Source organism: Glycine max, chromosome 6 (assembly GCF_000004515.6).
Source record: "Glycine max cultivar Williams 82 chromosome 6, Glycine_max_v4.0, whole genome shotgun sequence".
Taxonomy (NCBI): Eukaryota; Viridiplantae; Streptophyta; class Magnoliopsida; order Fabales; family Fabaceae; genus Glycine; species Glycine max.
The window spans coordinates 40,179,154-40,251,242 of record NC_038242.2 but is presented as its reverse complement, the minus strand read 5'-3'; the positions used below and the strand labels follow the sequence as shown (position 1 = coordinate 40,251,242).

The following is a 72,089-nucleotide window of genomic DNA, read 5'->3' as shown; positions in this document are numbered from 1 at the left end:
TCAATACACATTCTTTTGTCACTTCACCCTTCCCATAAACTACCACTCAACCACCCGCTCTAGCATCTTCCGCACATCTACCCTCACCTTTTGTGACTTCCGCCTTCTCTGTCACGTATATCAATGTTGACAACATCAACCGTGTCTGCCTTTGCCACCTCTGCCATGACTACTACAACTTCGACGACACCTACTTCTACACCATGAAGGTGGTGGACAAGGAGGGCGTGATGCTGAAGAAGAAGACATGGAAGGCGAAGATGCATAGAAAGATTTTGTAGATGGTTGATCACCCATTCCTCACCCATTTCTCATATCATGTGTTTTCCTCTTCACTTTTTATTTTGAAGATTCTGAAGATGATTGAACACCCATTCCTCCAAAAAAAAAATTATAGGAGAAAATTTATACTAATTTTATAAGAACAAAAAATATATTTTAGGCTTATTCATTTTTTTTTTAAAAATATTGTTTACAAAAGAATCAGTACCTAGATATATTAATTAGTTTCAAATACTAATAATTTAAAGATAATAGGTGTTTATACATAAAATTATTCCATAATATAAAATATTCCATTTTCAAAGCTTAAATTATTCAAATCATAATTCATATAACTAAGATTTAAACAAAAATGAAAACATGACATAAAATTTCATAGAAGTGCCACTAAGTCAGAATAAAAATCTATAGAAATACTACATATAATACAAATCCATAAAATAAAATTCTCAAAAACAAATTAGAACATGTTATATTCACATTGATAATTCAATTCAATTACATGATCCATAATATTCACTTCACAAAATAAGTCAGTGTTGTCCTCTTATTAGTGATACCAAGACATGCCTTGACAGCAACAAGTTAATTAGTGTTGTCCTCTTATTAGTGATAACAGCATTACGAAGGCTTTGTTGCTCTGCCATTTGAAGAATTGTGCATCCCAAACTCCATATATCAACAGGAAGACTATAAACATTCGTATTCTACAAAATAATAAAGAAAACATTAGGATACATTACATCTTATCGTGGAAGAGAAAATGAAAGGGAATGACATGCTTGTTCAAAAGAAATTACAATATCTAAAGAGGAAAAGGAAAGTACATTACTTCATATTCACATCATCTAGTTTGGACTCCCTTTAAAGAAAGCATCGAGCCCGACGAACTTATCTGGTTCAGATTTCGAAACAATCATAATTCAGAGATGATCTCCATCAATAATTATATATACAATCATGTTAATTTACTGTTAACCACTAACAAAATAAAATTAATCATATATAGATGTGATTAACCACCTTTATATACTAGATGGACATTAAATGCAGAAATACAACAGTACGTTAATCCAAAATCTGAAAAGATTTCAAGTCACATTGTCGAAAAATAAAATCCCTTTGTAGCTAATAAAAAACAAAAAGACTCGCCTAGCAGCTCATTCACCAAAATAGTATAAGAAAGCGAAGTACCTAAGATCATAATCAAATAAAGTGATTGTTCATTGAATCATGATTTATTAACAAAAGCCTCTACGAAAAACCCTATCTTCCCTATCACATTTCTTGCTGACAATGTATCCTACAAACTACGGCATAAAATTTTTATAACAAATCCAAGATATGTTAAGGTTTAGGAACATTGATTAAATTACTTGAATCTTGGTCAATTGTCTAGTCCTATTCATATAATAATTAAAATTCATTGTGTGACAATATCCAATTCAAATACAGAAGAAGATGATGAACAACTAAACAATATAATTTTGCTACTTGCAATCAACGGCTAGCGGCCAGATGGCAAACACTCTCAAAGACCACACATACTAACTAACCTGAACTATGTGTTTATTGCATTTTAATGATCAACTCGTAACACACAATTTACATTTTTTGAACCATAGTTTCGGAGATGTTTGGATTGCTCTAATTCAATTTTCTTACAGTTCCAACAAATTATTTAGTCTATATAAACAAATACTTTCTTGTTTTACTAACATATAGTTTACAAAGCATAAAGCTCATTGCTATTGATATCACAGTTGTTAGAGATGGCTAAGCTTTCTTTCGCCCTGATTTCTGCACGCCTTTATCTTTATTATTTTAGGTTTGCTAATTTCTTCATACTTTACAATTTCTTAACATCCATGAATGTATAGTGCAAAACTTTTCATTGTTCAATAATTGAGTTAACTATGTTTTAGTTCCTCAAATTCAAAAAATATTATTTTTAGTCCATTCTAAATTATTTTTTTTCACTTTTTAGCCTCTCAAATTCCAACGGAAGGACTAAAAGAATATTTTTTTAATTTGAAAGGCTAAAAAATATATTTTTTTTATGAAAACTAAATACTCTCTAATTGAAGGGACTAAAAACATAATTGACCATCCCCAATTCACACTAACCTTTCTTCTTTTTGAATTTTTTACCGTTATTTCTGGGTCAAGTGAAGCAGTTGTATTCAAAAGATGTCATCAAGTATTACACGAGACAAGGTGCAATCTCGTAAATTGTAGGAGGGAATGCTTCTTCAAATTTAGAAGCTACTGAGGTTTCGGACAGTGCCTTGGCAAAAGTCCATACAAATGTGTTTGCTTCTATGATTGCTTAGCTAACAACTCTGGAGCTATAGTAACCCCAAGTCCAATGTAAAAATCATGGTTTCATAATTATATCTACTTTTTAGAGGGTGGTCTATTGAATAAATATAAATTTTAAAACTGGTTATCTTGTCCAGGTAAGTATTTTAATTTGATACTTGCCATTTGGGATTTTTAAACAAGAAAAAGAAAAGGCATCAATTAATTATAAGATTCCAACTTGGATCCCAAGATGTGATCATCAGTAGAACAAATGATTTCTCAAAACTCACCTTTTGACTTGATGTGTTGTCCTATAAATCAATTAGGCCATTCATAGTCTTCAACAATAAATTTAGATAAACATAATATTTTCATCAACAAAGAACAAATTATATAAGTTGTCATTGCTGACTAAATAGATGATAGTATTAATGCAATGCTATAAGTATCTTGCACAAATCAAAGTTATTGATACTTGACTAAAAAAACATATATCTAATTACTATATGAACTATTTATGAGAGTATAATTGAAAAAAAAGTATAATTATATATTAAAATTTTAAAACAACAAAAGTTTTTAAATAAATCATCATAAAATATTTATGAAGAAACCAGTAAAGATTAGAAATGAAGGGAGTATATTTTTTTAATTTAATTTCTTTAGAATGAGAAGTTCAACCCATGGTATATATAGGAGGTAAATGAGAAAAATATTAAAAATTAAAGAAAAAACAATTGTTTCAAAATGTTATAAACAAATATGTTTTTAATCCTTATAAAATGAGAAAATTTTAATTTTGACCTCTATAAAAATATTATTTATTTTTATTCCTCCAAAACTTGAAATCATCAGTTTGGAAAGTTTCTGATCCAACTCTGGTGAATGTTTCCCACAGAGGGTGCCAATGTTCGATAGGAACGATCGAAATGAGTTTCTAACGCATTGGTTTGAGATCTGGTTCGGTTATGACAAATAGAAAGGATCCAGATTTGGTTAGAAATTAGGAATAAAAACGGATTTGAAAGTTAGTTGAGTCCTTCGATGTGGGGCTTTTATAGAGACACTTTGGCGGGAGATGAGTTGGTTGGAGACACGTGGCCTTATGTACCATTCAAGCGCCAAGGAGCAATGCTGTCCCAACTATCTCGGTGGAGTAGGTTTTATTCAGTCAGGTCCCAAAGCTGCTTGTGGAGGATTCATATCAAATCATCTGGGTTTGTTTGTTATTGGATTCTCTAGATCCCTTCAAGCTTCTTCCAGCTTTCAGAGTGAGCTTTGGCTATTTATCTTTATCATGGATTGAGGATAGCTCTTGCTAGAGGTTAATTTTTTTCAGAGTAATTGTTGAATCGGATTCTTATGAGGCTATATCAGCTATTTCTCAAGGAGCTGTTGTACCCTAGGAGGATGGTCGATACTGTCCTCAGAGAGCATAATTCTGCCGCTGATGCGTTTGCTAGATTTGGTTTTTCTCTAGATTTAGATTGTATTCTTTTTTATTCTCCTCTACCTTTTGTGGAAGGCATGTTGATTTGCAATGACTCTAATTGGAGCATATAATTTCAATGGCTTCGAATCAGATGTAGTCTGTTTGCAAGGGTGTGATGATTTTTTATATTAGGGTTTGATGATTTTTAGAGTGAAAGGAGGGCGAGTTTTCGAAAGTTAAGTGTGTATGGCTGCCTTGTATGGACTTTTGACTAAATATTAATTTGAAATTAAATATCATGTTGAGGTACTTTTAAAACTATTCTGTTTTTTTGTTGGATTTTTCATCTAGAAAAAAAAAGAAGAAACATTTATTTCTATAAACAAATTATATATCATATACACCAATTGCGTCCGTTATAGTCTTTTACAATGATTTATGCAAGTTTTAAAACTTGCATAAATCATTGTGAAAGACTATAACACTACTACAAATATGACATTCTAAGTCGGTTAAATTTGGTCTTGATATTGTATGCACCCAAAGAAAAATAATAATTATAGATTCCCAATGTATAAATATTTTAAAAAATATATATAATATTATATTAATACATATAAATTATTTTTTTCTACTCATTGAATACGCACATACAAATTTTATTTGAAGATGGATTTAATCGTGTTTTTTTTTAGAAATTGAAATGTTGTTACTTTTAATGCTTGGATTAATTGATTTTTTTTACTGACAATTTCTTCTCCGAGTTTTAACAAAGTCAGTGATGACTAGAAAATGATGGGCATCTCCACATCTAGGGTTGAGCATCAGTCATTTTCGGGCTTCAAAAGCTCAACCCGAAGAAAGCCGATAACATAAAATATTATCGATCTGTATCCAACCATTTGGGCATCTCCACCTAGGTGTTGCATGTGGATTTTATCGGTTAATGTTGGTTAAGAAAAAAGATTGAAAAGGGAATGAAGATAACGAAAGTGTATGTTGAGGAAGAGGCCCCATAGTGATTGTTCTGAACAAGGATAGAAATAGAATGCAGAGACATAGAGGTAAGAAGCTTAAGACAAAGAGAGAAAGGAATTTGCTTATATTCTTCATATCTCCTTCTGATAATACACCACATTATATAGTTATATGCGCTTGCTACAAGACAAAAGCTAATAACAATAAGGCATTAAATAACAGAATTATAAAAGCATAAGGCACTAATGCTCTAACAGAATTGAGCACTAATGCTCATAACAAAACGAAGCACTACAAAATAACGAAATTGGTATCAAAATCCCTTAAACATAATCCTTCAAGTGTTGAGGTGGTTCGGTTTTCTTGTTGTTGAGTCCTTATCTTCCTCTTCCTATCAGTGGTTGTCGATGGCCTAATGCTTCGTGGTGATTCTCCATGTCAGAAACTGAACGGAAACTTAGAAGGATGTTAGAGGGTCCTTCATAGTGAGATTTTGCAAATCATCTGAAGAACAAATAAGGCAAGGAGAACATGCAACAAAATTAGTGACCAGAGAGAGAGAGAAAAGGAAAGTAAAGACTAACCAAACAAAGAGAAAGTAAAATGTTGAAGGAGTGAGCAAAAGATTTTTGTTTAACATTAATTTGGACTTGGGCATTCAGCTTCCCCTCTTTCTTATTTTATTTTTATTTTTGAAATTGTAAATTATTTCAATCAATTTGTAACGTGAATCCATTTTAATTATTGCATTGGTATTCCAATTTTGAAATATTAAATATGGAGTGAGACACTAAAGTGACTGAACAACTCTAAAGCAGGACACCTTGGTCGCAAACTAGCTCTCTTAGCTCTTGTATATATATTAGTTTAGGTCGGACACTGTCAGATTTAATTGAATGAAACTGAATCCAACCATTTTAACAGGGGAGTTGTTAGGTGCACCCAACAACATTGCTGGTGCACCTAGCACTCTTTGAAAATGTCAATCTTGCTGATGCAATCTTACCCCGCAAGGGCATTGGATGGAAGACTCCAAGTAGATTGGACCAGAGATCCAAGGGAAGGCCCTAGGGTTCTCATGAGCCTTAGGGTAGATTTCGAGCCCATGGAGTAAGTATGAGCCCACTTATCTTTGTAAATATTAAAATAAGTTTTTCCTTCGTTTGGGCCTTGTATTTTGACTATTCTAGTAGTATAGGGTTTTAGCCTTGTATTTTGAGGCATTTTGAGTAGTCTTTGTAGTAGGGACTTGTCATACCCTAATTTCGTCTGGAGACCATACGTTGTTGGGATGCGACCCTCGTTTGACCACTTCGAGGTACTTGGCACCCATCGTTAGGCAATTCGTGAAGTTCCGTGACATGCCGGAAGTCAAAAGAAAGCATTGTAGCACAATCCGTGAAGTTCCATGACATGCCGGAAATTAAAAGGAAATGTAAGTGCGCAATCCGTAAAGTTCCGTAACATCCCGGAAACCAAAAAGGGGTTGATTACGTAGTCTGTAAGGTTTTGTAACATTACGGAAAGAAAACAAGCATCGTTATGAAGTTCGTAAAGTTTCGTAACGTTACGAAAAAAGAATCACAAAAAAAAAGGCAAGGGTGTATTTAGTAAAAATAGGGGTGCAAATAGCAACCAGGCCCACTTGGGCCTTCCAGATTCTTCCTCCAGAAGGCGGATGCTTCTGGAGGAAGCAACCTAGCTCGCCTGGGCGAGCTGGGTGGCAAGCTTCTCCCCTATTTTCCTATAAATAGGGGGAGAAGTGAAAGGAAAAAATGTTCAGCCCTCCTGGTAATTCGAGATCACTTGAAATTAGTGAAAAAAAATTGTTTCCGTGAAGAAAATCCAAGCTGAGGCGCTTCCGTAACGTTTCCGTGGGTGATTTCGCAAAGATTTTCAACCGTTCTTCGACGTTCTTCGTTCATTCTTCGTCGTTCTTTGGTCTTCAACCGGTAAGTTCCCAAAATCAAACTTTTCAATTCATTCTATGTACCCTTAGTGGTCCTCATTTGCTTTCACGTGCTTTTATTTTCATTTCATTTACTTTCCGTACCCCCTTTGACGTGTTTTAGTCATTTGCTTTAGTCATTTTCTTGCCTAATAAAAAATAAAATAAATTTCCACCGATCATTTGAATTGTAACATCCGTTAATTTTTGTTAAAATGAAATCCGACCGTTCGGTCATGCCGTAACCACGTTGGAAACCAAAAAGAGGTAAAATAATAATATAATAATAAAAAATATCTTTTAGTAAAATTAATCAAAAAAATCAATCAGACGTTTTTCTTTCGGATTTCTCTTTCTTAAATCGAATGGACTAATAACCAAAGTGAAACTAAGGCTAAAATCAATTCATAAACCAAACTTTTGTCATCGCCTAAAAAAGCCATTTTCAAAGGTCCAACGCCTTGAAATGGTCTTTTCCGCTTTTATTGGTTAAGTGTAGATTTCTAAAAAGCCTAAAATCAATATGTAACTTTGTTACCTCTTTCAAAAATAAAGAAATCATTAATGGTCCAATGCCTTAATGTTTTATTACTTTTCAAAAGAATCGAAAGATTTTCTAATGGTCCAACGCCTTAAATGACCTTTCATTCAATAAAAACTAAAAAATAACTTAACCAAAACGCTTTGTTCACAAAAGAACTACGTAGGTATGATTTTCTCATCACAATTGAGGAATACGTAGGAGCAAAGGGAAACGCCCTTGTCAACCACAAAAAGATAAAAACATAAAATGGCATAAAAAAGACATAAGAACGTAAAAAGGGAAAAGAATATAAATTGAAGTCATATTTGCACATTTGATTAAAGGTTACCGTCTCTTGTGACGGACGCGTGGGGTGCTAATACCTTCCCCGTGTGTAAATACAACTCCCGAACCTTTCACTTAAAGTTCGTAGACTACGTCTTTTCCAGTTTTTCTGACGTTTTCCTCAAATAAACGTTGGTGGCGACTCCGCGCATATTCCTTTCTTGGAACATGCACCCGCGAGTCACGCGTCGCCCTCCCGCCGAAGGGTAGGTTGTGACAGCTGGCGACTCCACTGGGGACCATTTTTTGAGAGTTAGGCCATTTAATCTTGTGCAAAGTTTTATCATGACATCCTCATTTGTTGGTTTCCCTTTATTTTCCTTATGTTCTTATGTATATAACTCTTTGATGCTTTTAGTGTGTTTTAAAATGTATTCATTTTCATTTGATGCACACAAACACCAACACTATTTGCACACACGGTGATTTGAAGAAAGGGCCCTATACCCGGGTTCGTGGGAACATAAGGAGTGGAGGTGAATCTGTGATTATGCTAGGTCTCCGACTTGCTTGATTACAGTGAACCCTCATCTAGAGTTTTTCTCTTTGATAACATATTGTTTCTAGTAGTCCCTACTGCTGCAATATGTTCTTCGAAGAGGATGATACCTCTAGAGACCATCAAGAGAGATATGACCACCTTGGGGATTATCACTAAAAACCTTTTTAGCTCTCTCCCATATAGGTCCCTTAAATAGGGGCACGAAGCGGACATGCTGCGTGCCATTTTTTCACACTGCCATGCATAAGTGTCATGCACCCTTTTGCTTATATTTTGTGAATATTGTCATACTGTACACTCCCGTGTTGCGTCTTTCGTATATGCATCACGCACGGATTCTGTTTTGGTCCCCTCTCTTTGTCAAACCAACAGAGGGTCCGTACCACCTTCTTAAATACATACGTCGGGCACTTTGCTACCCCAAGAAGTTGTATCTAAGAAGGAGACAATTTCTCGGGCTCCTGTATTCATAAATCGCATCTGTGTCATATGCATTTTTTCATGCATTCATCCATTCCACCCATGATAGATGTCGGAGTTTTGATTCGCACCAATTTTTGTTCAACCGTAAAACATGGGATCAAGTCAAATGCCTTCACTTAAAAAGAGGTTCTATCAAGTCAAGGTCAAGAGCCTAGGGACCACTAGTCTAAAAGAGTTAGGGCAGTTAATGGGGCAGCTCCAGCGGCAAGCTTTTCGCAAAGCTTACGGTAAAATCTAGGACCTAGCCATGGTAGAAGTCTCCACAGAGGCCATTGCTTCCCTCGCCCAGTATTATGATCAGCCGTTGAGGTGCTTCACCTTTGGGGACTTCCAGCTATCATCCATGGTGGAAGAATTTGAAGAGATCCTAGGATGTCCTCTAGGGGGAGGGAGACCATACCTCTTCTCAGGGTTTTATCCATCATTAGCTAGAATTTCTAAGATAGTCCAAATCTCGGCGCAGGAATTAGACCACAGAAAGAAAGCTGAAAATGGGGTGGTTGGAATACCGAGAAAATATTTAGAGGCAAAAGCAAGAATCTTGGCAAGTAAAGGCGAGGGGGCCCCGTTCATAGACATGTATGGCAAGTAAAAGCAAGAATCTTGGCAAGTAAAGGTGAGCGACCTATATGACACCTTTGACTAAAGATGTGAGAAGAGCAATACGAGGATTGTTTGTTGTACTCCACTCTTTATGTATGGTTGGTTTCACACCTTTTTCACCAAGAGGTGAGGCATGCTTGCCCGCTAGAAGGTCACCGTTCATGCACAGAGAAATGAGGCACAAATTGGGACCAACTCTTAGCAAACAAAGAAGGAGCGTCTATCAACTGGTTCCCTCGATGGAAAGAAGGAAGAACCGGAGTTCTTATTTTGTGTGGAGGATTTCCGAATGTTCCCTTGATGGGGACGAGGGGTTGCATCAGTTACAATCCCGTTCTTGCTATAAGACAACTTGGCTACCCTATGAGAGGGGCACCACTAGAGGAAGAGATCGCGCCCGTCATTTCACGAGGTTTCAATAAGACCATTATGGAGACGCTTTAGAAGGTCCGCAAGGCATGGGAGGTGGTGCGAAAGAAGGACAAAGAACTCAGGGGCAGTAACAATGGGGGCTCAGAGCTTCAACTTTCAATTTCGAGCGTCTAGATATGTTACGGGACTCAATCAGACATCCGAGAACCGCTAAAAGAGAGGAAGTTGAGGCATCAGAGGAAGACGAAGAGGTGCAGGCCCTTAGGGCGGAACTCAAGCAAGCCCAAACAGTTAAAGAAAGGTTCAAATCAGCGGCTCTGAAAAATCCGAAAGGAGAATGCCAAACTGAGGGATGTAAATATAGCTACCACCAAGGCCTTGGAACAAGAGACCAAGAGGGCTCGTAGGGAAGAGCACGGCCGGAACAAGTTCCAAGGGGCTCTGTGGGGTAGTAACAGCGAGCTTAAGCTCCGAAGGGAGGAAAGGGACCAATCGCGGGTAGACAGTTTGATCTCGAAGGATGAGTTGAAGGCTTGCTCGAGGTCCAAGAGAAGTTTGTCTCAGCGTTTATGCGAGACATAGACCAACATGTTAGCCATCATCAGCAAGTACCAAGAGGAACCAAGTCTAGCCACGGCCCACGAGCATAGGGTGGCGGACGAGTATGCCCAAGTGTACGCGGAAAAAGAGGCTAGAGGAAGGGTGATCGACTCGTTACACCAAGAGGCAACCATGTGGATGGATCAATTTGCTCTTACCTTGAACGGTAGTCAAGAACTTCCCCGATTGCTAGCCAAGGCCAAAGCAGTGGCGGACACCTACTCCGCCCCCGAGGAGATCCACGGACTTCTCGGCTATTGTCAGCATATGATAGATTTAATGGCCCATATAATTAGAAACCGCTAGGAAGCTTGTATGGTCGCTCAGATCTTGACTAGATATAAATTTCTGAATAAAATGAGTTGATCCTATATTTCTTCTCCAAAGTTAGTGCGAATCAAATCACTCCCGCATTTTATCTCTAGCACGCATGCATATCATGCATCGCATAAGCATCTCTTCATGGCATCATAATGAACATATCGCTCCTGCATTTGTCCGTTATCATATTCCAACATCACATTTTGCATGACTCATTGCATCATCATGCATATGCATTCAACATACTTTTTGTTCTACAAACTGCATACCTTTTGTTTTCATGTTCGCTCATGCGTGATCCTTGAATTTTCCTCTACAAAACAAAAACAAAAAGGGAAGCATGAAAATTCATGGTACATTCTTGGTTGCATATATTCGGTACCATGAGCCAACCATGTTGGGATCATAAACCCGTTTCACTTAAAAACAAAATGAGTGAACATGGTATCTAATGCATGGTTAACTAGGAAATGATGTTTCTTCAGGCATCTCAATTTCATTTTCCATGCATAGCATGCGTATTCCCGAGTCTTTCATCCCTATGAAATGTTGTTGAAGTATTGGCGATCAAAATTGCCATTCCCTGGGTTATGGGGTTGAACCAAGCTCGTGCTTTTACGAAAAGGTTCATCGAGTCAAGTTGAAGTATGGAAGTAACCATCTTGCAAAAAATTGGGGCAAAAGATGGATCAAGTCACATTGCCGCTTCGTCTACTGCCAAAGACATTTAGGATTGTTGATGTCCTTGTTACTTCTAGTTTCACCTTGACAAAGATGTCATGGACCATGTTGAAAATCTAAATTGATTCAACCCCTTGTCCTGCGTAAAAATTCGCAATACTTCAACTGTGCATCATTCGCATACATCCATGCTTTTCATTGGTTGCATTGTTCATTGCATTCTTTCCTTGAAAAAAAAATGAACTTAATCATTGTTATCAAAAAGAAAAGAACATGTTTTATGGTGCCCTTACCGAACCTGTGCTAGAGCTAGAGCAATGGGTGAAGTAGAGGAGGCGCAAGAGCAGATGAAGGCCGACATGGAGGCCATGAAAATGCAAATGGCCACAATGATGGAGGCCATGGTGAGCATGAAGCCAATGCGGTTGCAGTTGCCGCTACCAAGGATGTTGCTAAGGTGAACCTGATGCCCCCATCTGGCCTTAACCAAATGAATCATCCAACCTCAGATATGGTAGGCAAAGATTTGGGAAGTACGGGCGGCCCCCCATTATGCACAAATTCAAAACAAGCATGCCTTCCCACCATATGGCTTGCCTCCCAACTATACACCACCCAATGTGACATACATTCCCAATGAGGATGTAAATAACTCCGTTCCCATACTCATTGAAAGCCGACAATCTCATCATGCACATGTCTCTTAAACCGTGGGGGAGACACATGAAATTCCCCACCACAATCCAGCCAACTCCGAGCCTTGCCTCAGATATGCCACTGAAGGGCAAGCAGTTGGTGATATACCCCTGCAAAACACTTTGGAGGGCCCTCAGTATCACCCACAACCACACCCCTTTCATTCCACAGCGATTAAAAATCCTCATGCTATGGCGGAAATGGGAAAGGTGGATCATCTAGAGCAAAGGCTCAGGGCCATTGAATGAGGTGAAGATTATGCCTTTGCTAACCTAGAAGAGTTGTTCCTAATACCCAAACATGGTCATTCCCAAGTTCAAGGTGCCAGACTTTGACGAGTACAAGGGGACTACTTGCCCCAAGAACCATCTGAAGATGTATTGTCGGAAGGTGGGGGCATGCGCAAAAGATGAGAAAGTGTTGATACATTTTTCCCAAGAAAGTCTTACTGGGACAACTGTTACCTGGTATACTAACTTAGGAACCTTCCCGAGTCCATTCTTGGAAGGACCTAATGGTTTCCTTCGTTAGGCAGTGTCAATATAATTCTGATATGGCTCCGGATAGGATACAACTACAGAACTTGTGCAAAAAGGGGCATAAATCTTTCAAAGAATACGCCCAAAGATGGAGAGACCTGGCAGCTCAAGTGGCACCTCCAATGACGGAGAAAGAGATGATCACAATAATAGCAGACACATTACCAGTGTTTTACTATGAAAAAAAATAGTGGGGTACGCACCTTCAAAGCCTTGCGGATTTGGTCTTCGCCTGGAAAAGGATCGAAGCGGGTCTGAAAAGAGCGAATTTAATCATTCTACTTGGACGAATGAGAAAACTGGCGCAAATAAAGAGGGTAAGGATGAGGGAGAAACCAATGTTGTGACTGTCATTCCTACATGGAAACTTCCCACCAACCCAACAATGTCATTACTTAGCCAATAACAAACCTTCTCCTTACCCACCACCAAGTTATCCACAAAGGCCATCCCTAAATCAACCACAAAACCCACCTACCACACAACCAATGCTAAACACCACCTTTAGCACAAACCAAAACACCAACCAAGAAATGAATTTTGCAGCGAAAAGCCTGTAGGATTCACCCCAAATTCCGGTGTCATATGCCAACTTGCTCCCATATCTACTTGATAATGCAATGGTAGCCATAACCCCTGCTAGGTTTCCTCAACCTCCATTCTTCTGAGGATACGACTCGAACGCAACGTGTGCTTATCATGGAGGAGCCCTAGGGCATTCCACTGAGCATTGTAGGGCCCTGAAGCGTAAGGTGCAAAGTCTAATTGATGCGGGCTGGCTGAAATTTAAGGAGAATCGCTTGTGAATCCTGACATTGACAAGCGACACCACACATGGGGCAATTTTGAAAGCTGTTTGTTAGATGTCTCTAATAACTCATCAGGATCTTCAAGTTTAGGCCATTATTGTAAACCATAGTTACAATGCTAAATAAAATGGATAAATCTGACATCTTTGTCCCTCATCCTCTCGTAATTACATCTTTGCTTCCACTGGAATATGGGTGCAAGCCATTGGTTTGTTTGCTCGAGCGATGTGTGCTCCTGAGTGCTGACTTTCAAGACCGCTCAATCAGAAATTACTCGTCTTGCACGTTGGTGGGGGGGGGGGGGGGCGTAAAACAACGAGTAAAGTTCAAAACAAATAAGTTTAAAAAAAAGCATTTGATTGACTGTGTTTTCAAGACGTTCATGTGACCTCATTTTATCATTCTGGAAAGTTTATCTTTTTAGAGAGAACTGAGTTATCAAGAATAGGATGTTGGACAAATGGCCTCAGTTATCTTAAGAAGGGGGGGGGGGTTGAATTAAGATACAAAGACTATTCCCCAATTAAACTTTCACTCTCTCTTTTTGGATTAACAATGCACCCTTAACATGAATTACTCAAAAGACAATTCAAAATAAACTTCTTTAAAGCAAAAGATAAATAGCAATAAATAAAAGAAGTTTAAGGGAAGAGAGGAATGCAAACTTGATTTATATTGGTTCGGCCACTTCCCGTGCCTACGTCCAGTCCTCAAGCAACCCACTTGAGATTTTCCACTCTCTTTGTAAAACTCCTTTTACAAAGTCTGAACCACACAGGGACAACCCTTCCCTTGTGTTCAAGAATCCTCTACAACAAGAGACCCACGGTCTCTTAATCCCTTTTCAGAAATAAGAAGAAGAGAAGAAGAAATCTCTCTTAAAAGAGATAGATTGTACAATGAAGATCAATCAAAATTCCTTATTGAATATGCAAGTGGTTGACCAAGGAATCTTTTTGAGAGGATAAGACATTTCAGTTTAGAAAAAATCTCTTAATCTTTTGAGAGGATAAAACTTTTTGGGCAATGAAAACTCTCTTTAAATTCGTGTTTCCAAGTCACATATAAATAGACCTTTGATGGCCATTCATAAACCATTTGAATAGATGTGACTCTTGGAAATTATTATCTGAAAATCTCCTCTGGTAATCGATTACAAGACTTGTGTAATTGATTACAGGCTTTAAAATTTGAATTAAAACGTTCAATAAACTGCTGGTAATCAATTACCATCCATGTGTAATCAATTACACATTATAAATTTTGAATTCAAATTTCTAGTGACTGTTATAAACATTTTCAGCAGCTGGTAATCGATTACAAGAGAGTAAATCTCAATTTAAAATGATTTAGATAGAACTCTTTGGCCAAACCTTTTGCTTTTTTCAATTTGGAAACTTCTTCCTAAGATTCTAGAGATCAACTTGATCATATATCTTGATTTTCTTGGATTCTTGGATTCTTGTCTTGAATAAAACTTAGAAGCGCTTGATCCTTTGGCATCATCAAAACATCAAAACATCTTGCTTCTACATAGGAGTCATTTGACTTAATCCACCAACTGAAAAATCCTTCAACTATTTCTCGTCCTTGGAAAATTCTTTTTGCAATAATCAACTGTTTCTTTCGTTGTGAAAACAAGACAACGATGGTTACCTCATAGCCCTACACTAGGGCAATGAAAGGCACCATACAAAAACCTCAAGCGAACCTATGGGCAAATTAGGAATTCTCACCCAATAGGTTCCCTGATACAAGGTCATGACGAAAGACAACGATTGGTACCTCAAAGCCCTACACTGGGGCAATGAGGGGCACCATGCATAAAGCTCAAGTAAACCTAGGGGCAGATTAGAAGTTTTCACCCAATAGATTCCCAGCTACAAGGTCATGACGAAAGATAACTCAAAGCCTTACACTGGGGCAATGAAGGGCATCGTGCATGAGCCTCAAGTGAACATAGGGACAGATAAAAAGTTCTCACCCGTCGATGTTTTTAAACAAAAAAAAAGGGACAAACCCTGGAATTTATATGGATTGATTAAACGTCAAACGACTCCATTGTCGTCACTCCAAAATGGTCAAGTGACTAAATCAAACAGAACATACACTCTAAGGGAGTTCCCAGAAAGATTTACAAAAGATAGGATAAGGTTGCATGAATTATCACCTCTTTCAAAAGGACAGTCAATCTGTGTTTTCCAAAAAAAAAAAAACAAAATCAAAATCACAAAATAGGGAAAGAATGTCATGAACATTGTACAACTTTCCATTGCATTGCATTGTTTCATATGAAGTCCGCACTTACCAAATTTCACGACAAAGGTTGCATGCATCTGCATCCCTAAAAATCATGTTAACTGCATAGATTTCCTACATCTAATGTCCAAATCTTGTGAATTTGGGATGATCGGCCCTCTCGATGAGTCGATCTCTTGCTTTGTCATAAGGTTGGACCCTTAGGTACTAGTACCTATCACCTTCAGAGGACTGTACGTCCTCACCTTAAGAGGGCTACACGTCCTCGCCTTCAGAGGGCTACACACCCTCACCGTCAGAGGACTACACGCCCTCACCGTCAGAGGACTACACGTCCTCGCCTCCAGAGGACTACATGTCCTCGCCTTCAGAGGACTACACGTCCTCGCCTTCAAAGGGCTACACGCCCTCACCCTCAGAGGACTACGTGTCCTCGCCTTAAGAGGACTACACGTCCTCACCTTCAGAGGACTACACGTCCTCGCCTTCAAAGGGTCATGTACCCTCACCTTCAGAGGACTACACGTCCCCTCGCCTTCAGAGGGCTGCACGTCCTCCACTTTAGAGGACTACACATCCTCCATTTTAGAGTACTACACGTCCTCGCCTTCAGAGGGCCACACGCTCTCGCCTTCAGAGGACTACATGTCCTCACCTTCAGAGGACTACACGTCCTCGCCTTCAAAGGGTTATGTACCTTCGCCTTCAGAGGGCTTCACGCCCTCGCCTTTAGAGGGCTACGCGTCCTCACTTTCAGTGGGCTCCATATCCACACCTTAAGATAATTTAAGGTCCTCTGCCCTTAAATGCTTAACCGAGACTCACGCTCCCGGTTAAGGGGCCAGTAGTTTCCTTTTATCAGTTTTTGGGCCACCCCCTGATATTGGAGGGCGACCAACTGTGCAAGCACAACCAGAGAGGGAGGCTATAACGCAGCTATTATGCATATCGGGGCAAGATTTCACTCGTGCCGCGGCAAAGAGACGAGTGCGGATCATGCACACCAACATGACCACTATTACACAGATATGGATGACGTTGCTACTTAGCAACATTCTGCCCAGCGACCGTAATGCCGATCTCCGCCTGCGGAAGTATTAGTTGGTCTGTGTCGTCCCGACATAGGTAAGTATGCATATGGTTCAACTGATTTCTGATGCCATCCATTATTTGCAGGGATCGTGCCCACAAGACACCCAGTGGACCCGGAGAAGTCCAACAGGGTCCTGGGGTTTCCAGCTCTAGTTATGGGCCTTTGTCAGTCCTACAGGGTGCCCATTCCCCCCAGCAAGGTCACGCCATCATGACATAGGTAAGTATGCACATCGCTCAATTGATTTCTAATGTCATCTATTGTTTGCAGGGATCGCGCCCGCAAGATACCCAGTGGACTTGGAGAAGTCCAACAGGGTCCTGGGGTTTCCAGCTCTGATTACGAGCCTCTATCAGTTTTACGGAGTGCCTGTCACCCCCAACAAGGTCATTAGTGTTAGACAAGCGGCCTCAGATATCTTAAGAAGGGGGGGGTTGAATTAAGATATTACAAACTATTTCCCCAATTAAAATTCTATTTCACTTTCTATTCAAGTTACAAATTCCCTTAACAATGAACTTCTTAAATATTGATTCAAATAGAACAAACTGAATATAAATATAAAACAATGATAATTAAGAGAGTTTATGGGAAGAGAAAGTGCAAACAGATTTATACTGGTTCGGCCACACTCTTGTGCCTACGTCCAGTCCCCAAGCAACCCGCTTGAGAGTTCCACTATCTTGTAAAATCCTTTTACAAGTTCTGAACACACAAGGACAATCATTCCTTTGTGTTCAGAATTCTTTTACAACAAGAGACCCTCAGTCTCTTAATCCCTTAGAGAATTAGAAAGGGAAGAAGAATGAATCTCTCTTGAAAGAGATAGATTTTACAATCTGAGCACTCAAATGATTCCTTAATGAATTGCAATTGAATTGGCCAAGGAATTCTTAAGAGGATAAAATGATTTTTCTCTTTGAGAGAATAAACACTTGTTGTTCTGAAAAACTCTGAGCAAATTCGTGTTCTAAGTCACATATATATAGACCATTGGTGGTCATGTAAAAACCTTTTGAGAAGTTGTGACTCTTAGAAATATTTTTCTGAAAATCTTGTCTGGTAATTGATTACAGGATTTGTGTAATCGATTCCAGCTTTTAAAATTTGAATTAAAACGTTTATTAACTGCTGGTAATCGATTACCAATATTGTGTAATCGATTACACAGTCTAAAATTTGAATTCAAATATTTAGTAGTTGTTGTAAAGCATTTTTGGCCACTGGTAATCGATTACATCCTCTGGTAATTGATTACCAGAGAGTAAATCTCTTGAAAAACACTTTTTAACTTAAATTACTTGGCCAAACCTTTTGCTATATCAATTAGGAATTCCCTTCCTAAAATACTAGTGATCATCTTGATGTTGTGGCTTGTATTCTTGAATCATTGTCTTGAATTTAAACTTGAAAAGCCCATTTGCATCATTTGCATCAAATCATCATGATCATCATCAAAACACCAAAGGCATTTGCTTCTACATTCTCCCCCTTTTTGATGATGACAATATAAGTCCTAAAATCAAGATTCAAGCAAGCAATGTATATATATAAAATTTGCGTTCACTCCCCCTATGTTTTGGAATTGATGATCACTTGATTTCTAAGCTTTTTCTAAGCCTTTCTACTAAGCCTTTCTACACCCCATTTTTCTCCCCCTTTGGCAACATCAAAAAGCCAAAGTACTTGGGAATCAAACCAGATATAATAATGAAGTGGAAACAGATCAATATCAAAGTATAAGGCATAACCAACCAAACTCACAAATAAGACATAACCAAACCAGAATCCAAACAGTTCAAAATTCAAAAACACATAGTATCAAAGCATAAAAGTTTGAAATCCAAATACTACAAGATAAATAAAGTACTGAACATAATAATCTAAGTAGCATAGCCAAAATACACGGCTTATAAGAGACATAGAATTAGAAACTAAATTCTAAGAAGGTGGAGGTGGTGATGGAAGATCGAAACTCTGACGTATGTAACCCACATCCTCTTCAAGCTGTGTGAGGCGAATATCCATGCTGGCAAAACGTGTATCCAATGAGTCGAAACGTTCACCAACATAAGAACGAAGACCTCATAATTCGGAAAGGACTTCATTCATGAGTGCTGAATCATCTCACTGAGGAGGAGGTGAAGGAGTACGCTCATCTTGGGGAGGGAGTGCGTCTTTCTTCAGCCATTGACCATTTCGATCCTTACGGTATCCAAAGGAAGTCACTGCACCAGCACCTATTGCAAATGAACACTTGACTTGAACAAATGGTTCATCATCAAGCGGAATTTGAAAATGACGCAGAAACAAAGTTATCAATTGTGGGTAAGGGAGAGGTGCATTGGCCCGTAATGCCTTAAGCATTCGGTACCGAACCAAGTGGGCTCAGTCGATCTGACGACCGGTAAGGAAAGCCCACATCAGAATCAAATCCTCCTCAGAGACTTGTGCTAAATTTGAAGACCAGGGAAGCAAAATTCTAACAATTATATAGTGCATGATGCGATTATCAAATGTTAATGACCCGGCCAGCAATCTACCCGTCATTTCAGCTTGGTCATTGCAGACCATACGGCGAGCATCATGACTAGAATAATCAAATTTCCAGTCATCAACAATAGTGCCCTCAAAAGGTGCACCTTGACTGGGTAAATGAGTTAAAGAAAAGAACAATGACTGATCAATGACCATAGGAATACCATGCACCTCAGAGGAAATAATGTCATCCTGAATTTTTAAATTGCAGTAGAAGACCTTTACAAGTTTAGGATAATGTGGCAATTTTAATGACATGAAATCAACCAGGCCAGAATTTTGAAACACTTGATAGCAATCAAATGTTTCATCATTAAAGAAATCTAAGTCTAGGTACTTAGGGTCTAAGATGATCCTAGAAGAAAATTGAGAAAGGTACCGTAGACGCTGATCATCAGATGAAAACAATGTGGATGATCTTGCAGATGACAAAGAGGGATGAATAGGTGCAGTGGGTGCTTCGGATGGTCCGTGGCGGCGATGGGCAGCAGCAACGGTGGTGTAGGATGATCCCTTTCTCTTCTTCGATGGTTCTGCCATTTGATGAAGTTTTAGTGGATTTCAATCGGTGGAAGTGAAAGAGGAGTGAAAAAGAGGAAGATTGGGCTTTACGGGACGTGATTTGGTGAAGATTTGAGTAAGATACGAAGGTTGGAAGATTTAGGTATGGAGGAGGCACGAGGGGAGGCCTTGGCTGCACAACAACGCTGGTTTCGTGAGTATTTATAGACGAGGACGAGTTGTAATCAATTACAAGGCTTGGTAATCGATTACAGGAGTAATAAGCCTTCTGGTAATCGATTACAGGATGTTGTAATCGATTACAGACTTCCTGTTCTTGTGTAATCGATTACACTAGATGGTAATCGATTATCAAAGCATAAATTAGGCTAGTTTCTAAAAAAAATACCTATGTCTCTGCTAAATACATCTAATATGATTAATTATCACTACTAATGCACTTAATTCAATCATTCAACTATAAAACACACAGGAATTCATAAATTATATCATAATAACAAGAATTTAAACAAAATCAATCAAAGTAACATATAAGCAATCAATCATAAGAGTAAATTAATCAATCGATCCTTATTTTTCTAAATCACTAACATCTAAGAGGCCTAATTCCCTTCTAATAGAGAAGAATGCTTCTTTGGGGAGAGGTTTTGTGAAAATATCAGCAAGTTGATTCTTAGTATCAACAAACCCTAATACACAATCTCCCTTTAGGACATGATCTCTAAGAAAATGGTGCCTAATTTCTATATGTTTAGTTCTAGAGTGTTGAACTGGATTCTTGGAGAGATTAATTGCACTTGTATTATCACATCTAATAGGTATTTGGTCAAGAAGGATTCCATAATCAGAAAGTTGTTGCTTCATCCATAAGATTTGAGCACAACAATTGCCGACAGAAATATATTCCGCTTCTGCAATGGATAAAGCAACACTATTTTGTTTCTTACTGTGCCAAGAAAAAGAAACTAGAGCAGATCCAATGAATTGACAAGTTCCACTAGTGCTCTTTCTATCTGTTTTAGAACCGGCTAAGTCTGAATCAGAATATCCAATTAAGGTGCATGTGGAATTTCTAGGATACCATAAACCTATGTTTGTAGTGCCTACCAAATATCTAATGATTCTTTTAACAGCACTAAGATGTGATTGTTTAGGATTTGATTGAAATCTAGCACACATACACACACTAAACATTATATCAGGCCTGCTAGTAGATAAATAAAAAAAGTGATCCGATCATACCTCGATATTGCTTAACATCTATTGACTGACCGGTTTCATCTTTATCTAGATAGCAAGCAGTGCTCATTGGTGTAGCCATGTGCTTAGCATTTTCCATGTCGAATTTGTGGATTAATTCTTTGCAATACTTGGATTGATTGACAAAGATACCATCCTTAGTTTGTTTAATTTGTAATCCAAGAAAGAAGTTAAGTTCTGCCACCATTGACATTTCAAACTCACTTTGCATGTCATGGGAGAATTCCTTGCACAATAATTCGTTAGTGGATCCAAAAATAATGTCATCAACATAAATTTGAACTAGTAAAATATCATGTGATTTTCTCTTTATAAAAAGAGTAGAATCCACTTTTCCTCTAGAAAAGTCCTTTTCTAAAAGGAACTTACTTAGACACTCGTACCAAGCCCTAGGGGCTTGTTTCAAGCCATATAAAGCCTTTTTCAATTTATAAACATGATTTGGCTTATCCAAAATTTCAAAACCTGGTGGTTGTTCAACATATACTTCTTCTTGAATTAAGCCATTTAGAAAAGCACTTTTAACATCCATTTGATAAAGCTTAAAATTCATTATGGATGCATATGCTAAGAGCATTCTAATGGCTTCTAATCTAGCAACTGGAGCATATGTTTCCTCATAATCTATACCTTCTTCTTGATTATATCCTTTTGCAACTAATCTAGCCTTATTTCTAATGATTATTCCATGTTCATCTAACTTATTTCTAAATACCCATTTTGTTCCTATGATGGGATAATTTTTAGGTTTTTCTACAAGTTCCCATACATTGTTTCTTTCAAATTGATTCAGTTCTTCTTGCATGGCAATAATCCAATTATCATCTACTATGGCTTCTTTTATATTTTTAGGTTCAATCATAGATACAAAAGCCATATTATTGCATAAATCTTTAAGAGAATGTCTAGTTGTTACTCCTTTTGAGATATCACCAATAATGTTGTCAAGGGGATGATCTTTTGAAGCTTTCCATTCTTTTGGAAGTTCATCATTGGATTTGACTTCTTCTGGAGGATCTTCATTGCTTCCTTTACCTTTTCCTTTAGAATCTTGTCCATGAATATGCATTTGTTCTAAAGATTCTGCAATATCATCTAGCATATTCTTTCTTGACAAGATAGCATTAGATTCATCAAAAGTAACATGAATGGATTCCTCAATATTCATAGTTCTTTTATTATCTATATGCTTTGCTTTGTAATGAATATCCAAGAAAGATGCCTTCATCAGATTTTGCATCAAATTTTCCTAGATTATCTTTACCATTATTAAGCACAAAACATTTGCAACCAAAAACATGTAGATGTGAAATGTTGGGTTTTCTACCATTATATAACTCATATGGGGTTTTCTTTAAAATGGGTCTTATTAAGGCCCTATTCATGATGTAACATGCAGTATTGACCGCTTCAACCCAAAAATATTTTGGAAGAAAAGCATCATTTAATAAAGTTCTAGCAATTTCTTCCAATGACCTATTTTTCCTCTCAACAACTCCATTTTGTTGAGGGATTCTAGGTGCAGAAAAATTGTGTTCAATACCATGTTCTTCACAAAATGTTCAAAATCTTTGTTTTCAAACTCACCCCCATGATCACTTCTAATGGATGCAATCTTAAGATTTTTCTTGTTTTGTATAACTTTAGCAAGTTTTCTAAACGTTTGGAATGCATCACTTTTATGAGTAATAAGTAATGTCCAAGTATATCTAGAGAAATCATCAACTATAACAAGGGCATAATAATTTCCTCCAAAACTCATGGTTCTAGATGGACCAAATAAATCCATATGCAATAATTGTAAGGGTTGAGTGGTTGAAACAATATTTTTAGGTTTGAATGAGACTCTAGTTTGTTTGCCCTTTTGACATGCATCACATAGTTTATCTTTTTCAAATTTCAATTTAGGCAAACCAACTACTAAATCTTTTGAAATTAATTTGTTTAAGTGATCCATGTTTATGTGAGCAATTCTTTTATGCCATAACCATGGATCATCATCTTTGCTAAGAAAACAATGATTGTTATCTAGTTTTAGGCTTAAGTGTATCATGTATACATTGTTGACTCTATGTCCTACATGCTTTATATTAATGTCATGCTTATGTTCTATAAGACATTTTTGAGAATCAAATGATACTAGATAGCCTTTGTCACATAATTGACTAACACTAAGCAGGCTGTGCTTAAGACCTTCAACAAGTAGAACATTTTCAATGGAGTTTGAAGAATTTGTACCTATTTTACCAACTCCAAGGATTCTACCTTTGTTGTTGTCACCATATGTTACATGCCCGCTTTTCTTTGGAGAGATATGTGTAAACTTTGATGCATCTCCAGTCATATGTTTTGAGCATCCACTATCTATGTGCCACTCCTTCCTCAAAGACACCTACATAATCAAGTTTTTGACTTAGGTACCCAAACTTTATTGGGTCCTTGTGTGTTAGTGTAAACTGAGGATCCTTTTGGGACCCATATCATTTTAATGTTGCTGTAGTTTTTCTTAAAGTAGCAAGTTGATATGCCATGTCCTTTTCTTCCACAGTAAAAACAAGTGATAGAACTAGAATTATATTTTTGTGTGGAAGTAGAGAAGTTTTTATGAAATTTTTGTTGTTTTTCATATTTATATCCTAGTCCAGCCTTATTGGAGACATATCTTTATTTTCCTAATATGACATCTAAATTATTTTTACTATAAGAAAATTTTGCAAGTGAGTTTTTCAACTCTTTAATTTCTTTTTCATATTTTTCACAACAACTACAAGAATCTGATATTTTCTTGTCAGAAATAGTAGAGATATGAACTTTTTCATTTGATTTAGAAATTGAGACTTCATTTCTAAGATGATCTAATTCTTTGTTTAATTTTGAAATTTCATTTTCTTAATTTGAAATTGTTTTCTTAGAAGATGAAACTAATTTTTCAAGTTTGATTGACTCTTTATGCAAATCAACAAATGCATCTTGTAATTCATCAAAAGAATTGGATAAGTTATTTGAAGATGTTACCTCTTCATCACTTTCATAACTTTTAGCCATTAGGTAGAGGTTTATCTCTTCATTTTCTGAATCTTCAGAAGATTCCATATCATTTTCATCCCATGTGATGTATGCTTTCTTCAATTTCTTTTCACTAAAATTTTTCTTTTCAGCCTTCTCCATCTTTTTCTTGAAGATGGGACAATCAACCCTCAGATGTCCAGGTTGATTGCACTCAAAGCACTTTGGAGTAGAGGATGAAGTTTCTGTCCTTCTTTTAGATTTAAAATTGGGTCGCCTTTGATTTCCTCTTACTTTAAGAAACTTTTTGAGTCTTTTTACAAAAAGGCTTAGATCATCATCTTCATCTAGATCATTTTCCTTATCACTTTCTTCTTGGATTGAAGATGAGGCTTTAAGAGCAATCCCCTTCTTTTTCTTGTCATTTTCTTCATGTTGGCATAATCTCAATAATTCCATTTCGTTTTCCTGTAACTTTCCAAATAGAGTGGCAAGAGACATGTTAGATAAATCTCTTGATTCAGTAATGGCTGTTACTTTAGGTTGCCATTCTCTGCTTAAACATCTTAGCACTTTGTTTATGAGATCTTCATTTTGAAATTCTTTCCCTAAGGCTGCAAGATGATTTACTATATGTGTAAATCTCTTTTGCATGTCTTGAATGCTTTCATTTGCATTCATCCTAAACAGTTCATACTCATGAGTTAGTGTGTTTATCCTAGATCTTTTAACATTTGTAGTTCCTTCATGTGTTAATTGTAGAGTGTCCCACATTTCCTTAGCACTCTTACAATTTGAAACCCTGTAATATTCATACATTCCCAGGGCAGATGTTATTATGTTTTTGGCTTTTAAATTGTATTGTACTCGTCTTCTATCCTCTTCAGACCATCTATCTCTAGGTTTTTCTATTGTTATGCTTTCACTTGATGTGCTTGCATCTATTGTAATTCTTTCTATTGTGGTGGGTATATAAGGCCCTATTTCTATGGCTTCCCAAATACTTAAGTCTATTGCCTCAATAAAAATTTGCATTCGGGTTTTCCAGTAGTGGTAACCCTCTCCATTAAAGATTGGAGGTCTATTGATAGAATTTCCTTCTGGAAATAAGAAGTTTGCTGAGGCCATTTTTCTTGAAGCTTCTAAACTTTATACAAGAATGAAGCTCTGATACCACTTGTTAGACAAGTGGCCTCAGATATCTTAAGAAGGGGGGGTTGAATTAAGATATTACAAACTATTTCCCCAATTAAAATTCTATTTCACTTTCTATTCAAGTTACAAATTCCCTTAACAATGAACTTCTTAAATATTGATTCAAATAGAACAATCTGAATATAAATATAAAACAATGATAAATAAGAGAGTTTAAGGGAAGAGAAAGTGCAAACTCAGATTTGTATTGGTTCGGCCACACCCTTGTGCCTACGTCCAGTCCCCAAGCAACCCGCTTGAGAGTTCCACTATCTTGTAAAATCCTTTTACAACTTCTGAACACACAAGGACAATCCTTCCTTTGTGTTCAGAATTCTTTTACAACAAGAGACCCTCGGTCTCTTAATCCCTTAGAGAATTAGAAAGAGAAGAAGAATGAATCTCTCTTGAAAGAGATAGATTTTACAATCTGAGCACTCAAATGATTCCTTAATGAATTGCAATTGAATTGACCAAGGAATTCTTAAGAGGATAAAATGATTTTGCTCTTTGAGAGAATAAACACTTGTTGTTCTGAAAAACTCTGAGCAAATTCGTGTTCTAAGTCACATATATATAGACCATTGGTGGTCATGTAAAAACATTTTGAGAAGTTGTGACTCTTAGAAATATTTTTCTGAAAATCTTGTCTGGTAATCGATTACAAGATTTGTGTAATCGATTACAGCTTTTAAAATTTGAATTAAAACGTTTATTAACTTCTGGTAATCGATTACCAGTATTGTGTAATCGATTACACAGTCTAAAATTTGAATTCAAATATTTAGTAGTTGTTGTAAAGCATTTTTGGCCACTGGTAATCGATTACCAGAGAGTAAATCTCTTGAAAAACACTTTTTAACTTAAATTACTTGGCCAAACCTTTTGTTATATCAATTAGGAATTCCCTTCCTAAAATACTAGTGATCATCTTGATGTTGTGGCTTGTATTCTTGAATCATTGTCTTGAATTTAAACTTGAAAAGCCCATTTGCATCATTTGCATCAAATCATCATGATCATCATCAAAACACCAAAGGAATTTGCTTCTACAATTAGGCCCCGCATTAACCAGGCTTTCATCAAGAAGTACTGCGCCCCCAGGCAGTCGCAGGGCGAAACACCACAGCAGCCTGGGGATGGCCGGTAGCGGGCAACAGACGCACCGCCACCACCTATAGAGTTCACCTCAGCTCATCCACAAAAAGGTTAGGGCGTTGCCTACGACACATGGTCGACCAGCAGGCAACCGAGTCCAAAGCAAAAGGTAAGCAAAGTACTAGGTCCGTGACCGACAAGTCATCAGGCGTCCAGCTCAAGACGTTAAAGAAGCCCTACTAGGAGGCAACCTAGTACCTTTTGTATCTATGCTTTTTATTTGATCACTTTTTGTAGTAGGACACGCCTAGTGGCTCGTGATCCTAGGAATTTAAATAAAACAAGCACAAGCTCGGAAGGTAGTCATACCTCACAAAATATATATATATGTATGTTTAGGTAGCAAGATACCTTGGATATGTATGTATGTAGCAAAAAGATACCTCACCAATATATATATATATATATATATATATATATATATATATATATATATATATATGTATATGTATATGTATGTATGTTTAGGTAGCAAGATACCTTAGATATGCATGTATATAGCAAAAATACCTCACAAAATATATATATGTATGTTTAGGTAGCAAGATACCTTGGATACGCATGTATATAGCAAAAATACCTCACAAAAATATATACATGTTTAGGTAGCAAAATACCTCATGAAAAAAAGGGAAAACAAAAACAAACAAGGAAAAGAAATAAACACATGATTAAAAGGAAAAGAGAAAAAAAGAAAAATAAGTTGTCTAGCTAAAAACAACATGCTTGTGAAAAGAGATAACTTCCAACTTTTCTTTGAAAAAAATTCACTGATCATAACCAGTTTTTGAAAGAAAATGTGTATACACCTGAAGGGTGAATGCTGTGAAAATTTTCACGATCACCCAAAAAATAGACTCGGATGAATGCAGAAATTGATAAAAGAACATATTTTGGAAACACTGGGTTGACTTAAATAGAGGAAATGAATTATGAGCCCTAGCATCACATGACCAAAAAAATTTTCGACACTTGAGTGTCCACATAGGTGCATGCATGACTAGTTTCGCATAAAATTTCCAAATCATCATTGTTGCATTTGTGTCATGGAAATAATGTGGGACATTCCCTTTTATCCCTGAACCAGACCAACACCCTGACATATATCATGTCCATTCGTTCTACAAGCCTTGAGCCAAAATCCCAACTCACCATAAACCTTGACCCAGGGTGAGAATATCAATCCTTGCCCTCAGAAGAAAACACCAAAAAGGAAAGAAAATTCCCAATTAAAAGAGATAGAGAAAGCAAAAAAAAAAGAGAAGAAAGAAAATTCCCGATCAAAGATCGGAAGAAAACAGAAGAAACATGCAGAAAGGTCTTTGGACCAGACAATATCTGAAAAATACAAAATTGTCACCAAGAAAACAAAAAAAAAAGAAGAAATAAAGGAAACCACGACCTAAAGTGGCCCTCTCCCTTTGATTACCAACCAAAATCCTGTGCGTCAGTGACTTGTTCGCCTCGCGCTAAACAAAAACAGAAAAGGAAAAGGCCAAAAACACTCCAAGTCTAATTCCCCCACCAAAAGAACCCGTTCCCAAAGAGAAGTCCTATTGATCCATGATCACGCATGTAATCTTTGATTTGATAGGAAATGATTTGCAAAATCGAGTCATGACATATCTATGGTTCAGAATTAGGACGAAACACTTACCTGTGTGAGATTAATACACTTTGAGTGATTTTCTTCTATTTTTGTTGAACCCAGCGTTTCCTCTAAATGGTCATTTAGAAACGCAAGGCTAACATCCAAAATCTCATTTGTGGTTATGAGAAGATTTCATCAGCATACTCCCCTTCCCAGGTAGACACATTGTTTTTCATCTGAAAAGCATATGTTGCTCTGATTAGTTGAAAGTTTTCTCTCTTTACTAAAGCATGTTCGCATTTTAGTGAAGAAAACACCGAGACTATTCTTAGTCTCACAAGTTATCCAGAACTACGTAGGTCTGAGTTCCTCATTGAGGATACGTAGGATCAAGAGCCTTGCTTTTGTCGGCCGCCCCACAATTTTTGTCATACTGACACTGGAGTCACGTGACAGGTGGAGACACCCGAGTGGTTATCCATTTAAACTTTCTTTTGCTATCTCTAAGACTCAAAGCATGATAGCATGCAGAGACTAACGTCGTCTTCTGTGCCTTTTGTCATCCAGAGGTGGTGGGCCCGATGACATGAGGAGACCAATTACGGTCATCCACACGCTCGCTGAGTGGGTAAACGCGTAGAAACAAAATTTTGTGCCCTTTATCATTCAGGAGCAGCAAGCTGAGTGGGTAAACGCGCAAAGACAGATTTTGTGCCCTTTATCATTAAGGAGAAGCAAGCTGAGTGGGTAAACACACAGAGACAGATTATGCGCCCTTTATCATTCGGGAACAACAATCTGAGTGGGTAAATGCGCAGAGACAGATTTTGCGCCCTTTATCATTTAGGAACAACAACCTGAGTGGGTCAACGCGCAAAGACAGATTTTGCGCCCTTTATCATTCAGGAACAACAACCTGAGTGGGTAAACGTGCAGAGATAGATTTTGCGCCCTTTATCATTCAGGAACAACAACCTGAGTGGGTAAACGTGCAGAGATAGATTCTGCGCCCTTTATCATTCAGGAACAACAAGCTGAGTGGGTAAACGCGTAGAGACAGATTATGCGCCCTTTATCATTCAGGAGCAACGAGGCGGGTGATAAACGCGCAGAGACAGATTGTGCGCCCTTTGTCATTCAGATTTCGCAAGTTGGGTGATAAACGCGCAGAGACAAATTCTACGCCCTTTGTCATTCAAAAGCAGCAAGTTTAGAGGTGGGCGAGGACAAATTATGGTCATTCCGCACACCTTTTCGCCATCCAGAGGCGATCGTGTCCGGTGGCACACAGAGACAAATTATGGTCATTCTGTGTCTCGCCGCCCAGGCTCGATGGTGTCCAACAAAACGCAGAGACAAATTATGGTCATTCTGTGTCTTGTATCAACCGAGAGGAACAAATTCGACAGTATCAGGATGATGTGTCGGTACTGATCATTTTCAAATTTTTGCAGGTTTCAGTGGCGGGGAGGTTCACTGGCCGAATGGTGTTTCGCTCGAACAAAATTAGTGTCTTATCTTTACTTCCCTTTTATCTCCAATAAAAGACAAGTAAAGAGGGGCAACTGTCATACCCTAATTTCGTCCGGGGACCATCGTTGTTGGGATGCGACCCTCGTTTGACCACTTCGAGGTACTTGGCACCAATCGTTAGGAAATTCGTGAAGTTCCGTGACATGCCGGAAGTCAAAATAAAGCATTGTAGCACAATCCGTGAAGTTTCGTGACATGCCGAAAATTAAAAGGAAGTGTAAATGCGCAATCCGTAATGTTCTGTAACATCCCAGAAACCAAAAAGGGGTTGATTACGTAGTCCGTAAGGTTTCGTAACATTACGAAAAAAAAACAAGCATTGTTACAAAATTCGTAAAGTTTCGTAACGTTACGGAAAAAGAATCACCAAAAAAGGCAGGGGGTGTATTTAGTAAAAATGGGGGTGCAAATAGCAACCAGACCCACTTGGGCCTTCCAGATTCTTCCTCCAGAAGGCGGTTGCTTCTGGAGGAAGCAACCTGGCTCGCCTGGGCGAGCTAGGTGGCAAGCTTCTCCCCTATTTTCCTATAAATAAGGGGAGAAGTGAAAGGAAAAAATGTTCAGCCCTCCTGTTAATTCGAGATCACTTGAAATTAGTGAAAAAAAATTGTTTCCGTGAACAAAATCCAAGCCGAGGCGCTTTCGTAACGTTTCCGTGGGTGATTTCGCGAAGATTTTCAACCGTTCTTCGACGTTCTTCGTTCGTTCTTCGGTCTTCAACCGGTAAGTTCCCGAAATCGAACTTTTCAATTCATTCTATGTACCCTTAGTGGTCCTCATTTGCTTTCACGTGCTTTTATTTTCATTTCATTTACTTTCCGTACCCCCTTTGACGTGCTTTAGTCATTTGCTTTAGTCATTTTCTTGCCTAATAAAAAATAAAATAAATTTCCACCGATCATTTGAATTGTAACATCCGTTAATTTCTGTTAAAATGAAATCGGACCGTTCAGTCATGCCGTAACCACGTTGGAAACCAAAAAGAGGTAAAATAATAATATAATAATAAAAAATATCTTTTAGTAAAATAAATCAAAAAAATCAATCGAAGGTTTTTCTTTGGGATTTCTTTTTCTTAAATCGAAACATCTAATAACCAAAGTGAAACTAAGGCTAAAATCAATTCATGAACCAAAATTTTGTCATCGCCTAAAAAAGCCATTTTCAAAGGTCCAACGCCTTGAAATGGTCTTTTCCGCTTTTATTGGTTAAGTGTAGATTTCTAAAAAGCCTAAAATCAATATGTAACTTTGTTACCTCTTTCAAAAATAAAGAAATCATTAATGGTCCAATGCCTTAATGTTTTCTCACTTTTCAAAAGAATTGAAAGATTGCTTAATGGTCCAACGCCTTTAATGACCTTTCATTCAATAAAAACTAAAAAATAACTTAACCAAAACGCTTTGTTCACAAAAGAACTACGTAGGTCTGATTTTCTCATCACAATTAAGGAATGCATAGGAGCAAAGGGAAACGCCCTTGTCGACCACAAAAAGATAAAAACATAAAAAGGCATAAAAAAGACATAAGAACGTAAAAAGGGAAAAAGAATATAAATTGAAGTCATATTTGCACATTTGATTAAAGGCTGTCGTCTCTTGTAACGGACACGTGGGGTGCTAATACCTTCCCTGTGCGTAAATACAACTCTTGAACCTTTCACTTAAAGTTCGTAGGCTACGTCTTTTCCGGTTTTTCCGACGTTTTCCTCAAATAAATGTTGGTGGCGACTCCGCGCGTATTCCTTTCTTGGAACATGCACCCGCGAGTCACGCGTCGCCTTCCCGCCGAAGGGTAGGTTGCGACATGACTTTTTGGTATTTTCATGTATTTTGTCATGGGGGTGAGCTTAGTTATTATAGGGGATGTGTAGCTAAGCTCTAGCTTCTTATCTCAAGGAGGTGAATTTAGCTATTAGAAAGGTGTGTGTAGCTAAGCTCTAGCTTCTTTAGGAATCTTTTCAAGGAAGCTTCTCAAGGAGGTGAGCTTAGTTATGAGAGGGGTGTGTGTAGATAAGCTCTAGCTTCTCAAGGAAGTTTTCTCAAAGAAGCTACTCAAGGAAGTTTTATCAAGAAAGCTTCTCAAGGAAGCTACCTAGTCTATAAATAGAAACATGTGTAACACTTGTTGTAACTTTGATGAATGAGAGTCTTGTGAGACACAACTCAAAGTTCAACTTCTCTCCCTTTTTTCTTCCTTCAATTTCGTGCTCCCCCCTCTGTCTTTCTCTCCCTCTTTCTTTTCCTCCATTAAAGCATCCTCTCCAAGCTTCTTATCCAAGACTCATCTTGGTGGTGAAGCTCCTTCTTCCATGGCTTATTCCCTAGTGGATGACACCTCCTCTCACCTCTTCTCCTTTGTCTTCCGCTGCATCTCCATGGTGGAAAATCAACATTAAAGGACTTCATTGAAGCTCAAAGATCCATCCTCCATAGAAGCCCCACAAGCAAGCTTCCATCAAGTGGTAATCAAAGCACAAGAGCTTCAAGTAGGTGCTCCTTAAACCTCCATTAATTTTTTGCTTTACCTTCTCTTCCATTGTTGTTTCTTCATGTTTCTCCATGTATCTCGTCACATGTCTTGTGCTAAATGTTGTTAACATGATTCTTTAGAGTTTCCACCGATTAAACTTGCTATAAAAGCTAGATTTGATTTTCTATGGTTCAAATTTCTTGTTCTTGTTCTTGAACCATGAATTGTGTTGAGTTTAGGTTCCTTTGAGTTTTGTCTTGTTATTTTTTGTGGCTGAAACCTAAACCAAATAATTCTTACAAAAATATTAAAGTAGAAGAAAACCTCAAAAATCTAGAGTGACTTGTTAACCTATTGTAGTTTTGTCATAGAAGTCATGTCTAGTCATGAAACTTGTCACATAAGATTTCTTATGTTGTGCTGAATTTTATTTTCTTGTTTCTTTGTCTAACTCATTTTTTCATGAGTGTATGAAATTCTTTTAGCCTATTATTTGATTTGAGTCAAATCTTTCATGTTAATTAGTCCTTAACATGTTCATGCAAAATTCTTAGAGAGTCTTTGATTGTGAACCTTTTCTTGAACTTTTAGGTTTCCTTATGATTGTGTCTATTGTGAATTTGAGTTTTGGTGATTGAATTGCTGGCTGAAATGTTAATCCTAAGTGAATATTGAACATCTAATACTGTGGTAAACAATCCTAGTGAGTTCAACATACATAGGAAGGTTGAAAGTAAGCCCAATGCAATCAATATACCATGCTTAAAAAAAATCGTTGGTGCTGGCAGCTTGGACATACAAAGTTCTAAAAATTACTGAGAACTTGTTACTTTGAATTTTGAGCTGAAATGTTTACTGAATTTGCTAGACATCTGTAAAAAAGTTATTAAAAAAGAAAAAAGTGATTTGGATAAAAGGAAAAAATACTAAAAATCACACAAGTTGGCAAAAAACTCAGTATCCAGGAAAAAAAAGTGAAAGGGAAGTGTGCTTGTTGTTTTGGCTCAAAATTTATTCTATAATTGGTGCCTATGTTATACCAATCTTAGTTCCGAAATTTCAATAGAAAATTACTGTGAAAACAAGTGCCAAAGCTAGAGGTTTGTTGAGTCTTTTTTTTGTTGCTGTTTTACTCTACTCTAGAGCCATTCTAAGTTTCTCTTTGAGTCCTAGCTTGCTTCTGTGTCCTTTTCATTGCTTTAATTGTTGAATAATCCTTGAAAAATTGTCTTGTTAAAACTCCATTGGTTTAGATTTCATTTCATTTTTTTTTGTCTCTGGTTATTGCTTGTCTCTTTGTTTCCTTGGTTGTGGGTTACCATATAGGGAATTGGAAGGAGGATTGGTGTCATGCCTTGAAGAATTTGAGTCAAGAAGAAAGGGGCCAACCACCTTAAGAGCTATTGGATTAAGAAGCACTCCAAATTGAGTGAATCACCAAAGAGAGAACAACCACCAAAATTGAGGACCGTTTTGTAATTTTATAATTGACAATTTACTTACTTTCATTGCTTTCAAATTTTGTAACAAAAAGGCCTTTCATTGGAAGTAAGTTGGGAGCCTGCAATAGGTCACCCTACTTCCATTTGTGTGTAGTAATTTTAGGCAATTTTCCCTTAGGGTTGTGAGTGTTTTGTTGGGAACCTTAAATGTGGTCATCCAAACACTCTTAGGATTCGCCTAGTTCACATTTCTTGCTTACTTTCATAGCTTATTTCCTTTACCTTCCATTGTCAAACCGCCTAGATAGCTTGCCTTTTACCAATTAGTTTTTTTACCTTATCTTTCACACCTCTTTTAGTGTTTATTTTGGCTAGTTTCAACCATAGTTTCTTTTACCTTTTGTTTTCAAACCTCCAACAAGAAAGAACCACAACTTAGGAACCAACATGAGTCATCATTCATATAGTGTTAATGGCAAGGGTACTAGTCATAAAGACCCTTTATCTTGAATCTTAGATGAGTTGAGTTCCCTCAGGTTATAGAAAGAAAAACAAGAGAGAAAAGAAAAAGGAAAAAAAAAAAGAGTGGAAGAAATAAGTCGAGATGAAAGAAAGAAAATAAGAGAGGAAGAAAGAAGAAAAATAATGAAAGAAATGAAAATAGAAAAACATGCCTCCTATAGTAGTCATAACTCTTGCAAGAGCCTAAGTGAAGAACTTCGTGACTATTACGAAGGAAGGCATAGGTCACATCTTAGACCTCACTCCCATAGAAAAGAAAAGGAAAGAAAGCCTCAAGAGGCTAACATTAACCTCCCATACTTCCATGGGAAGGATAATGTAGAGGCTAACTTAGTTTGGGAAATAAGGGTAGAGCAACAACTTAAAAAGAAGTCTACGTCACAATCTTATGGCTCTCACTCTTACCCAAAGAAATATCAAGGTCAAGGCATCTAAGGGGTGACACCTTCTAAGCCCAAAGATGATAAGGGGAAGACAATAGAAAAGCAAGCCCCTAAGGCTAGTATGCAAGAGAAAACTAGCTCTATAAAGTGCTTTAAATGTCTTGGAAGAGGACACATTACTTCTCAATGCCCCACCACAAAAACCATGATTATGAGGGGCCAAGACATTTATAGTAGCCAAGATAAGGCTACTACTTCACCTTCCTCTAGTGAAAGTGAAGAAGCAAAAGGGGAAGAATCTAGTGAAGAAATCTACCCCCAAGAAGAAGGAAAACCATTAGTGGTTAAAGAGAAGTGTAAGGAGGTAAGTGTCTCCACCAAGAGGTTAGCTAAGAAGGAAACTCATTTTACAATAAAGACAAACATTAAAGAAACTTTCCCTCTTAGATAACCTTCACATTTTCTCTTTTGTAAAAAGACACTTGTTAGCATTGCCACACCTCTTGGACTTGAGTTTATTCCTCAAGTAAAGAAGTTGTTGGATGAGGGTTTGGTTCGCAAGAGCTTAAATCCTTGTGCTTTGTTGGTGCCCAAAATAGGTACTCATATGGGACACCTTAGGTTTGTCATACTTTTTGGTAGGAATAATGAATATGAAAATATAGAAAAAGGTATGTTTTATTGCGTTACTTTTCTTAATTTTTCAAATAGTGATCAAGGGGTTCCTATGAACCCTAACAGAATAAAGGTCATTCCTGAGTGGCCCACTCCACCAAGTATAAGAAAAATTTGGGGCTTCCATGACTTAACAAACTTTTACAAAAGGTTTGCCCCATATTTTTCTATACTTGTAGCACCACTCATTGATTTGGTGAGGAACCATGTTCCTTCATGGGAAGATGCCCAGGAAATGGGTTTTCAGACCTTACCTTACTTCAACATACCAAACACCACTAATACATATGTTTTTGTTATTTTTACAAGTATTGAGGGAAAGAGCCCAGAGTATGAAGAACCTCAAGATTTGAGGTCAAATCCTTTCCAAGGTGGAGGGAATGATGCAATCCAACCCCGCCAGGGCATTGGATAGAAGACTCCAAGTAGATTGGGCCAAAGATCCAAGGGAAGGCCCTAGGGTTCTCATGAGCCTTAGGGTAGATTTTGAGCCCATGGGCTAAGTATGAGCCCGCTTATCTTTGTAAATATTAGAATAGGTTTTTCCTTTTTTTGGGCCTTGTATTTTGGCCATTCTAGTAGTATAGGGTGTTAGCCTTGTATTTCGAGGCATTTTGAGTAGTCTTTGTAATGGGGACTTTTTTGTATTTTAATGTATTTTGTCATGGGGGTGAGCTTAGCTATTATAGGGGGTGTGTAGCTAAGCTCTAGCTTCTCATCTCAAGGAGGTGAGCTTAGCTATTAGAGAGGTGTATTTAGCTAAGCTCTAGCTTCTTTAGGAATCTTCTTAAGGAAGCTTCTCAAGGAGGTGAGCTTAGTTATGAGAGGGGTGTGTGTAGATAAGTTCTAGCTTCGCAAGGAAGTTTTCTCAAAGAAGCTTCTCAAGAAAGCTTCTCAAGGAAGCTACCTAGTCTATAAATAGAAGCATGTGTAACACTTGTTGTAACTTTGATGAATTAGAGTTTTGTGAGACACAACTCAAAGTTCAACTTCTCTCCCTTTTTTCTTCCTTCAATTTCGTGCTTCCCCCTCTCTCTTTCTCTCCCTCTTTCTTTTCCTCCATTGAAGCATCCTCTCCAAGCTTCTTATCCAAGGCTCATCTTGGTGGTGAAGCTCCTTCTTCCATGGCTTATTCCTTAGTGGATGGCGCCTCCTCTCACCTCTTCTCCTTTGTCTTCCGCTACATCTCCATGGTGGAAAATCACCATTAAAGGACCTCATTGAAGCTCAAAGATCCAGCCTCCACAGAAGCCCCACAAGAAGTGTTCCATCACTTGCCCCTCCTTTTTTATCTTTAAATTAGTGGCGCCTTGAATAAATTTTTATGTTTTGCCATTTTGGGTAGTTTTTGCGAGTTGAGAGAGGTCCATTCTTGGTGGTTTTTGCAAGTTGATCGAGGTAGGTGTTCGGTGAAGGTTAAGCATTGCCGGTACCTGTCATTGTTGCCATTTTTATTTCACCGCAGGTACACATTTTTATCGCTTTTTTTGTTGTAGATCTATTACATACAGAAGAAGTTCTTCAGTAAGTTTTTTACAAATGAACTTCTTCTGTAACTCTAAAAAACTTCTTATGCAAGAACTTCTTCCGTAAGCTTTTTTGTTCAATTTTTTTAAAAATTTTGGTTTTAAATTTGTGAAAAAATTAATATATATGAATATTAAAATTAATAAATGTTGTATTTCATAATTTTGAAATTGTGGATAATTGGTATAATATTTTAGGTATAATATTAAATAATTTAGGTATAATAATTGTATTTTGTTGTAGTTGTGTAATGTTTAATTAGTTGTTAGTTATAGTGTTATATATTTTTATTGTTAATTACGGTGTAAAATCTTTATTTGTTTGAAGTAATTTTTTATGAAATTAGATGTTTCGTAAAATTTAATATTATTGTGTTTTTGTAGTAATTTGTTGTAGAAATTTAAAAATACTTAGTTATTACAAATGTAATATATGATAAGGCAAAATTGAAATTATTTAGGTCCAAAATTTGTATTTAGTTTAAGTAAATAATTTAGTTTTAAATTTAGAATGTAGTTGTATTAGTTGTTAATATGTATGTAGTTATTATTTAGTCTATTTTTAGTTTTGCTAATATGGTAATTTGTAGGTAGTTGTTAATTTAATTTGAATGTACTTGCTAATGATGCATAATTTATTTATTTATTGTTAAGATGGATGAATATCAATGGTCGTATGACAATGTGATGTCTCAAGAAGTTGATATGGATTATGAAAATGAACAAGAATGTGGTGTGAATGAACCGTATGTTGATTGTTCAGATGCTTTTAATACTTCTCAGGTAATGATATTCATTAGTTTGAGTCATTTGGTTGAATGCATGTTTTGTATAAAAATTACTATGTCAGGGTTGCATTGTAGGTCTTTGGTACCCGAGATGATGTTTTGCAGTGGGCTCAATCGATTGCCCATAAAAACGGATTTGTTCAATCATTATGAGGTCTAACATAGATACTGGTATTAGAGGAAGAAGTTCATTTGTGTTAATTGGTTGTGAAAGAAGCGGTCAATACAAGTGTAGGAATAAAGAATTTGTTAGAAGAGACACTGGGAGTAGGAAATGTGGTTGTCCCTTCAGGCTTCGTGGGAAACCAGTGCATGGAGGGGAAGATTGGATGGTGAAGTTGATCTGTGGGATTCACAATCATGAATTGGCCAAGTCCTTAGTTGGACATCCATACGTTGGGCGATTGACCAACAATGAGAAGAAAATTATTGCTGGCATGACAAAGTCGATGGTGAAACCTAAAAACATTCTGCTAACATTGAAGGAGCACAATGCCAACAGTTGCACCACAATCAAACAAATTTACAATGCAAGAAGTGCATATCGTTCTTCCATTAGAGGAGCTGATACTGAAATGCAACATCTAACAAAGCTTCATGAACGTGATCAATACATTCATTGACATAGATTGAAGGATGAAGTTGTGGTGTGTGATCTGTTTTGGTGTCACCCAGATGCAGTAAAGTTATGCAATGCATGTCATCTGGTGTTTTTTATAGATAGTACCTACAAAACAAACAGGTACAAACTCCTACTACTTGACTTTGTTGGGGTGACACCAACGGGGATGATATTCTCTGCTGGGTTTGCATATCTGGAGGGTGAACATGTTAATAATATTGTATGGGCTTTAGAACAGTTTCGAGATCTATTTTTAAGAAACGATCGCCTTCCTGTTGTTATTGTCACTGACAGAGACTTAGCCCTGATGAATGCAGTGAAAACTGTGTTTCTGGAGTGTATAAACTTGTTCTGCAGGTTTCACATCGACAAGAATGTGAAGGCCAAGTGCAAATCTTTAATCGGTCAAAAAATTGTCTGGGAGTATGTGATGGATAATTGGGGTACTTTGGATGATTGTCCGTCCGAACAGCAGTTCGCTGAGTGCCTTCATAAGTTTCAAATTGTTTGTTCACCTTGGCCAATGTTCGTTGACTATGTTAACGAAACATGGATTATCCCACACAAGGAAAAATTTATTACAGCCTGGACGAATAAGGTCATGCACCTAGGCAACACAACAACAAACAGGTATTAAAATGTTATTTTTTTCTAGTAAATGTTATTAATAAATGGAATTTAATTGTTGTATATTTTTAATGTTTGTTGTGTATTTTAAATGTAGGGTTGAATCTGCTCATTGGGCTCTAAAAAGAGTATTACCAAATAGCCTTGGAGACCTGTGTAGTGTTTGGGATGCCATGAACAACATGATCACGTTGCAACACGTTGAAATTAAAGCATCCTTCGAAACTAGTACGCATGTGGTTGGACATGTATTTTAAAAAAACTTTATACAAGAGGCTTCTTGGAATGATTTCAGGGAACATTTTTAAATGAGATTGCTGCTGAGGTTGAACGTCTACATTATCTTGGCAACGATCCCTCTTCTTGTGGTTGTGTGATGAGAAGCACTCATGGTCTTCCTTGTGCATATGAGCTATCTAGGTATACTGTTAGCAGCATCCCAGTGGATTCAGTCCATATGTTCTGGAGGAGACTTTGTTTTTTAGACCAAGGGTTATGTGAGGTCGAAGTCAGCATCAAGGAAGAGATTGAGAGCATATCTAAAAGATTTGAGGAAGTTGATGTGTGTGGCAAAGTAAATCTCAAGAGTAAACTTTGAGATATTGCATACCCTGATCAAAACTCTATGTGCCCTCCTCCGTCAAAGGTCAACATTAAAGGTGCACCAAAGAAACTGATGAAAAGAAGCCAAAGATCCACAAAGCGTGTTGGATCATGTTGATGCTTTTCATTCTGTTCAAAATAGCAACTTTTCAGTGAAATGTAGTGCATCATCTTCTGAACCGCCGAAGCCAACAAGGATCATCTCGATGTTGGATCAATTTGTGTCATTTATATAGGGTTTCATTCACGACATTGTGGATGAGAAAGCGGACGATAACTGTGAATATCGGTCCATTGCCGCTTTATTAGGTGTGGGGGAAGATTCTTGGCCGTTGGTGCGCAACGAATTGATTAAAGAACTTGGCAAATGGTCACATGACTACATCAACCTCTTTGGTGGCACAGAGAGATTTAAACAATTAAGGTTGTCCCTACTTGTTGATGGGTTTTCCAAGGTATGTTGTTTAGGTTATTTTTTTAAGAACAAACTTTAAATAACTTAGATGTGTATGTTTGTTTGATTTAGGTTAGTGTGGACAAGTGGATGGATATAATAGAGATGGGATATGTCATTGCATCAAGGTATAACATAATCCTTGTATCGTTGTCCCGACAACAAAGCTTGACATTTTTTCCTCTTAGAAGTCAACCACCACTCGATTCTTTTGTGCACCGCATGATATGTGTCGGTCACGTGTTTGGAAATCATTTTGTTCAAGTACATTGAAGATAGTTAGTCTAACTTTCCCAAGTTCATTTGAGTTAATAATTTTTGTTCACATACAACAGGTTTATTTGAAAGACCGTTGTCCTTTACCGCCTCTAGCGTTGTTGTGGTCAAGCAATTCTTATCCTTAGGTAAAGTAGTGGTCAATTCCATATATTTGTAGAATGCAGCAGTACACAAGCTTCATGACCTTCAAAAGAGACTATGTCAACCTAAATGAAGACTGAACATGCATTGTTTATCTAATTGTATTCATCATGTGATATAATATGTTGTAAGCCCTTAGTCAATAAATAGTAAGTAATTGTTGCGTTAAGAAATAAATTGGTTGGTGCAACCAAAATCAATTATGCATGTATGATACATCGTTGTCATAATTGACAATACATAATGAAATGCATGCGTATTAAAGTTTGAGCATGACATGACATTGACTGACTTGACAAGACATTCTGATGCACGATACAACTTGACACCATATTGGTTTAGTATGAAACATAAACACGAAACATGTTCACGCGTGTCTATTTTTTTATTTTAAAAAGTGAACCAATATGTTGGTGAAAACCATCTATATATATGAGACTCGACAAACGCTAAAAAATGACACATGAGCTTGCTTTCATATACTCTCCCAATTGTTACACAAAGTATGGCATTTTTACAAGAAACTAGCAGTCAAACGATTGTCAATTCAAGGTTGGATTTCATTTTTCCAAATGGATCGATTATTCACAATGATAGCGGGGTTTACTTCCAAACTTCCACTCTGGTGCCCATTCGAGTACCAAACAGTTGTGATTTAGCAACGCTAAAAACCAAAATACACAATACCCTTCAACTAATCGACAAACAAATTTTAGATGAAATTCACTACCGGCAGCCATTCACAGATACAGGTAACCAAATTCACTTTCAATGTATGCAATTGATAAATGATGATGATGTCAACACAATGTTAATGTGTAATGATCAATTTTTGTGTGTTGGTCCAATTGAGTTATTATGCACCGTTGGAAGAACACCAGATGGAATAATAAACTTACTTGAACGCACTATGACCCCTACTCATGATGCGCTTCTATATTACAGCGAGAGGTGGAACATGCCATGCCAAAACAACTTTGTAGGTTACACGTTCACAGGAAAAAATCCTAAAAAATTTGAAATTCCTTCAGGATGTACCATTGATGAACTAAAGGATTTGATCAAGCAAGTTGCATCACAAACGGTAAGACGATTGTTTTTTCGACAACTAGGTCATTTTGAGTATCCAGACAAAGTTATCAAATTTGAAATTATTGAGCTAAAAACTAACGATGACGTGCTGAAGATCTTAGTACAGTCTAACTATTGGAAACAATTTGGGCCAATAGAAATTTTAGCTGTTTTTACTAAACAGGTTATACAAATCGAAGACGACATGCCTACGTCGCTACAGGATTGAATGCAAGTTTTATTTCCTAGTTTTTCATGCAAATTTTATTTCTTTCCAGCATGTTGAAGTGAATGTAATGTTTGAATTTGAGAAAAAAAATGTGTTTTCCTTTTTTTATGATTATTGTAGTTTCTAACGCAGTTGTAGCACACATGTATTTTTATGATACCAAGGTTAGACAAGTGGTAGTGACCGCAAAAACATTTAAATGTTCAAAAACCACTGCAAGAGGTTTACCACAATTAAGTTCAACAAAAATAAAAATATATTAAAGAAATGACATGCTAGTCACCATTAAGAAGAAAACAACAACAAGGAATGTGACATCGGAGTAAAATAACCAGAGACCTCGTCCATTATCTTGGCATACCTAACGTAAAGACTGTTCACAACTTTCCCAACATTAGAAATCGGTGTTAGGGTCGTCAAATATGACAAAGCTTCTCAATACGCCTTACTTTCCATCAGAAGTGTTGCAAGCCTTGCCTCAAGTCATTCTTGTAACTTTTATACACAATATCACTTTTTTTCTTATTCTATGTTGTTTATTTATTTATTTGATATTTTAAAATTAAAATAAACTTAAAAACATTATTGGTAATAGATCATAAATCTACAGTAGTTATGTTTTAAATCTACATGTAGTTATCTTTTAAACTGGTTGATATTTTTAATCTTAGAATAATACACCTTGTTTTTTATTTCTATTGTATAATTTTTTACGTTATATGTTTTATATTTATTTTTAAGATAATGTGATCATCATATTATTATTTATTAATTTTATCATTCATGGAAGGTATGTGTGTGATATAGATATATGAATATTAAAATTTATAAATATTGTATTTCATATTTTTGAAATTGTGGATAATTGGTTTAATTAGGTATAATATTAAATAATTTAGGTATAATAATTTTATTTTGTTGTAGTAGTGAAATGTTTAATAATTTAGGTAAAATCTTTATTTGTTTGAAGTAATTTTTTGTGAAATTAGATGTTTCATAAAATTTAATATTATTGTGTTTTTGTAGTAATTTGTTGTAGAAATTTAAAATTATTATGATTTTTTAATAAAAAAAAAAGTGTTTTATCATATGCATACTTTTAGCATTGAACTTCTAAACATCTTTAAAAGACAAGTGCACAACAAAAATCAATGCAAAAAATAAATTCAATAAAAGTTGTAACCAAAATAATATAACAAATAAAAAAATGTTATCAAATACAACAAAAGACTTCCATCTAAGGCATCACCCCTAGCGATCCTGAGGCAATCTTGCATGATCTCGTGTAACTCTGTGCCTTCAGTGACCATCCTGAGGTTGAGCACACGCTCCAGCTTTTCTGCGATCGCTTCACAACCTTCACAAGCATCCTGTGACAATCATAAAAATAGAGTTATTAAAAAAATTTAAATAAAAATCAATTTATAAAACATTAAACCAACTAATCTTACCACTGAATGTCTAGGGAGATCAGATGGCACTGGAACCTCCGGGATATGTGGCTCGACGTATTCCTCATCACGTGGGGCAGGTGGATGTCTGGACTGATCACCTGCCTGGGTCAGTGTGACGAACGGATGAGATATCTGGAAAAACCAATCCATGTAGTCTGCTGATACATGTCCTAGGAAAACACAAATCTCACTCGCGGGTGCTACGTGGTCCGAGAAATGCATCCACCTGTCGTCTATCTCCTCATATGACAATGAAGCACTAACAGGCGGCGGGGGGATCATCTGAATGTACCCAAACTGTCATACCACCCTCTCTGGTCGAACAAATACCACAATAGGACCCCATCTCAACTGACCCTGGAAGTAGGAAATCAGGTCAAAGCCCCTAACTCCTCGGTGGTCAGCGTAAGGCATCTAGCACATGTCCATGATCGTCAAAGCATCTAAACGTGCCTGGTACGTTGCTCCTGTGATCCCCCTCATGTGAGCCTTCGTAGTCAGCCACTGAGAGGCACGTGGGGTCATCTCAGCATACGCATCATCAGTGACGCACTGATGCACACTAGGAAAGTGCTCATATATCCAGCACTACAAACATGACGTGAACATAAGATAAAAAAACATGTTTACATCATAATCCAATTTAACTTATTACGAACAAAACATTTACCTGTAATAAAGTTAAGTACCCAGCCATCTGTCGTGTAGGGGTCTGGCAAGCTTCATTTAGCTGGTCATACATGTGCACCAGCGCCGCAGCTCCCCAAGCATAGCCCCCAGTCTTACCCAGGTCTCGAAAACCCTCTAGATGAACCAGATGAACATGTGTTGCATTCTTGTTAGAAAAAAAAAGAGTGCAACCCACCAAGTGGAGGAGGTAAGCACGGGCTGCTACAATCCACCATCGGGCATGGCATCTACTTTGATAGACCTCCCAAAGCCACAAAAGTCGTACGTATTCCTCATGCACCCATACGGTCTCAGCTCTAGCCTCCTCACCGGAGACCTCAAGCAGCTCCATCAACAAGAAGACCGCCTCGTCCACAAGCGGAGGCTCAAAGCTCTGTAACGCGCCTGTGATGGGAAGATGGAGGAGTGCCGCCACATCGTCCAGGGTGATCGTCAACTCTTCTACTGGAAGGTGGAAGGTGTTGGTCTCCCTATGCCACCTCTTGACAAATGCGGATATAAGTCCAGGATCGCCGATGACTACAGAACACCCGATCAATGGACTTAATCTGGTGGCCGCCACTAGGCCTTCTATCTCAGGCACTGGCCTCCCAAATTTATCAACCTTCCTACCGTGGGAGGCCAACTTCAACTCAGGTTGTTCCTGAGTTGAAGAACACATCATAACAATTTATTAAAAATTCATTATCACAAACAACTCAACAAAAACAAATAATTAACAAATAACTTTACGTAAAAATTAAAATACCTCTCCACTCCAGATGCTATGTGCCACATGGTCGGCAAACGAAGTCAAGACCAATGGGTCACATGATCCACCAAGGAATCCCTCAGCATGATCAGCAGGTGACCCCTCAGCACCATCAATAGCTATGCCCTCTACGTCTGCAGCATCTACGTTCGCAGTCCTCTTAGGAATATCCTTGTCCATATGAGGAACATCCTCAGTCACCTGAGGAACATCCTTAGTAACATCAACATGAACCTGTTGCCTACGAGCAGAAGCGATAGGCCTACACCGTCGGGGAATATCAGCATGATGCTCATCTTGACCCATGCCTTTGCCTCTAACACTAGCTAAGGCACGACCTTAACCTCTTGTTCTAACCATGATTTGAAAATCATGAAGAACATGTAGTTTTTTGGGTCAAGTTAACTATTCATATCATTAACACATAAACTAAACCCTACACACTCAACCCTAACTACTACATATCTATCATACACTCTGCTAGGACCTAATAACCGAATTTTATGCAAATCCAAAAAACATAAAAAAACATAAATATATAATATTAAATTAAATTTTTGTTATCACAAACATAAATAAAAATGTTATCTATTAATCATAAACAAAAATGTTACCTAATACATAAAAATGTTATCTACAAACATAATAAATAAATAAAAAATTAAGCAAACTAATAAAAAAAATTTCAAACCTTCTTACGAAAGAAGGTTCTTCCGTAAGAAGAAAAGCATTAATACAGAAGAAGGTTCTTTCGTATGTTCTTACGGAAGAAGGTTCTTTCATAAGTTCATACGAAAGAAGGTTCTTTCGTATGTTCGTACGGAACAACCTTCTTCTGTTATGAATGAATTTCTTCTTACGGAAGAACCTTCTTCCGTAAGTTCTTATGGAAGAAGGTTCTTCCATAGGAACTTATGGAAGAACCTTCTTTCGTACGAAGCATTTTCAAAAAATCACGCATACGGAAGAAGGTTCTTCCGTAAGCGAAAAACGCTTCCTCTCCTCCCATGGTTTCTCAGAAAAACAAAGTCTTCTACCCTAAAGCAATAATGCCTAAACTACATCACCAATGGCAATTAAAGAGGAGGGGAGATAGGAGGTACTAACCTCGACGACGGAAAATGCCAGCAAACACACCAACGGAGCTCCGAAAACACACAAAAATGGCAACAGGAAGAAGAGCAGGCGCGGAGGAAGAAGGAAACAAGAAAGGAAGTGAGAGGTTGATGGGTGCGCGTTGTTTTTTTAAAATTTAATAGAAGGGCAATTTAGCCCATTCACATAATTGTTGGGTGCACTAGCAATGTAGCTGGGTGCACCTAGCAAGTCCCTTTTAACAGATTGAACCCAACTATTTTAACCTGCAAAGATCAATTATTTGAACCAAACCAAACCAAATCGTCTGTTAGCTTGTTTTACATCTCGGATATTTCAGTTTCGGACGGTTTATTTTTTTTTTTGCTCAACCCTATTGACTCCATCACTATATTCTTTGGAATGCTTTGATGGAAGTTGTATAGCTTTGCTGGAAAAACAATTAGAGAAAATTATGAGTAGAAATTGAGACAAATCCAATTTCTTAGTCTTTTATGCTGTATCTTGCTGAATTTATTGGCTGGCTAACAATTTTGTAATGATTAGAGAAATAGAAGTTGGATTTGGTTGTTCATGAGCCAAATTTGAATAGTTTGGTGAAGCATTAAGGAGTATATGTTAACAATTTTTGAAGAGGACTTCTGGAGCATATTCCCTAATTCTACACCATTGAAAAATTCTATTATACTCCAAGCTCATATGATCTCTAACTCATTTCTCGGCTTGTATCAGAACATACAAAAAGGCTACATAAATCAGCAATGAAATATTTGATTGGTGTTTGTTTCTTGTTTGAAGCTCCCTTGATTTATAACAATAATAAAGGGAATGGGAAGTTTTGGTCTACATAGACTATTTAACCTCTCACATTTATATAAATCGTTCCTTTCCTTCACTTTTCCCCATTTCTTCACATTTTTATGTATATAGGTTATATTTAGAAATAATATATTATTTATTTCTATATTGTAAAGGTTAATAATTTTCAGTCAAATTTTACTATAGTTTAATCTTAGGAAAAATGATTCGTCGATAAATTAGAATAATAAAACATGTTCTAATTTATTTAAAATTTAATAAAAATGGAACCACGTACATATTAAGTAAAATATATAAATTAACAAGATAAAATTAATATAAGACAATATATTTATTTTTTGGTTTTCAATGATTTTAACTTTTGACCAACCGGTGCCAACTGAACTAGACGGGCTATAGATTATATATAAATTAATCTTAGAAAAAATAATTCGTCAATAAATTAGAATAATAAAAATTGCTCTCATTTATTTCAAATTTAATAAAAATGGAACCACGTACATATTAAGTAAAATATATAAATTAATACGCTAAAATTAATATATTTAATTTTTGGTTTTCAAAGATTTTCAAGTTTTGACCAATTGGTGCTTTTATTTGATAACATAAAATGCCAAAATAAAAATGTAATTGATTAATATTTGGAGGAAACATTTTAAGATTATTTTTATAAAATTATAAATAAATCGCCTACCATGGGGCTTGATACAATTAATATATGATAATATATTTAATTTTTCGTTTTCAAAGATTTTCAAGTTTTGACCAACCAGTGCTTTTATTTGATAACATAAGATGTCAAAAGAAAAATATAATTAATTAATATTAGGAGGAAACTTTTTTCAGATTATTTTGATAAATTTATAAATAAATCATCCACCGTGGGGCTTCATAAAATTAATATATGAAAATATATTTAATTTTTCGTTTTCAAAGATTTTCAAGTTTTGAGGAATCGATGCTTTTATTTGATAACATAAGTTGCCAAAAGAAAAATATAATTGATTAATATTTGGATGAAACATTATAAGATTATTTTTATAAAATTATAAATAAATCGTCCACCATGGGGCTCGATCAAATTAATATATGATAATATATTTAATTTTTCGTTTTCAATGATTTTCAAGTTTTGACCAACCGGTGCTTTTATTTGATAACATAATAAGATGCCAAAAGAAAAATGTAATTGATTAGTATTTGGAGGAAACTTTTTGGGAATGCTGTTATAAAATTATAAATAAATCGCCCACCGTGGGGCTCGATAGAATTAATATATGATAATATATTTAATTTTTTGTTTTCAAAGATTTTCAAGTTTTGACCAACCGGTACTTTTATTTGATAACATAAGATGCCAAAAGAAAAATGTAATTGATTAATATTTGGAAGAAACTTTATAAGATTATTTTTATAAAGTTATAAATAAATCACCCACCATGGCTTGATAAAATTAATATATGATAATATATTTAATTTTTCATTTTCAAAGATTTTCAAGTTTTAACCAACCGGTGCTTTTATTATATAACATGAGATGCCAAAATAAAAATGTAATTGATTAATATTTGGAGGTAACTTTTTCAGATTATTTTTATAAAATTATAAATAAATCGTCCACCGATAATATATTTAATTTTTCATTTTCAATGATTTTCAAGTTTTGACCAATCGGTGCTTTTATTTGATAACATAATAAGATGCCAAAAGAAAAATGTAATTGATTAATATTTGGAGGAAACTTTTTCAAATTATTTTTATAAAACTATAAATAAATCACCCACCGTGGGGCTTGAAAATTAATATATGACAATATATTTAATTTTTCGTTTTCAAAGATTTTCAAGTTTTGACCAACAGGTGCTTTTATTTGATAACATAAGATGCCAAAAGAAAAATGTAATTGATTAATATTTGGAGGAAACTTTTTCGGATTATTTTTATAAAATTATAAATAAATCACCCACCGTGGGGCTCGATAAAATTAATATATGATAATATATTTAATTTTTCATTTTCAAAGATTTTCTAAAATTAATGGTAAAATTACATTTTTGATCCCTCACCGATAAGTGGCTTGCATAGACTTGCTCACCCGTAAGTAGAAGGGACAATCCTTTTGTTTACAGATTACAATCACTCTCCTTTTGTCATATTTTTTAATCTTCAGATTCTTCTTACAAATTACACCAAATGTCTTCACAGACTCTAGAATTTGTTTCTTACCACTGAATTGTAGCTCAATCTCAAACTTCACATCTTCATCATTTTCAGGCACCTTATAATGAGGATATCTAACTCTCGGGGGACCTTCATCTTCACTTCCAAGTGGAGTATCCAACTCATTAGAATATTCAGTTTCATCGGCCAAATCAGAATTTCTTGAGTCCACTTTATTAGGATCAAAAGTAGCCTCAGTACTTTGACTAAATGTTTTAGACTCCAACCATGCTGTCCAATCAGAGTTTTCTTCAAAATCACTAACTGAATCTTCACTACAGTCGCTGCTATCATCATCATCTTCCTCATCCCCAACATAATCCTCATCACTTTCTTTAGACCCCACATCATCATTATCTTTGTCAACCCCAAAATGAATATCATCCATACACTCACAACAACCTCCATATCACCCACACCACCAGCCTTCTCTTGAACCTGCACCTCAACCTCAACCTCACCTTCATCATCAAGCTGAACCTGAGGCTCCACATCAACCTGATCCTCCACTTGAACCTCAATCTCCACTTCAACCTCACCCTCCACCTAAACCTCAGCCTCCACAACGGTTCAGCCTCCACTCCATCAATTACAACAACTTATCTCCCACAACATCATTCAACTTTTTTATCACATCTGTCAATCACCCCATCTTCCACATACACTTCAACCACATCAAACCCAACAACATCTTCAATCAATTGTAAAATATCAGAGTCACCATTCAGTGGCTTCAACCCTCTGCAAAGTGCCTTTTTGGGGTGTCTGTACCATAAGCACTTGAATGCTTTGTAGCCAATGGACTTAATGACCTTCGTCAAGTCAACATATGACATAGTATCCACATTCCAACCCCATTATTCTTCGACAATGTCTCCATTGACATACACAATGGATGGCTTATAAATAAATATCCATCCATGGTGAATCTTTAACCTCATTGTTTGTTCTTCAGTTGGCCTGCAAAAACGCGAATGACAACAAAGCCCAAAAAATTAATAAAAACAACAGTGCCAACAAAGCTTTTTAGAACATAACAAAAATAAAACCCAAAATGGGGACCACAACGACAAAAACCAAACAACCATTCATGTTTCTGGTTTTACAACAGCAAGGGTCCACCACAAAAAAAACAATATCGGGACCACACCTCCAACAAAACACAACAACAAAATAAAAAAAAAAAATAAAGGTTTGTGCACCCCGACAATTCAACACAAATAAACAAACCTTTACGCACAATTTAACCACCAACAAACCCCACACAAACACACAAAACTATAAACACACGACCACCACTCAAATTAACCAAAACCACTTCCTTGATGGGCATGCACAAACAAAACCCTAAACTATGTGGACCACTTCCACAAACAAACCCACAAATAAAATAACTTATTTGAAAACATAAGCCTCGTCCATGTTCCTAGGATCAACAACGACTCTTCAACCACCTTCGCCCACCTTCACCCAAGGCAGTTGCTTCACGATAACATTTGAGGTTTGCAATTTTCGGGACTGCGCTTCCAAATACCTTAGGGTTAGGTTTAATTAAAAAATACCTTTTTGAGGCATAAATAAAATAGGAGCAAAAAAGGGGGACCAAAAATGTAATTTTATCAAAATTAATATATGACAATATACGTGGGGCTCAAACCCACAACCACAAGGTTAAGAGCCTTGTGCTCTACTAGCTGAGCTAGACAGGTTATTAATTATAAAGAAACTCTTTAGTATAATTAAGGAATAGGTCCTTGGAGCTTGGCACATGGTATAAAACACTTATTTCTGCATTAAATTATAAAATGTACGGGCGTATAAAGTTAAAATAAAAATATTTGTACCATTAATTTTAATTAGAATACTTCATGATCTCCTTACCTTGAAATTAATTAAAAATGTATTTTTATTTTCTGAGTTAAATTATACATTATCAATATCTATATACTAAAATTGAAGTATGTGGAAAATACTAAAATACCCATGGCTGAGAGGTTGACAGCTATCCAAAATTTTGGTTTTTTGGTCAAAATACCCATAGCTGAGAGCTTGACACCTGTCCAAGTTTTTTGTTTTTTGGTCATTTATTTATGCCCTTCTAGGTTGGGTTGGTTTTCTGCCACCTTGCTGCCATGTGTTATTTTATGGTTCTATGATTTTAGTTTTAAGGCATGTAGCTTGTTGTGTTGTTGAGTGATTAGATTGTCGTTTGCAGTTTTGGTGGTTGGTGGTGTACGTGACTTCTTTGTAGCATTTTTTACTTCTTCCACTAGCAAGTTCCAAGCTGCTGATTGCATTTGTTTCACTTTTTTCATTTGTTTTTGGTAGGCTTTCATCTTCAATATAGTTGTTCTGTTGTTTAGGATTTTGGCGTGAGGCTGTGGTTTCCAGTTCGTGATTTTCATTCTTCTGTGGTTGAAGGTTCGAGTGCATGTTTATGTTCTTTTAGCACGTGTTCTGTTCTATTCTTTATTGTTCACAAATTCTTGTTTTGCTTTTCGTTGTCCTGCATTTGTCAATTGCTCTTTGGATTGCATTTACATGGTTTTGGATTGATCGTATTATTCCTTTAGAGGTATAATTGTTTGGTTTTGTTTTTTTGCTTTTTTGCTAAGTTGGCTTTTTTGTTTTTTGTCTCTTATAACTGGCTTCAATGGTTGGATTGTATTTACATGGTCTTTGGTTAATCATATTATTGTTCGTCTGTTGTGCATGTGTGTTTTTTTATTAACCATATTATTGTTTGTGTTGTGCATGTGTGATTTTGTCAGGTTTTTGTTGTTTGGTGATTTTGGTTTCTGCATGTTTATGTTGCTCTGGCACGTGTTTTGTTCTGTTTTTAATTATTTACAAATTCTTAGTTTTCTTTTTGTTGGCTTCCATTTGTCTGTTATTGTTCGTTGGATTGATTGATAGTGTAATACTTTTTGTGGTATGTTGGCATTGATGGAAATCTTATTGCATGTGTGGTTTAAGGATGGGTTGGTATTCTGTTTTCCAAAAGCTGAACTTTGTTGTGTTTGTTTTCGGCCTTTCTATTTATTTGTTGATGGTTGCAATATTATTTGTTCAGAGATATAATTTTTGTTTCTGCTTCTCTGCTATTTGCTGATTTGGCTTTTCTTTTTTGGTTCAGGTTGTTGCATGTATTGGCTTAGTAGTTCAACGAATAGAATCATAGTTTTTATGGTATTTTGTCATTCATTGAAATGTTATTGCATGTCTCATTTGAGTCTGTGTTGCTATTCTATTTTTTGTTAGCATTATTTTCTATTCTAAATTGACAATCATTCTTTACATAGCATTTGCATGGTTTTGGATTTATTACATTTTTCATTTAGAATTGGCAGGTCTATGTAATTTTATGGCGAGGATTCCTGACAAGATTAAGTCTATTGATGGATCAAAAGAAACGCTTAAACTTGCTGTTAGGATCACCGATCTTTGGTTCGTTGGGACTCCTAACAAGTCTGAGCAAGCGAAGATGGTTTTTGTTGATTCTGAGGTATGTTTTGTGCTCTCTATTTGATTGTTGCATTGTTGTTCATGTCATTTATTGATTATATGGTTTGCATATTTCAAGGTGATCAAATTCATGCTATTTGTAAATCGGACCGCCTCAAGTCTTGGAAAGCTGATTTGAAAGAGAATTGCACTTATGTTATGCATAATTTCAAAGTTGTTAAGAATGATGGTCAATTTAGAGTGTGCGAACATGAGTACAAGTTATTTTTTATTGGAGTGACGGTTGTTAGAGAAGCTAATTTGCATGAACTGCCTTTTAAGGAATTTAGATTTGTTGAATTTGCAAATGTTGTTGCTGGCAATTTTGTGTCTGGCCTGTTGGTTGGTGAGTGCAGTCACAATTTGTGCTTTCATTTTGATCATAACTTCTTTGAGTTTTTTTCAATGACCTATTTTCATTTCTGGTGGTTTAAGATATTATTGGGGTCATTGATTAGGTGGTCTTTCGGCATGTTTCATCGAAAAATACCGGGGTTGTTTTTAGAATGAAGGATTTGAGGTTATGGTTAATCACAGTTTTTGCTATCTCCTGTGTATATTTGGTTATTTAGAGTTTATATTGTCGAGAATTTTATTTTTCATTTTGCATGGTGCTTATGTCTATCTTATTCTTATGAGGTGATGGATGTAATGTTGTTTCTTTGCTGTAGTGGTGAAATTTTGTCTTGCACACTTTGGGAGAATTACTGTACTTAGTTCCTATCCTATTTGAATGAACGCGGGGATGATGGGCCAATGGTTATTATATTGACACATGCCAGAATAAAAGATGCACAGGGTAAGTATGATATTTTATTTGCTGATTTGGATATTCAATAGCTGAGTTTTGTTGTTGTTGTTGTTGGCATTTACAGGAAGTTATCCAGCTTAAGTGAGCAATTCCTTCAAGGCGTCAAAACTATTGATTAATGATCCTATGTTGGAAATTCAGGAATTTAAAGAGAGGTATTTTGCTTATCATCTTTGCTCTATGGTTGTTAAATTTGTGTGACAATCGTCTTGACTGTTTTCTGTTGCTTTATTCTATTTATTCGATTGGCTTAGGCTTTTAGATTTAGGTGTTGAGGTGAGTCGAGTTTTGCTACCTGGCGATCAAGCAAGCTCACAAGTTTCAAGGGGAAGTCAGCTATCATCAAAGGATTCATTTCTTTCAAAGGCTGAAGCCAAAACTATTTTAGAAATCAATGTCATTTCTGAGGTGGACCTGTTATCTATGTTTATTTTATATTCATTGCAGTTGGAAGTCGAATTTGGCTAGATTTGTTCGCATTCATATATTATATCTAATGTGTCTAACAATGGCATTTTATTGTTGGCAATTTGATTGTTATGGTTTTTTAAAAGGACGATGTTTGTGTTACGGTGGGGACTATTAGCAAAATAGTCATGGATAACCATTCATGGTGTTATCCAGCCTGTGCTCAATGTCATAGGAAAACTGACATCCAAACAGGACCATTCACATGTGGATGTGGCAAGGATAATGATCAGAGTGTTCTGAGGTAATTGGAGTTTTAGTCCATTAACATGTTTAATTCAGTATTTTGTTTTTGACTGGCATCTAAATTGGTAGGTATAGAGTTGAAGTGATGGTTACCCAAAACAATGAGAGTAACAAATTTTTGCTCTGGGACCGTGAATGTGCTGAATTGATTGGTGAAACAGCTGATGATGTGAATATGGTCAAGATTGAAGTATGTTCATGCTTTATCATATGCTACTTCTCATTTTATGTATTATATTTTGTTCTTCGAGTTGTAACTGGCAGCTGGTGAATTTGTGTTGTTTCTGGCAGGATGGTGATCTTGATTTGAATGCTTCCCCTCAAGCACTTGACAAATTGTTGGGTCATGTGCTTGCTTTTAAGGTCGGGATTTAATCAAAATTCAAAAATGCAGTTGAACTTAGATACTCAAAAGACCTGAATTTGATCAATGTTGTTCTTGAGATGCTGCCTGATAGTGAGGTGTTCTTTTCTGATATCTATTTTACTCGTTGTTGTCATGATGATATGATTCATGAGTTTGACTATCAACGACTTATATATGATGCAAGCATGTTCCAAAATAGATCCTTCCAATGTTGATTGCAATGATGCTACACAAGCTGAACGTGTGAGTTAATGTTGTTGTCATGAACATTGATATCTTATCTTTTTTTATTTACCAGTTTATGTTTTATGCAGCAATCTCTGTCTGTCACAGCTGACCATGATCCGGTTGCGGGATTGCCTTTAACACCCAAAAAGCGGATGTCATCTGATGAAGCCGATGATGAGTTAGGGAGCTCTCAAATTTTGCCAGCCCAACTATCGTCTAACCAATTGACAAGACATTCTCATAAGAGCTAATTTAGCTGATTCCAGATTATTATTATTGTTGTGTTTTCACACTGCTATTAAAATATTGGCATATTGAACAGACAATTATGTAGTTTTTGTTATCACTGTATTTGCACATTTGAAAATCGATTTTTTTGGATTCATGCTTTTAGACGTTCTAAATTGAGATCTGTCCATATTGTGTTCTTGCTGTAGTATTGCAAGTTTTCTTATATTAAATATGGCATTGAAAACAATTGATTTTCCCAGTTTTTATGTGGATGTATCACAAGACTAGCAAAGCATGTTATTGCAGCTGACATAATTTCTGGGACAAATGTCGGAGATCATGTTTATATCCAGAAAAATACATTAAAATGTTAGAAATGATGATCAGGAAATATTGATCACTAGCACAACTAAATCAGCATTCATATCTGATTAATTTTCTAACAGCAGAATATACACACCAAGACAAAAGTATCAACTTTGGAGTCTTGAGAAACATGATCTTGGATCATCAATGATATGTAATTAAGTGTTTCTTTATTATCAATCATCGTTTAGCATGATTTGTTAATTTAGATAGCATTTTTTGCTTGATTTTGCTTTCACAAATGCAGAATCGGATATTTTGATAAATTTACTCCATCTTTCATCATATGTCTCAATATGATGTACAATTAATACAACAACAACAACAACAACAACAACGCCTTATCCCACTAGGTGGGGTCGGCTACATGGATCAACTTCCGCCATAATGTTCTATCAAGTACCATACTTCTATCCAAACCATTAATTTCGAGATCCTTTTTTATAACCTCTCTTATAGTCTTTTTGGGTCTTCCTCTGCCTCGAATTGTTTGTCTTCTCTCCATCTGGTCTACTCTCCTCACTACAGAGTCTACCGGTCTTCTCTCTACATGCCCAAACCACCTAAGTCTATTTTCCACCATCTTCTCTACAATAGGCGCTACTCCAACCCTCTCTCTAATAGCTTCGTTTCTAATTTTATCCTGTCGAGTCTTACCACACATCCACCGCAACATCCTCATCTCCGCTACACCGACTTTATTCTCATGTTGGCTCTTGACCGCCCAGCATTCTGTTCCGTACAAAATCGCCGGTCTTACCGCAGTCCGATAAAACTTTCCCTTTAGCTTGATCGGTACCTTTGCATCACATAACACCCCCGATGCTTTTCTCCATTTCATCCATCCTGCTTGAATGCGATGATTCACATCCCCTTCAATTTCCCCATCATCCTGTATTACAGACCCAAGATATTTAAACCGTGTGACTTGAGGGATAATATGGTCTCCTATTTTCACCTCTGAGTTAGAAACCCTCCTTCTTTTGTTGAACTTACATTCCATATACTCCGATTTGCTTCTGCTTAGGCGAAAGCCATGTGTTTCTAGCGCTCGTCTCCAAGTTTCCAACCTCTCATTCAATTCCTCCCTCGACTCTCCAAGGAGGACTATGTCATCTGCAAAAAGCATGCATCTCGGCGCTATCTCTTGGATTTGTTCCGTGAGGACATCCAGAATTAAGGTAAAAAGGTAGGGGCTAAGGGTTGACCCTTGATGTAAACCAATTGTGATGGGAAAATCGTCTGACTCTCCACCCTGTGTCCTAACACTAGTCGATACCCTATCATACATATCTTGGATAGCTCGAATATATGCAACCCTAACCCCTTTCTTCTCTAGAGCTTTCCACAAAATCTCTCTAGGCACTCTATCATACGCTTTCTCCAAGTCAATAAAAATCAAGTGCAAGTCTTGTTGGGCCATGCGATATTGCTCCATCACCCGCCGTAATAAATAAATCGCTTCCATGGTCGACCTTCCCGGCATGAAACGAAATTGATTCTCAGTAACTTGAGTCTCCTTTCTTAATCTCCGTTCGATCACTCTTTCCCATAATTTCATGGTATGACTCATGAGCTTGATTCCCCTATAATTTGCACAATTTTGTATATCCCCCTTGTTCTTATAGATTGGCACTAACGTGCTTCTCCTCCATTCCTCCGGCATGCATTTTGACCTCATAATTTCGTTAAAGAGTTCGGTGAGCCACTCAAGACCTCTATCTCCAAGAGTTTTCCACACTTCAATAGGTATGTTGTCTGGCCCCACCGCCTTACCATTACTCATTCTTTTCAACGCTTCCTTTACTTCCTGTTTCTGAATCCGACGATAGTACTTATAGTTCCGGTCCTCTTCTCTTGTGTCTAGACTGCTAGAGTCATATCCATATCCATCATTAAATAAGTTGTGGAAATACGCCTTCCACCTTTCCTTGATATCTTTTTCCTGCACTAAGACTTTGCCTTCTTCATCCTTAACACACTTTACTTGATCCAAATCTCTAGTCTTCCTCTCTCTACCCTTAGCAAGCCTATATATAGATCTTTCTCCGTCCCTGGTTCCTAGAGCTTGGTATAGTCCGTCAAAAGCTTGGGCTCTTGCCTCACTCACCGCCTTCTTGGTTTCATTTCTAGCTATCTTATACTTATCCCAAGTTTCAGAATTTCTACACCTAGACCACTCCTTGAAACACTCCTTTTTTACTCTAACTTTGCTCTGAACATTTTCATTCCACCACCACGATTCTTTACCCCTAGGTCCAAAACCTCTAGATTCACCCAACGTCTCTTTAGCCACTTTAATAATCTCTTGGGACATCTTGTTCCACATATCATTTGCACTTCCTTGTGATTGTCCACACCAACCCTCCCATATCTTTTGTTGGAAGATTCCTTGTTTCTCACCCTTCAAGTGCCACCATTTGATCCTTGGTGCTACCAGAGGACTTCTTCTCTTTGCCCTATCTCTAATTCTTACGTCCATAACCAAAACTCTATGTTGGGTAGTCAAGCTCTCTCCCGGGATAACTTTACAGTTCAAGCAATACTTCCTATCAGACTTCCTGATAAGGAAGAAATCTATCTGAGAACATGTCCCTCCACTTTTGTAAGTGATAAGATGTTCCTCTCTTTTCTTAAACCATGTATTGGCTATAGAAAGATCCAAAGCCTCCGAAAACTCCAAGATGGATTTACCCTCCCCATTCATCTCCCCTAGGCCAAAACCCCCATGCACCCCCTCAAAACCTCTAGACACGCTACCTACATGTCCATTGAGATCCCCTCCTAGGAAAACTTTCTCTCCTTGGGGTATATCCTGAAGTACCCCTTCTAGATCCTCCCAAAATTTTACCTTAAAGTGTTCTGCTAACCCAACCTGAGGTGCGTACCCACTAATAACATTAAAGGTGTCCTGTCCCACTACCAATTTTAAGACTATGATACGATCTCCTACCCTTCTTACATCCACGACATCCTTCTTCCACTCCTTGTCCACAATAATCCCTACCCTATTTCTTGATCTGATTTTTCCCGTATACCACAGCTTAAATCCCGAGTTGTCTAATTCTTTCGCTTTTTCACCTGTCCACTTAGTTTCTTGTAGGCACATAAAATTGATCTTCCTCCTCACCATAACATCCACTATTTCCATAGATTTTCCAGTAAGTGTGCCTATATTCCATGTACCAAAGCGAATCCTCCTGTCATGAACTAGCTTCTTTACCCACACCCGTTCACGAAAATGTGGGAACCCTTGCTTACTTTTCACTACATCCGGGCGGCGATGCAGCGGCTCTTGCTCTTTTGACACTGTACTCGAGCCATACAGCGCGTTGCTTCTGGGCAACGACCTAACATTCACATTATTACGTAATTGATCCATGTCATAGAGATTCGACAAAGTTTAACGTTGGCTGTCGAAAGCCTAACACTTTCTTTAGCTTGACATCCTAATTCTGCCATGCATAACATTTTCGATATCATATTTCTTATCGATGGCGCCAAAGCATAGGTATAATAATGGTTATAAATGCAAGTCTAATCAATTTAGTGCATTTAATTAGCTGTTAGCATTCATAATTTTAGTGTTTTTCCTTATGTTTACTTTTGATTACTTACTTTTCAAGTTTTAATGTGGCTGTCAAAACCATGACTATAATCATGGCTATAGATGCATGTCTAATCATTTTTATTAGTATTCTACATATAAAGAAGCATGTTTTGCTATGAGATTTTTACAAGATGATAAAGAATTTATTGAGGCAATCAAACAAGCAAAAGACTGGGGTTCAGCACATTATATAAGAAAGCTATTTGTGTTGTTACTTTTAACTGCAACAATGAGCAAATCTGAACAAGTTTGGGACCAAACTTGGCATTGGATGGCTGATGACATTGTCTATAATTATAAAAAATCATCAACAAGTCCAAGTCAAATATTTTATTTTTCATTTCATTAATGGCTTTTACAACCCAATCTGGACTATCTCTGCGTCAAATCAAGGCTTCAAAATATTGAACGAGAGTCAGATCCCCAATTTTCCCAACTTTAACAGATGCATTTCCAATGAGATTGGCTGGTTGAGCAGTAATGTTTCCTTTAACCTCTTCATCATTTGAAAAAGATCTCTTTCCTCCCAATAAACGCCTCGACTTTTTCTACAGCAAGATATATTGAATTTAAATCATAATTGAAGTTTGAAACAAAAAGGAGCAAAGGACTCATTCTTACCAAGGGATTTCCCTTTAGCTCAAAAGACCTACAAAATGAGTCTATTTCAGATTTGTTTTGCTAAAGCAAGTCAGCATCAGGCTCTGTAATTTTCTTGAGTGTGTCATCAAGAGGAGGTACTGCCACATCAGGATCCTTTGATTTCAGCTCAAGAAAATGATAAAAGCGCTGAAAGATTGAAGAAATATATCTGTTAACTTTATCTTAAGATTACCCTTTTTGGGGGGAGAGAGGATATTGTATTAGATATCAATGCTAATTTTTTGGGAGGGTAAATAAGCTGATTAACTTTTAAAATACACAAGATAGCAAGAACCACAATATAGGTTTACACATTACTAACACGGGTATTGGCTGCGCCCCATGTCTTTCTTTGTAATTAGTTCATCTTATTAATAAACTATTAAGCATTCTTCTCCATATCTTAAAGCATCCAGTACTATCTCTAGCCAACAAGAAATGCTAAATGCAGATTCACACCTCAAGTAATGATCATAACTTAAGTAAAAACAATCTCAAGTCAAAAATGAAATTTCAAATCCTTCTGAGGGAAAAAAAACAGAAGAAAAAAGAAACATGGAAATATAAGTGAATAAAGGCAGAAATGAGAACATAAACTAGAAACATGTGAGTGAATAGAATAAGTACCTCTAACACTGGATTTGGTGTAAAGTCAGGTAGCAAAACTTCCTCTTGCCCATGTGGTGCAAGATCAAGCTTTTTTATTAAGTTAGCTGTAGCCTCTAGCTGTTGTCCATTTGGTTGCCACGATGCTGGGAAATTAGTGAAGGAAGGGAATTGAAACTCTCCCCATCCTCAGCAAAAGGAAGTACATTTAAGTAAAATGAATCAGGCTGCACAACAAAATCAGAAAACTAAGAAATAAATAAAAAATGAAGTGGCAAAATTGAAGCTAGTACAGATAAACCGATATAAAATACAAGAAACAAAGACAGAAAAAACCTACAATATTTTCTTTATCAGATAAATTGGGTGTCAAGACCCCGATGACAACATTCGCATGTCTTTGTCTCCAAACACAACGTACTATTGCCACCTTATTCATTTCCTTCATAGCCCTTGCTACTACAGAAACTGCAATCATGGCTCTTGTATTTCCAGGTTTAGGTAGGGAAACGTATACATCTTTCATGTAATGGTGTCTGTAGTACACATTTCATTTATATTTATACAAACAAGGCCCTAACAATGATTGGAAATAACCAAAATGCCCATACTTTGCTGATGTGTCGACATATGAAAACTTTATGTTCCTGCCCAAAAACGTCCCCATCACGATATGTATTTTTTTATTTTGCGCTTCTGTTTCCAATGTGCTGAGTCGCGAACAGAGAGCACGTGTGGTGAGAGCAGGAGAAAGAAGACAGAATGGACTGAGAGAAGGTGAAAGAAGTCACCACCAACCCTGAGTACATGTTCCTTTTAAAAAAATTCTAAATAAAACAAAACAGTATTTTGTTTTCATGAAACTAGAACCTCGCCCGTGCTGAAGCATAAGCTAATAGTAATATTTGATATTTGATAATATATGTTGGTAGTTTAATTATATTAAAAAAATTACAAACAATATCATCCAAGTAAACATTTGAAACAAATATGATATCCTATATACATATTGTGATGACATATTATATATGGTATTCCATATATGGCTAGCACAAAAATAAGTTTGAATTACAAACAACATAGGTAATTATTTGCATGTTTTATAAAGGGGATAGATGTGCATTGATAGTGGTGAGAGCAGGAAAAAGAAGACAGAATGGACTGAGAGAAGTTGAAAGAAGTCACCACCAACCCTGAGTACAGGTTCCTTTTCTTTGCAGGAGAAAGAAGACAGAATGGAGTGCTTCGAAGGTGAAAGAAGTCACCACCAACCCTGAGTACAGGTTCGTTTTCTTTGCATAACCAAACTTCGTCATTTCTTTCTTTGTCATGCTGCAATTGAGTTGAAAACTCCATGAGTTACAATCAAGTTGAGAGATAATAGGTATTGTTTCTGCCATTCTTTTTTTAGTTATGTTTAGATATCTACCATTTGAGGTAGCCTTCTTCTGTAATATTTAACTAGAACTTCGTCAGTGCCGAAGCACGGGCTAATAGTAATATTTGATAATATATGTTGGTAGTTTAATTATATTAAAAAAATTACAAATAATATCATCCAAGTAAACATTTGAAGCAAATATGATATCCCATATAGATATTGTGATGACATATTATATATGGCTAGCACAAAAATAAGTTTGAATTACAAGCAATATAAGTAATGATTTGCATGTTTGATAAAGGGGATAGATGTGCATTTATAGTTGTTCAAAAAGTGAGCATGTTGAAACCTGTAAAAACGATGACAAAGTTAAATATGTAGTACATTATAATTTGCTAAAATGGCAAATAATATGCTGAAAAAGATGTCAATAAACAATTAGATGGCTACCAAACCTAGGATGTGTTTTTACATGTTTGTTATAGTTTTATATACAAAATGAATGACATTAATGGTAATGCATATGTAGAAATAAGAATTTGGGAAACATACATTTTCTATAAGTTTACAAAGACTTCTTTGTATACTACATTAATAGTAGTATTTTTTGGAGTCTTCTTTATCATAAATAAAAATATGCAACCCTTTTTTACTTTGCACTCGCGAAAGTGCTACATATAGCTGACCATGAGAAAATACTGAATTTGGTAAATACAATTCAACATGTGCCAAAGTGCTTAATATAACACTTTCGTGAGTGCAAAGTAAGAAAGGCCTGCATATTCTTATTCAATGACTTCGACCACAACACCAACATCTATTTAAAAATTACAATACAATGCAATCGTAAGTATTCTTCACGAACTATCATAATGTCTATTGTAACAAATTGAGTAATGCACGTACCAACTAAAGTGTCACGTGGTGCTACTCCAAATTGAGTAATAACATGAACATTAGGAGGAATTTCAGGACGATCGATCTCCTTAACAAAAGTAGTTTTCATCAAGTAAACCAAAAATGAAATCGTACTCACTTTGTATTCAGAATGATTCTTAACAACCTTAATGTTCTGAATGACATATGCAGAACCACATTGCAACTTTGCCTCATATTCAGGAAACAATTTTTGCCAAAGAGTGGCACCAATCTTTGCACCCTGTAAAAGTCAAGAATGAAACTAATAAATGCAAGAAAGCAGCGAAATGAATGTAGTGAATTACAATATGGAATATCAGCAAATACACGTTTGGTCCATGAACACCATTTTTATTGTTTGTCTACCATTATGCTTGTTAACGTATCACATATCAGTGATTCGTATTGCTATCTTCCAAGTCCCTTTCTTGGTAGGCAACTTAGAGATCATGTTTACTTTGCCAGACATTGCTACAAACATAACATAACAAAATTTATTTATAACGACAAAACAATTTAGCTATAAAACTTCATACCAAATAAGAACAACTTTGTTTCTCCATTGTGGGGTACCAACGGCAACAACATAGCAAATGTCATGGTACACTTAGCGAGATATTACTACGGCCCAAATGTATAAGAGAATCAGACCAGTTTATTTACCTATGTTGTTTGTAATTTAAACTTATTTTTGTGCTAGCCATATATGGAATATCATATATAATATGTCATCACAATATGTATATGGGATATCATGTTTGCTTCAAATGTTTACTTGAATGAAATTGTTTGTAATTTTTTTAATATAATTAAACTATCAATATATATTATCAAATATCAAATATTACTATTAGTCTGTGCTGAAGCACGAGCGAGGTTCTAATTTCATGAAAACAAAATACTATTTTGTTTTATTTAGAATTTTTTTAAAAGGACAAATTGAATAAATAACCCACTTGTATGGAGCACCTACTTGTTATGCTAGTCTTAGAAGAAAGAAAAATAAAAACACTATTAGGATATAAGGAGAATGAAGAGTTAGTTAATATAGTTAGACTACTAATGAGTTAGTTAGTTTGTTAGAGGGGTTTGTTAGATATAAGTAGAGGAAGAAGGATAGGAGAGAGGGGGATCTTATCATTTGTAGATTGAGCATTAGCTCTTTGTGAAAGGAGAAATCCTTTGTGAAGGGAAAACCTTTAGAGGAGAGTTTTCTCACCTATTTTATGTTCTTTTTTTTACTAGTCAATAAAATCTTTTTTTTTTTTTCATTTCAATTCTTGGTTCCTATCAGACACGGTAAACAAGTAATCGTCAACTCCAAAACAATTTATATTCATTATTCAAGCAAAAGATTAAAAGAAATGTGATGTTAAACATTAAGATGCAAATGCAAGAGAAACATTGGCTATTCAACTTTAATCAGAAATAAATTGTCCATGGAGTCAGGGTACATGGACAACTCTAAATTAGAGCATTAGATAATTGATAATCATTTACAGTAGAAAAAAAAATAACTTAAGATGCCATAGTAACATTAAATATCAAATAAATGACAATGAAAAGGAAAAACAAGTGAAATGAAAACATTTATCAACTATGTTGGTACATCAGATAAATGAATATAAATGACATTTAAAAAGAGCATTCATCATGGGATGGAAATTAAAGTTATTTATATACATAGATCACCTTAATGCTCAGTGTTGGATTGATTTCAAGATGCCCTTCGAGAACTATAACTGGAGCTCCATTTCTTGTTCGAAGAGCACCAAATAAAGAAATTGGATTCTCCACATACAACAATCTTGTTGATGTTTCCTTTGAAAAAATATTTAACAAGCGATCATTCTCATCCATTATTCCCTTGTTTGCATCTTGACTAAGCTTTCCTCTCATAATTATACTTTCCATTTTTATACCATGGGCAGTCATTTGTTTGGCAATGGTGGTAACTTGCTCTTCCTTTGTTCCTTCATCAAATTCTTTTATTCGACATTTTGCATTTCTAATAAGACACACGTTTCTTTCCCTTGTTTGTTACTCCAAATATTTTTACTAACATATCCTTGCCAACAATGACAGCATCAAGAACTAACATCAAAGTCAAGGAATACAAAAAAGGGTAAAAGTGAGCTGATGAGGTCAAATCAATGGCAGTAGGAAAGGATCAACTTCCTCTTGAAAATTTAATAATTAATCTTATAAAGTTTTGCTACTGATTACATTACATGATTTTAATAACACAAACATATTGGTTTTCAGGAAAATCTAAATATACAAATCATGCAAAAAAAAATAGTTGACAAAAATTTAAAAAAAAAATAGTTACTCTTCAAAAAAGAAAGCAAACAAATTGTACAACAGAAATAGAGGTTTTGTTTATGTGAAGATTTAGAGATATGTAGCTAATTATTTGAAAAGGAAAATAAAAGAACTCAAATGAAAGATAAATGGCATTAAGTAATACCGTGTAATCAGAAACACAAATGTCTGAGATCTCATACTCTAAAAGTAAAGAACTTGCAAAAGAAAATACTCTTTGTCAGAAGGAAACATGTGAATATTTTAATGCAGGGAAAACTCAAAATCATGTAATATTTTGAGAAAAATGTTTCAAAAAAAAAGATAACAATAAACTAGTAAAAACTAGCATAATATAAAACCAAAAAATTTATTGTATTAAAACCAAGAACTTCATGGATACAATCACCATCAGTTGTACCTCGAGGCAGTTATTGTAAAGCCTCAACAATATCTCCATCCACAACTTAAGTATTTTTCAAAATCACAACATGTTGATACCCACCCACTTCCGTAGTAAGTTCATTATTAGTGTCTGAAAAATGTCAACATAAACAAAGGTGAGGAAGGCCCTTGATCAAATTTTAGAAGCAGGATTCTTCCAGTGACACAGCAGTGTGAATAGGTAGTAACACTATCAACAGAAGATCAGAAGGTAAACACTCAGTTTAGTCAACAGGGCAAAGATTCTATTAAGAATGAGAATGAAACACAACAGAAGCAAAAGAAAATCAAGGAGGATCCTCTTGCTCCCCATTTCTCCATTACAGATAGCTACCATTTACAGTGAAAGGAAAACTTGGTAATCAAATTACAACAAAACAATAATGAAACCAATAAACACCAAGTCAACAGCATCCATTGAATAGTAAATATTAAAGTGAGTGAGTACCTTCAGTTCCAAATAAGACTATTCCCACTTCATCATATTTGCTATAGATCAGCTGCACATAAAACAAAAACAAAACCAAAACAAAAGGATCATGTTATGGAAACTATCAACTAACGAAACTAACGAAACCAAACAAACAAGATTGAAATAACAAAAAATCAAAACAAAAGAGAAGAAAAAAAAATGAAACTTTGAATAGATAAGAGTATGGCAATGACTAGTACCTTCTTCTGCACAAGCATGGAGCAGACTTTCTCAATTTCAGAAAGAGCGGGATGCATTGACGGGCCCACATCAAGCAGCAAAAGCAACGCTTCCTGTTGTTTCACCATAAAATTTAATTGTGGTAACGAAAAAACAAACACAAATTTATGCTTTCAGAAGTAATGACAATGGTAACATTCTAAATGGGGTTTCACGGGAAAATAATTAAATTCGAAGTAAAACCCTAAATCCGGATAAGTGAAGTTGGGGAATGCAAAAGGGTATTGAGAAATGAAGGAAAAACCGTTCCTTGTTTCGAGCCATGGGTGGAAAAGGCAGAGAGAGAGAGAGAGAGTGAGAGACAGAGAGAGAAGCTTGTAGAAGAAGGAGCGTTACTTACATGTAAGTTGCTGCTTCGTTCATCTTCGGTCTTCCCGCTTCAAAACTCAAAGGTCCCACCAATACAGAATTTTTTTAGGCAAGAAAAATTGTTTTAGGGGGCTGGGGGATCAGGGATCCATTCTCACGTATCTCATGAACTAATAAACTAATTAATTTCAGTTATATTTTTTATTTGGATAACTAATTAATTTTGCTTTTAGGCAATATTTAATTTTGACAAAAGGATAAAAAATATTTATTTTTATGAAATAAAAATCTTATTTGTGAGCAAAAATAAACAATATCATTTTCATACTCACTATCACACTCATATTAATGATTCATTCATGTAATTTTTATAATTTTTATCATTTTCAAAAGTTTTCGTTTATCTGCCAATTTTTATTTACCGTCAATCTTATGAATTTTAAAGGAATAATTAGAGGAATTTTGTCCTAAAATGTAAGATATAAAGCATTTTCAATATAATTTGCTTGTCATTTATTAGTCTTATAATAAAGTTATTTGTTTTATAAAAAAATAACATCTTTAACAAAATAATAAGAATATTATAGTAATTTTAATATATATTCCCAGGAAAAGATAATTTAATCAAACATATATTTTAATTATTCTCAGAAACATAAAAACATTCTCAACTAATCTTATCTTATGAGTGAATAGGCAATTTAGTCCCTGACATTGTAAGCAGTTTCTATATTAGTCCCTGACTTAAATTTTAATTCAAAATAGTCTCTAACTTTACCTCCGTTATGCAACTAAGTCTCTGCTGTTAAAATATAATTTTCCTGTTAGTCAAATGTCTATTTGGCAAACCTCAGTCCACGTGAGCATCCCAATGTGGCAAGTTTGAGTCCAAGTCAGCAATCCTATGTGGCAAGGACTGAATTGAAAAATTAGGTTAAAAAGAGATAAAAAATGAAGTAAACGCATCTTCCCTTTCATTGTCTTACTGCTTGTAGGGTTTTTTTAACTGTTTGCAGTTTGCTCTTCCCTCCACTACATTCCCTTTGTCGGTGATTGTTCATATTCGGGCTTGGCAGTCAGGTTGGTGGTTTTTTTGCGTTCATTTCGTATGCATTGTTTTGGTGGATTCATTTGGGGTTTTATATGTTCAAGGGTTTTCATTTGCATTGTCTTCGCGTTTCGCAGAGAGGTTTATGGTCCTTTATTATTTTCGTTTATGATGCTCTGTTTTTATAGATGACATTGGATGTTGTTGTGTGATGTGCCTATGTTTGAGTTTAAGTTAGGTTTTTTATTTCCTAATATATGACAATGTTTGTGGTTTCTGATTGTGTAGAATGAATGACAATATAACTTTAATATTGCACCATGGAGGAAGATTCACTCCACGTGCCAGTGATGGAAAGGTTGAATATATAGGCGAAGAATTTGACGTTTGGGAGGATATATCTGCAGATTTCCTGGATGCATTTATCTTATATGATCTGGTGAAAGCTTGTAAGAAGTATAGCAATATGGGAGATTGTTTTTGGTTGATTGATAAGGACTTAGTGATGCAATCCTACCCCGCAAGGGCATTGGCTAGAAGACTCCAAGTAGATTGGGCTAGAGATCCAAGGAAAGGCCCTAGGGTTCTCATGAGCCTTAGGGTAGATTTCGAGCCCATGGGCTAAGTATGAGCCCGCTTATCTTTGTAAATATTAGAATAGGTTTTTCCTTCGTCTAGGCCTTGTATTTTGGCCATTCTAGTAGTATAGGGTTTTAGCCTTGTATTTCGGGGCATTTTGAGTTGTCTTTGTAATAAGGACTTTTTTTTTTATTTTCATGTTTTTTGTCATGGGGGTGAGCTTAGCTATTATAGGGGGTGTGTAGCTAAGCTCTAGCTTCTCATCTCAAGGAGGTGAGCTTAGCTATTAGAGAGGTATGTGTAGCTAAGCTCTAGCTTCTTTAGGAATCTTCTTAAGGAAGCTTCTCAAGGAGGTGAGCTTAGTTATGAGAGGGGTGTGTGTAGCTAAGCTCTAGCTTCTTAAGGAAGTTTTCTCAAAGAAGCTTCTCAAGGAAGTTTTCTCAAGAAAGCTTCTCAAGGAAACTACCTAGTCTATAAATAGAAGCATGTGTAACACTTGTTGTAACTTTGATGAATGAGAGTCTTGTGAGACACAACTCAAAGTTCAACTTCTCTCCCTTTTTCTTCCTTCAATTTCGTGCTCCCCCCTCTCTCTTTCTCTCCCTCTTTCTTTTCCTCCATTGAAGCATTCTTTCCAAGCTTCTTATCCAAGGCTCATCTTGGTGGTGAAGCTCCTTCTTCCATGGCTTATTCCCTAGTGGATGGCGCCTCCTCTCACCTCTTCTCATTTGTCTTCCGCTGCATCTCCATGGTGGAAAATCACCATTAAAGGACCTCATTGAAGCTCAAAGATCCAGCCTCCATAGAAGCCCCACAAGCAAGCTTCCATCAAGTGGTAATCAGAGCACAAGAGCTTCAAGTAGGTGCTCCTTAAACCTCCATTAATTTTTTTTCTTTACCTTCTCTTCCATTGTTGTTTCTTCATTTTTCTCCATGTATCTCCTCACATGTCTTGTTCTAAATGTTTTTAACATGATTCTTTAGAGTTTCCACCGATTAAACTTGCTATAGAAGTTAGATTTGATTTTCTATGGTTCAAATTTCTTGTTCTTGTTCTTGAACCATGAATTGTGTTGAGTTTAGGTTCCTTTGAGTTTTGTCTTGTTATTTTTTGTGGCTGAAACATAAACCATAAAATTCTTACAAAAATATTAAAGTAGAATAAAACCTCAAAAATCTAGAGTGACTTGTTCACCTATTGTAGTTTTGTCATAGAAGTCATGTCTAGTCATGAAACTTGTCACATAAGATTTCTTATGTTGTGCTGAATTTTATTTTCTTGTTTCTTTGTCTAACTCATTTGTTCATGAGTGTATGAAATTCTTTTAGCCTATTATTTGATTTGAGTCAAATCTTTCATGTTAATTAGTCCTTAACATGTTCATGCAAAATTCTTAGAGAGTCTTTGATTGTGAACCTTTTCTTGAACTTTTAGGTTTCTTTATGATTGTGTCTATTGTGAATTTGAGTTTTGGTGATTGAATTGCTGGCTGAAATGTTGATCCTAAGTGAATATTGAACTCTGAAAACTGTGGTAAACAATCCTAGTGAGTTCAACATACATAGGAAGGTTGAAAGTAAGCCCAAGGCAATCAATATACCATGCTTAAAGAAACAAATCGCTGGTGCTGGCAGCTTGGACATACAAACTTGTAAAAATTACTGAGAATTGGTTACTTCGAATTTTGAGTTGAAATTTTTACTGAATTTTTTAGACATCTGGAAAAAAGTTATAAAAAAAGAAACAAGTGATTTGGATAAAAGGAAAAAAATACGAAAAATCGCACAAGTTGGCAGGAAAATCAGTATCTACAAAAAAAAGGTGAAAGGGAAGGGTGCTTGTTGTTTTGGCTCAAAATTTATTCTATAATTGGAAATTTCAATTCAAAATTAGTGTGAAGACAAGTGCCAAAGCTAGAGTTTTGTTGAGTCTTTTTTTTTCAGTTTTTTTACTCTACTCTAGAGCCAGTCTAAGTTTCTCTTTGAGTCCTAGCTTGCTTCTATGTCCTTTTCATTGCTTTAATTGTTGAATAATCCTTGAAAAATTGTCTTGTTAAAACTCCATTGATTTAGCTTTCATTTCATTTTTTTTGGTCTTTGGTTATTGTTTGTCTCTTTGTTTCCTTGTTTGTGGGTTGCCATATAGGGAATTGGAAGGAGGATTGGTGCCATCCCTTGAAGAATTTGAGTCCAGAAGCAAGGGGCCAACCACCTTAAGAGCTATTGGACTAAGAAGCACTCCAAATTGAGTGAATCACCAAAGAGAGAACAACCACCAAAATTGAGGACCGTTTTGTAATTTTGTAATTTGCAATTTAATTACCTTCATTGCTTTCAAGTTTTTGTAACAAAAAGGCCTTTCATTGAAAGTGTGTTGGGAGCCTCCAATAGGTTACCAAACTTCCATTTGTGTGTAATAATTTTAGGCAATTTTTACTTAGGATAGTGAGTGTTTTGTTGGGAACCTTGAATGTGGTCATCCAAACACTCTTAGGATTCACCTAGTTTACATTTCTTGCTTACTTTAATAGCTTATTTCTTTTACCTTCCATTGTCAAACCGCCTAGATAGCTTGCATTTTACCAATTAGTTTTTTTTTTACCTTATCTTTCACACCTCTTTTAGTGTTTATTTGGCTAGTTTCAACCATAGTTTCTTTTACCTTTTGTTTTTAAACCTCCAACAAGAAAGAACCACAACTTAGGAACCAACATGAGTCATCATTCATCTAGTGTTAATGGCGAGGGTACTAGTCATAAAGACCCTTTATCTAGAATCTTAGATGAGTTGAGTTCCCTCAAGTTATGGAAAGAAAAACAAGAGAGAAAAGAAAAAGGAAAAAAAAGAGTGGAAGAAATAAGTCAAGATGAAAGAAAGAAAATAAGAGAGGAAGAAAGAAGAAAAATAATGAAAGAAATGAAAAGAGAAAAACATGCCTCCTATAGTAGTCATAACTCTTGCAAGAGCCTAAGTGAAGAACTTTGTGACTATTACGAAGGAAGGCATAGGTCACATCTTAGACCTCACTCCCATAGAAGAGAAAAGGAAAGAAAGCCTCAAGAGGCTAACATTAACCTCTCATACTTCCATGGGAAGGACAATGTAGAGGCTAACTTAGATTGGGAAATAAGGGTAGAGCAACAACTTAAAAAGAAGTCTACTTCAAAATCTTATGGCTCTCACTCTTATCCAAAGAAAGACCAAGGTCAAGGCATCTTAGGGGTGACACCTTCTAAGCCCAAAGATGATAAGGGGAAGGCAATAGAAAAGCAAGCCCCTAAGGCTAGTATGCAAGAGAAAACTAGCTCTATAAAGTGCTTTAAATGTCTTGGAAGACACATTACTTCTCAATGCCCCACCACAAAAACCATGATTATGAGGGGCCAAGACATTTATAGTAGCCAAGATGAGGCTACTACTTCACCTTCCTCTAGTGAAAGTGAAGAAGCAAAAGGGGAAGAATCTAGTGAAGAAATCTACCCCCAAGAAGATGGACAACCATTAGTGGTTAAAGAGAAGTGTAAGGAGGTAAGTGTCTCCTCCAAGAGGTTAGCTAAGAAGGAAACTCATTTTATAATAAAGACAAACATTAAAGAAACTTTCCCTCTTAGAAAACCTCCACATTTTCTCTTTTGTAAAAAGACACTTGCTAGCATTGCAACACCTCTTGGGCTTGAGTTTATTCCTCAAGTAAAGAAGTTGTTGGATGAGGGTTTGGTTCGCAAGAGCTTAAATCCTTGTGCTTTTTTGGTGCCCAAAATAGGTATTATTAGGCACCAAGTCCCTAAAATAGGTGGTATGATGAATGTTTTGAGTGGTGCAACCCTCTTTTGTAAAATCACTCGTACACCTAACATCTTCATGGTGTGTGTACATAGGGACCCATTAGGTAGGTTTGTTCTTATTTTTAGTTTCAATACAAACTTAGGTACTCATATGGGACACCTTAGGTTTGTCATACTTTTTGGTAGGAATAATCAATATGAAAATACAGAAAAAGGTATGTTTTATTGCGTTACTTTTCTTAATTTTTCAAATAGTGATCAACGGGTTCCCATGAACCCTAAGAGAATAAAGGTCATTCCTGAGTGGCTCACTCCACCAAGTATAAGAAAAATTTGGGGCATCCATGACTTAACAAACTTTTACAAAAGGTTTGTCCCATATTTTTCTATACTTGTAGCACCACTCATTGAGTTGGTGAGAAACCATGTTCCTTCATGGGAAGATGCCCAGGAAATGGGTTTTCAGACCTTACCTTACTTCAACATACCAAACACCACTAATACATGTGTTTTTGTTCTTTTTACAGGTGTTGAGGGAAGGAGCCCAGAGTATGAAGAACCTCGGGATTTGAGGTCAAATCCTTTCCAAGGTGGAGGGAATGATGCAATCCTACCCCACAAGGGCATTGGCTAGAAGACTCCAAGTAGATTGGGCTAGAGATCCAAGGAAAGGCCCTAGGGTTCTCATGAGCCTTAGGGTAGATTTCGAGCCCATGGGCTAAGTATGAGCCCGCTTATCTTTGTAAATATTAGAATAGGTTTTTCCTTCGTCTAGGCCTTGTATTTTGGCCATTCTAGTAGTATAGGGTTTTAGCCTTGTATTTCGGGGCATTTTGAGTTGTCTTTGTAATAAGGACTTTTTTTTTATTTTCATGTTTTTTGTCATGGGGGTGAGCTTAGCTATTATAGGGGGTGTGTAGCTAAGCTCTAGCTTCTCATCTCAAGGAGGTGAGCTTAGCTATTAGAGAGGTATGTGTAGCTAAGCTCTAGCTTCTTTAGGAATCTTCTTAAGGAAGCTTCTCAAGGAGGTGAGCTTAGTTATGAGAGGGGTGTGTGTAGCTAAGCTCTAGCTTCTCAAGGAAGTTTTCTCAA

General features: G+C 36.3%; 1 protein-coding gene and 1 pseudogene across 1 annotated transcript; both read right to left on the bottom strand.

Annotated features, from left to right (window-relative positions):
* Nucleotides 1-43,274: 43,274 nt before the first annotated feature.
* On the bottom strand, nucleotides 43,275-44,607 carry LOC102664434 (protein MAIN-LIKE 1-like). Its single transcript, XM_006582610.1, has 3 exons — nucleotides 44,299-44,607; nucleotides 43,531-44,193; nucleotides 43,275-43,448 (listed from the first exon to the last, which is right to left on the bottom strand). The coding sequence occupies exons 1-3, from the start codon at nucleotides 44,605-44,607 to the stop codon at nucleotides 43,275-43,277; spliced, it is 1,146 nt and encodes a 381-aa protein (XP_006582673.1).
* Nucleotides 44,608-58,412: 13,805 nt separating this feature from the next.
* LOC100798541 (ATP-dependent DNA helicase 2 subunit KU80-like) lies at nucleotides 58,413-65,344 on the bottom strand (annotated as a pseudogene).
* Between the last annotated feature and the right edge of the window lie 6,745 nt (nucleotides 65,345-72,089).

What these genes read in the sequence shown, in the direction of transcription:
- LOC102664434 (XM_006582610.1), bottom strand. Translation starts at nt 44,607, where the DNA reads ATGGGTCAAGATGAGCATCATGCTGATATTCCCCGACGGTGTAGGCCT. An exon ending in ATAGCATCTGGAGTGGAGAG is followed by an intron (nt 44,194 to 44,298) that starts GTATTTTAATTT and finishes TCTTCAACTCAG; the next exon opens with GAACAACCTGAGTTGAAGTT. An exon ending in GGTACTTAACTTTATTACAG is followed by an intron (nt 43,449 to 43,530) that starts GTAAATGTTTTG and finishes TCATGTTTGTAG; the next exon opens with TGCTGGATATATGAGCACTT.